This window comes from Hyperolius riggenbachi, chromosome 5, assembly GCF_040937935.1.
Source record: "Hyperolius riggenbachi isolate aHypRig1 chromosome 5, aHypRig1.pri, whole genome shotgun sequence".
Lineage (NCBI taxonomy): Eukaryota > Metazoa > Chordata > Amphibia > Anura > Hyperoliidae > Hyperolius > Hyperolius riggenbachi.
Genome location: NC_090650.1, coordinates 440,424,856 through 440,496,944, shown reverse-complemented (window position 1 = coordinate 440,496,944; position 72,089 = coordinate 440,424,856).

Here is a 72,089-nt window from a genome sequence, read left to right as displayed (position 1 = left end):
CAGCACTTTAAAGAGTACATAGTCATGTCACTGACTGTCCTTAGAGGAGATCACAGTCTAATCTCTAGCATAGTTATGGTGTAATGTCCTACCATATTATTATTATGTATTTATATAGCTCTGACATCTTCTGCAGCACATTACAGAGTACATAGTCATGTCACTGACTGTCCTCAGATGAGCTCACAATCTAATCCTGCCATAGTCAAAGGCTAATGTCCTACTATATTATTATTATGTATTTATATAGCACTGACATCTTCTGCAGCACTGTACAGAGTACATAGTGATGTCACTGACTGTCCTCAGAGGAGCTCACACTCTAATCCTACCACAGTCATCATAGTCTAATGTCCTACCATATTCTTATTATGTATTTATATAGCACTAGCATCCTCTGCAGCACTTTACAGAGTACATAGTCATGTACAAACCCTGGCTGCCCAGCATTAATGATTAATCATTCTGATTATCAGCATATATGTTGTCACTCACAGCATATGCTGATTATTCAGCAGAACAGACAATAGTCATACTGTCCAGGTTGAGATAATGATGGCAGCTGCAGTAACAGGAGCAGAGGTAGGGAAGCACTGTACAGCACTATTTACATGATAATCTGACTTGCCATGGAAAGTTCCTGTGTCTCTGGATGCCCTCCTGATTGCTCTGCTTCAGTTCCAGCTTCCCATGTGCTCCATACTCCTCCCCTCCCTCCTCTCTTCCTGCTTTTTCCTTTCCCAGTGTGCACCTGTCAAACAGGACCCCCATTGTGAAATATTTCTCCCATTAATTCTCCCTCCTGTGACTCCCACTTTCCAGAATCTCTATAATATGGTTATTTTCGTGTGGGGGGGGGGGGGGGGGGGGGGGCGCCACAGGTTTTCTTGCCTGGAGTGACAAATTGGCTAGAGGCGCCCCTGGCGCCGGTTAGTGAATCAAGCCCATAGTGTGAACAAGCCCTTAGTGTACCCATATTGTCTGCTGGAGCAATACTGACACCAAGTGGCTATTTTTCAGATTGAATCTTACAATAGTTTTTAACTGATGGTTTTTAAATACACATGAATAGATACATTTTAAAGGAAACAGTAGGTTAAATTTCAGTGATTTTGCTGGGGATATACATTTTCTGGACATACCAGCCCGCCTAGGTAATAAAGGCTTAAAGAGAAACCGTAACCAAGAATAGAACTTCAGCCCAATCAGTAGCTGATACTCCCTTTCCCATGAGACATCTTTTCCTTTTCTCAAACGGATCATCAGGGAGGTTAATATTGAGCTGAAACCCTTCCCACAGTGTAATATCAGGACCATGGTCCTGGCAGTTTCCTGTCTGTGAACCTCATTGCATAGTGGGAAATAACAATGGTTTACAGCTGTTTCCAACTGCCAAAAAAAGCAAGCAGCATCTCCTTCCAGTGACATCATCTGCCAGCAGTAAAAATGTCACCATGTGATAAATGTCAGAATGTAAATCAGGGAGAGGAAAGATTTTACAATGGGAAAACACTGACTAATCATTTCTACATACTTATTGTAAAAATTAAGCACTTTTTTTTTATTATACTAGCTGATGACCCGGCATTGCCCGGGTATGTATTTGGCTGCTGTTGGCTCTGCCCACTTTTTCTAACCCTAACACACAAACACTCAATGACCAAGTTTGTGAGCTTTGTGGTCTTTGGCATCAATAATTTGTATTTTCCCATAGAAATAAAACAAATCAAATTGGCTGTTTGTGGCTGTGCCCCTCTCCAGCATTTGAACCCCAGTCACCCAATGACCAACTGTAGCAGGTTTGAGGCATCTGCTACTACCAGTGTAAAAATGGCAGCAATTTAAATATTCCCCTTGAAATCAACAGGTGAATTTTGATTGTCTCTTATGGGCTCCACCCATTTCCCAGAATATTAATCTCAGTCACCCAGTGACCATCTGGGCAAAGTTTGAGAACCCTGCCATTAAGGCCCGGTTCACATTAGCGGCTGCTATCCGGAATCGCCGTGCCGGAGCCGTGCCGGAGCCGGACCGCATGCGGACCGGACGAAACGGACGCACGGCATAGCAATGAAAGTCTATGCGACCGTTCACATGCGTCCGTTTCGTCCGGACCGGAGCCGGACCGGATCCAGACTCCGGCGTCCGTTCCAACATGCGCTATTTTTTGGTCCGGCTGGTCCGGCTGACGTATCCGGACCGGAGCCGGAATGTTGCATCCGGCCAATGGAAACCAATGAGAACCGGAGAGCGCACAACACACTGGCTATAAAAACCGGATGTTGTACCACACTTCCTATGCTGACTCTATGGTATGGTGGCCATTTTGGATGGGGACCACATGGCACCAGCGTTCACAGAGTGGAGCAGCAGTGACTTCATGCTGGAGCTCTTTGGCAGCAATATGGAGCAGGATCTGTCTGATAGCGAGGGGGTGAGGCCCTACACATCAGAAGACCTCATCCTACAGGTGCAGCAGGTACCAGCCCTGTGGGACAAGGGGGATGCGGACCACAGCAACATCAAAAAATGCAGAGGCCTGTGGAAGAAAATTGCCAAGCTGTATGTGGAGGACTTTGAGCACTTGAGCAAGAGACAGCAAGGCACAGAGGGTATGTTGACTAGAAGTTTTTTGGGGGGGCTTGTGGTTTAAGCTTGTGATGTATTCCACTTTTGCTATGGATTTGTGTCACCCACGTGTTGCCCACCCACCCGTGGCCCACCCACCTGTTCCCCACCCACCTGTACCCCACCTGTGATGTATCCCACCTGTGATGTATCCCACCCACCTGTACCCCACCTGTGCTGTATCCCACCCACCTGTGATGTATCCCACCCACCTGTACCCCACCTGTGATGTATCCCACCCACCTGTACCCCACCTGTGATGTATCCCACCCACCTCTACCCCACCTGTGATGTATCCCACCCACCTCTACCCCACCTGTGATGTATCCCACCCACCTCTACCCCACCTGTGATGTATCCCACCCACCTCTACCCCACCTGTGATGTATCCCACCTGTGATGTATCCCACCCACCTGTACCCCACCTGTGATGTATCCCACCCACCTGTACCCCACCTGTGATGTATCCCACCCACCTCTACCCCACCTGTGATGTATCCCACCTGTGATGTATCCCACCCACCTGTACCCCACCTGTGATGTATCCCACCCACCTGTACCCCACCTGTGATGTATCCCACCCACCTCTACCCCACCTGTGATGTATCCCACCCACCTCTACCCCACCTGTGATGTATCCCACCCACCTCTACCCCACCTGTGATGTATCCCACCTGTGATGTATCCCACCCACCTGTACCCCACCTGTGATGTATCCCACCTGTGATGTATCCCACCTGTGGTGTATCCCACCTGTGATGTATCCCACCCACCTGTGATGTATCCCACCCACCTGTACCCCACCTGTGATGTATCCCACCTGTGATGTATCCCACCTGTGGTGTATCCCACCTGTGATGTATCCCACCCACCTGTGATGTATCCCACCCACCTGTACCCCACCTGTGATGTATCCCACCCACCTGTACCCCACCTGTGATGTATCCCACCCACCTCTACCCCACCTGTGATGTATCCCACCCACCTCTACCCCACCTGTGATGTATCCCACCCACCTCTACCCCACCTGTGATGTATCCCACCCACCTCTACCCCACCTGTGATGTATCCCACCCACCTCTACCCCACCTGTGATGTATCCCACCTGTGATGTATCCCACCCACCTGTACCCCACCTGTGCTGTATCCCACCCACCTGTGCTGTATCCCACCCACCTGTGATGTATCCCACCCACCTGCGATGTACCCCACCTGTGCACATAAAACATACACAATGACCAATTATTATACATCAATTTATTGTAAAAAATTAATACATTTAAAATCACTCAAACTTGGAACTCCAAAATAAACACATTTCAACAAAACATATTAAAAACCAAACATTCACCCTTGTCCAGGTGGTGTGGTAAAATAAAGTCTCAGTTGGTCCCTGTTCCGCAGTGACACTACCCTTGGCCTGGTTGCATACCTCCGCAGGGGCATTAGTGGAAGCACATTCGGGGGTTCCGGAGTCTCTCTTTCCTCCTGCCGCACAAAGTTGTGGAGGATGCATGCTGCCTTCACCACGACAACTGCGTTGCCCGGTTTCAGCAGCATGGGCGTGTGGAACACCCTCCACTTTGACACCAGGATCCCAAATGTGCACTCCACCATTCTCCTTGCACGGCTCAACCGAGCATTGAAGTGTAGCTGGCTGGCATCAAGTCCCCTGTCTGGGTACGGACGCATTACATGGTCGGACAGGGCGAAGGCCTCGTCCCCCACAAACACATAGGGGTAGGCCAGTGCCCTTGTCCCAGGCCAGGGTCTGTCACGGGGGAGACGCAGTCTGCCTTCCTCCATCAGCCGGCAAAGGGTCGTACGCTGGAAAATTCCAGAGTCATTGGAACTACCGTACGACCCCACGTCCACGTACACAAACTTGTAGTCCGCATCTGCCACTGCCATTAGAACAATGCTGAAGTATTTTTTATAGTTGAAATAATGGCTGCCACTCCCCACGGGTTTCTGAAGCCGGATGTGTTTCCCATCCAGTGCGCCAACACAATTAGGAAACTTGCACTCGGTCCAGAAGCCCTGGGCGATCTCCTCCCATTTCGTGGTGTCCGGCACAGGCATGTATCTGGCCCTCAGTCGCGTCCAAAGGATCCTCGAAGTCCTCACGACGATGCCTGCCACCGTGCTCTTCCCAATACGAAATGTGACATGTAGCGATGTATATGTTTGTCCAGTTGCGATGTACCTACAAGAGAAATAATCGAAATCAATTTTTCATGTCGTTACAGGAGAAAGGTACAAGACAAGGTGGCGCAATATACGGGATGCATATGTGAAATGGCTACGGAAGAAAAAACTTGCCGAACGAAGTGGCAGTGGCGGGGGAAGGCGACAAAAAGACTACCAATTTGCCAAGCAATTGTCTTTCATCAATGCAAGCCTGGAACCTAGACTGTAAGTACCACTACTGTGGGCAGGAACTGAGAGCTCATTTACCATGACTTCGGCCATGTATTGCTATGGCCTCAATTCCCATGGCTAGCGAACTTTTCTCACAAGCTTTATCAAATGTTGGGTAGAAACGGGTGATAAAGTGATTGCTAGTGTTTGCTAGCTCTGTGAATTGACGCCACATGCTGTTTGGCACACCAATAAATATTTTTTTTATCTACAGGACTGAAGACAATTTGGAGCAAGAGGAACCGACCCAGGAGGCACGGTTCAGCAGTGAGGAGAGCTTGGTGGATGATGACGTCGCCGATGTAACCTATTGCCCCGAGGCGAGGAGTAGGAGGAGGGAGTCCTTAATCACAACTCCGTCCTTTGATGATGACTTGGCAGAAGAGAGCTTGGATGTTGAGGTTGCAGGACCGAGTGTGGAAGAAGCTGAACCTCCACAATCGACCGCTATGGAAGCTCCAGGGGAACAAGAACAAAGTGAGGAGCACCGAGAGACTGCAGCACAACCAGCGCGCAGGGCAACCCCGACACAGGCCAGAGGACGGGAAGATGCTGCCACACCACCAGTGAGGACCACCACACCAGTGAGGCGTCGAGGTACCCTCCCCCCAACAAGGAGAGAGACAGAGTCCGAGATGTCCGGGGCTGTCTCCGGACTTCTCGGGATTCTTCAGAGCCACCAAACTCTCATAACCCGGCAGTTGCAAGATGAGGACAGGGGCCATATCATGGAGCAGTACAAGTCCCACATCACTACACTGCAATGTGAGCTCGACGCTGTACATGGGCACTACAGGGACGAGCTTAAAATGATGCATGAGATGCACAGAGGAGAAATCGACCAACTGCGTGCGCAGCATCATCAGTCGGTGGGCCAGCTGCAGAACATGATGCAGCAAATGCATCAACAAAGCAAGGAACTACTGCAATTGCAGGCACACCCGTGTTTTCACACTGTGATGTCTCTAATACCATATCTTGAAAAGGTGCCTTCACAAAACCTGATGGCGTGCCATTCCAATTTGCTGGAGGTGATTAAACAGCACATGGACACGCCATTATTGCAACCACCAATTTTTAGACCCCCACAACCAACAGCGGTGCCCACCTGGCAATCATCACAGATGTACACCGGCTACAGAGGCAGTCAATATGGGCCACCGCTGTCAGGGTCCAGCTCATCCACGACCAGCACCCAAGAGAGTCCAGATTTCCAGGCAGCAACTCCCACCTTTTCTAGTAGTGGTGCCGATACAATTTGAAAAAAAAAGTCAAATTGTTCCTGGACATGCTCCTCTGAATACCTCCGATCCTCGGAGGAAGGATACCATCACAGGGCTTTTTAACTTTTGGTTTTGCTGGACTTGAACTTTAGGGCCTGGTGTCCCCGAAAGACACTACCTGGGTCACAACCTTGTGCCTGTTGCACTGCACCTGTAGTCCTGCACCTGTGCCTTTGATTCCTCTTGTTCCTTACTTTGTTGATCCTAATCACTTGCACAAGACCCTTGGAGCCATGGGTGAAGGACACCTTCACTGGTCGGTGAGAGGCCTAGCCTTTTCACTGACCTGTGTCCTTCATCCATGGCTCAGAGGGTCCTGTGCCAGTCGTTAGGTTTTAGAAGCACTAATAATTTAGGGCCTGGTGTCCCCGAAAGACACTACCTGGGTCACAACCTTGTGCCTGTTGCACAGCACCTGTAGTCCTGCACCTGTGCCTTTGATTCCTCTTGTTCCTTACTTTGTTGATCCTAATCACTTGCACAAGACCCTTGGAGCCATGGATGAAGGACACCTTGACTGGTCGGTGAGAGGCCTAGCCTTTTCACTGACCTGTGTCCTTCATCCATGGCTCAGAGGGTCATGTGCCAGTGGTTAGGTTTTTGAAGCACTTCAATTTTAGGGCCTGGTGTCCCCGAAAGACACTACCTGGGTCACAACCTTGTGCCTGTTGCACTGCACCTGTAGTCATGCACCTCTGCCATCGGTTCCTCTTGCTCCTCACTTTGTTCTTGTTCCTAACCACTTGCACAAGACCCTTGGAGCCATGGATGAAGGACACCTTGACTGGTCGGTGAGAGGCCTAGCCTTTTCACTGACCTGTGTCCTTCATCCATGGCTCAGAGGGTTATGTGCCAGTGGTTAGGTTTTTGAAGCACTTCAATTTTAGGGCCTGGTGTCCCCGAAAGACACTACCTGGGTCACAACCTTGTGCCTGTTGCACTGCACCTGTAGTCATGCACCTCTGCCATCGGTTCCTCTTGCTCCTCACTTTGTTCTTGTTCCTAACCACTTGCACAAGACCCTTGGAGCCATGGATGAAGGACACCTTGACTGGTCGGTGAGAGGCCTAGCCTTTTCACTGACCTGTGTCCTTCATCCTTGGCTCAGAGGGTCATGTGCCAGTGGTTAGGTTTTTGAAGCACTTCAATTTTAGGGCCTGGTGTCCCCGAAAGACACTACCTGGGTCACAAACTTGTGCCTGTTGCACTGCACCTGTAGTCATGCACCTCTGCCATCGGTTCCTCTTGCTCCTCACTTTGTTCTTGTTCCTAACCACTTGCACAAGACCCTTGGAGCCATGGATGAAGGACACCTTGACTGGTCGGTGAGAGGCCTAGCCTTTTCACTGACCTGTGTCCTTCATCCATGGCTCAGAGGGTCATGTGCCAGTGGTTAGGTTTTTGAAGCACTTCAATTTTAGGGCCTGGTGTCCCCGAAAGACACTACCTGGGTCACAAACTTGTGCCTGTTGCACTGCACCTGTAGTCATGCACCTCTGCCATCGGTTCCTCTTGCTCCTCACTTTGTTCTTGTTCCTAACCACTTGCACAAGACCCTTGGAGCCATGGATGAAGGACACCTTGACTGGTCGGTGAGAGGCCTAGCCTTTTCACTGACCTGTGTCCTTCATCCATGGCTCAGAGGGTCATGTGCCAGTGGTTAGGTTTTTGAAGCACTTCAATTTTAGGGCCTGGTGTCCCCGAAAGACACTTGGGCAGCTATGCCCTACAACTCTTCCAGCACAAAGTTGGTGGTTGGTGTTCCTTAAAACTGACCGGGCTATACCATAGATATGTTATTTTTTTGTCTTCCATGATGGAAGAATGTTTCCATGTTGGAAAGTGGTTGTTTTTGCAATAAAAAAAATTGTTTTTACATACCTCAGTGTGATGAGTAGTTGTTCTTGTGGTGTGACTGCTCTCCTGAACGTGGTATCCTTCTTCCTAAGGTCATCCTTCACCATCTCCAAAAGGGTATCAAACCTGTCAGGAGATGTAAAGGAAGAAGCTGTAAAGTATGTTGTGGGACAAGGTGTTGGGTGGAGGATGGGGGAGGTGTGTTTACAGAGGTTTGGGAGTGTTGTGGAGGGTGGGGGTGTAGTGTATAGCTAGGTATACAGGGGTGTGGGGGTCAGGGTGGTGTGTTTAGCTAGGTATACAGGGATGAGGTGTTGTGGGGGTGAGGGTGGGGTGTTTAGGAATGGTGGGGGTTGGTGTATTTAGGCCTATATACTTACAGGGGAATAGACATCCGAGTGTAGCTGTAGAACTTCTGTGGGTGTCGTCTGAGGTCCCGGTAGAGGGCCTGGAACTCTCCCTTCCTCTGCCTCCTGGCTAGTAGAGGGTGCACCCACCATCTCCTGCGAGGAGCACGCCTTCTCCCCACATAGTAGTAGGTAAACAACAGGAAGGAGAGAATTCCCAGGTAATAAGCGTAAAAAATGACTGGATCCATGGTCCCAACTGCTGTCTCTGTATCCAAGGATGGTCTCCACACGTCCAGCTGTCTCCAACAATGACCCCAGAGCTTCTGCTGACCTCCCAGAACCCCAGGTATTTATACAGGTTGTTATCTCTTTAAGAATCCGGATCCGGACCGCAACCGTGTTCATACCGCACGGAAACCGTATGCAACCGGACCGGATCCGGACCGGATCCGGACAGGAACCGTACGGTTCAGGTCCGATCCGGCTCCGGTGCGGTCCGGACATCCGGTGCGGTTTTTGCAAAACCGCAAGTGTGAACGGGGCCTAACAGTGTAAGAATGGCTGCAGTTTATATTTCTCCAGTGAAATTTGTTTTTGGCTCCGCCCACTTTTTTGTAACCTGGACACACAGTCACTAAATGACCAAGTTTGTGAGCTTTGGGGTCCTTGGCATCAATAATTTGTATTTTCCCAATGAAAGTAAACAAATCTGATTGGCTCTGATTCAACCAATTGAATCATATTAATTGGTCTCCGATAACTCTCTTGTTGCTGAAGCTGTGAGTTGCAGCAGAGTTGCAGTAGTAGGAGCACACAGCAGAGTATGCCTGGGAGATAGTGTAGTGGTTATCGCTCTCTCTCGCCTTGCAGCGCTGGGTCTCCAGTTCGAATCCCAGCCACGGACTCTGTATGTTCTTCCTGTTACATAGTTACTTGGGTTGAAAAAAGACATACGTCCATCGAGTTCAACCAGAGAACAAAGTACAACATCAGCCTACTCCCTCACATATCTCTGTCGATCCAAAGGAAGGTGAAAAACCCTTACAAGGCATGGTCCAATTAGACCCAAAAGGACTCCAGATGGCAATCAGCTAAAACCCCTGGATCAACACCACTGGGCATTACCTAGTAATTATAGCCATGGATGTCTTTCAATGCAAGGAAAGCATCTAATCCCCCTTTAAATGCAGGTATATAATTTGCCACAACTACTTCCTGTGTCTGCATGGGTTTCCTTCAGGTGCTCCGGTTTCCTCCCACATCCTTAAAATATACAGATAAGTTAATTGACTTCCCTCTAAATTGGCCCTAGACTACGATACACGATACATACATAGACATATGACTATGGTAGGGACTAGATTGTGAGCTCCTCTGAGGGACAGTTAGTGACAAGACTATATACTCTGTACAGCACTGCGGAAGATGTTGGTGCTATATAAATAATAATAATCAAATAGAATGGAGACAGTAAATGAGCGCTCTTACAGCACAGTTCTGTCCTGGACAACCCTGCTTTACCCTCCAGGATTTCTCATTGGTAGTAAATGGGAATGGGAATTGTGTCATATCTCACACTATTGTCACATTTGATGCAGCTGTTACTTTGGAAAAGTCAGTCATGTGACCCAAGAAAACAGCTGCTTCCAGGAAGGTGGGCGTGTCTATCTGCACAATGAGTGGTGACCTGGCAAGCATGCTGTGAATGCCAGAGTTCTATGCAATCCGGTGGCATCACTATGGGGGTACAGGGGGTGCGGGGCACATCAGGTGTGACCATCAGTGGGATGACACCCAGTGGGTACTGGCTCCTGGCATGTTACATCAGCGTGTACAAACCTGCTAGGAAGGGAGAAGAGGCAGCAGCAGGGAGATACAGGAGGCGGGAGGTGGTGAGGGAGGAAGGAGGCGTGAGATATTACACTACACTGTGCAGTGTTGGGAAAGCAAAGGTCATCTAATACTTTGGGGGAATAAAGTCCACCCAGTGCCTCTATCTGGTGGCTGGGAGGGGACACAAAGGCAGCCAATTACGCCTATCTGAGGGACAAAGGCCACCTAATACTATTATATGGGGGACAAAGGCCATCTAATACTGCTGTCTGGCGGGTGGAGGGATAAGGGTCAGCTAATACCGCTACCTTGGGGCTGGGAGGGGGGCACAAAGGCTGCCTAGTACCACTATCTGAGAGACAAAGGCCACCTAATGTTGTTATCTGGGGGGCAAAAGCCATCTAATACTGCTGTGTCTGGTCGGTGGGGGAATAACGGCCACCTAATACTGCTATCTATGCTATCCGAGCCTAGAAATTCTCACATGCCCGGAGGAGCACAGCAGTGACAGTATTTCTAGTTGAAACATTGTCAGTTTGAGCTGGGGGCAGGAACAACCCATGGCACACCACCAACAAAATGAGCTTGGGGCCCCTACTTGGAAACAAACTTCCCAATTCACTCTTGGTATCTGGTAAAACACACACACCTCTCACCTCTCCCCACAGTACATAATAAAATGGAGAAGCAGTTCATTTTGGCCCAGTGCTGACCACCGAAGCTGGGAAGCCTCATATGCTCTGCTATGTGCCCCATGTAAGGTAATTTCAGGCTCTGGTGATCGTCAGACCCCAAATAACATCTCCTTGTGAGTTACAACAACTAGGAGGGAGAATAATATTTACCGCCGCCAGGGAGTTTATCTGCAGCAGGGAGAGCCGCCATTCGGATCGCCTTGCGCCAAACTGCCTGGTGCCGGGACAATATGTACCCATAAAAGGCTGCCTGGAATTCTGGGCACCTAGGAAAGCCGTTAGTAGAATATGAGTAAATTTACAGATATTCTACTATTAAAGTGTAATGAAGGATTGTTTATCCTTTTTGCTGTTAATTGTTTATTAACCTCCTTGCCGGTTATCCCGACCTGGTGTCGGGGTAACCCGCCGCAGAGGATTTCTCAGGCCCTGGTGGGCCGATTTATATAATTTTTTTTTTGTCGCTGCTCGCCGCCGATTCACCACTACCCGCCGTGTTAGAGCCCCCCCCCCCGAGACCCTGTGCGCAGCCTGGCCAATCAGTGCCAGCCAGCACTGAGGGGTGGATCGGGACTCCCTGTAACATCACGACGTCAATGACGTCATCGCAATCGTCACCGTGGCGATGGGGAAGCCCTAAAGGAATTCCCGTTCAGTACGGGATTTCCTTATGGGCAAGTGCGTCGGCGGGGATCGGAGGGGTGGGAGGGACGCCGCAGGGAGGGGGGCATCATGTAGCTAGCGCTAGGCTAGCTGCATGATAGAAAAAAATGATCAAAAAAAAATCTGCGGCCACGGGAATCAGAACGACAAGGAGGTTAAATGCCAATATTTTACTTTAGATAGACCCAAATCCAAAAAAAAGTGTTACTAGCAGGAGCAAATACATTCAGTGTTGCCAAAGCAAAACATTAGCTTTCATCAAAAGTCAGCACAGGTTTAAAAAGTCATTGTATGTAGGAAATGGTAAATTCTTCACCACAATACATCAAATGCTCAGAGGAAGGTATCCGCCAGAAATCAAAACAAGAAAAGGCTTACCAGCTCCCAACAACCCACATTATAAGGTTGTAAAATGGCTCAGGTCACAGATAACGTCCAGGGAACATCGGACATCATGAAGATCCAATGGACATCCGTATGGAGGTAAAGTTTCAGGAGTTAACATAAAAAACAAAAATGGCAATATCTAAGCGTAACCCGTTTATTTAGATAAAATGTATTTAAAAGGCAGTAGGTATAAAAACAATAACTCACATATGGGGCCCATAAACTGGGAACCCCGGAAGATTAGTGCGCATGTAATGGTCAATCGTAGATCAATAGACAATGGTGCCGCCTGTTACCTTCCCGACCGGTTTCGCAATCTTGCGTCATCAGGGGAGAAAAGGCAAACAGGCCGCATGCACCGAATGTATAACTTTTAGTCTGGAGAAAAAGGGTGGGGTGAAGGAAACTCCCTCAGAAGGACATCACTAATCAAAATAGGAAAGATTCACCCAAATTTGTAAAAAAAAAGCGATAAACAGAACAATATGCAAGTAGCATATTAATAGCAAAGAGTAATATAAATAAATATAATGATATCGGTAATAAAAACTAGATTACAGACAAAAAACACCTAAACTTTTGAAGATCAATAGGCAGCTCGATTGCTCTAGCCTGCACAGAGAGTAAAGCAAGGAATAAAAAAAAACAAAGGAAAAAAAGGGAAGGGAGTATTGGAACATACACTTCCTCTCTACACACAATAAGGAACTGTCTATTGGGACACACAGACACCCCTGCATGTAAGCAGGAGAGTCACATGGAGCACACAAGAAGAGAATCATTTCCACTCTGCAGTGGTTAGAAGATAGTACAATGGTCAAGGGCTCAGCCTATGACACAGGCGACCCGGGTTCAACTCCCGGCCACTCCAGCCCACCAAACTGCACCCAACCAGCAAGGAACTCTCGCAAACGAGAGCAGAGCCACATGGGGCACAAGGGAGCCCCCCATTAAAGAAAAATGACTAATATTAATTTACAAAAAATCAACATTCTAAACCTCACAAACATAGGTATATGTTGATATCTAAGTGTGACTGAAACTACGCACATCACAAAGTGTAGAAAGTGCAAATAATGTAAAAGTGTGACTTTAAGGGACTACGAGCTCAAATTAAAAATGAAATTAGTACTCACCCGGGGCTTTCTGCAGCCCAGTGTAGGTCGGGAGGTCCCACGATGGCGTCCTGGCTCTTCTCCTAGGCCCCGCTCCGAACTGGCTGCCTGGCGACACCGGGCCGAGTGTCGGGCTCCTTCTTCCGCATATGACACGGCTGATGTCACCACCCTTTGGCCTCATATCTAGAAATCAGCAAATCACTCTGAATAACATAATCAGATGGTGAAGAGCAGTTTCTATGTATTCTAGTAAACTGGCCTATAGGTACCCCCTTCAACCATGTAGCATAGTGACAGCTGGTGGTGGGAATAAAACTGTTCCTATCCATAGCTTTAAAAAAAGTTTTTGTAATAAACTTATTAAAATCAAATTAAATATTTAAGTCAAGAAAATGTATCTCTTGTGGGCTACAAACACAGTTAAAAACCAAGTGATCAGTATTATTATTGACTAGCTAATGACCTGGTGTTGCCCGGGTATGTAGTTGGCTAGTATCGGCTCCACCCACTTTTTCGAACCCTAACACACAAACACTCAATGACCAAGTTTGTGAGCTTTGGCATTAATAATTTGTATATTCCCATAGAAATTAAATAAATCAGATTGGCTGTTTGTGACTCCGCCCCTCTCCAGCATTTGGACCCCAGTCACCCAATGACCAACTGTAGCAGGTTTGAGGAATCTGCTATTAACAGTGTAAAAATGGCAGCAATTTAAATATTCCCCTTGAAAATCAACAGGTGAATTTTGATATTGTAGGCTCCACCCACTTCCCTGAATATTAATCTCAGTCACCCAGTGACCATTTGGGCAAAGTTTGAAAACCCTGCCATTAACAGTGTAAGAAGGCCTGCAGTTTATATTTTCCCAGTGAAATTTGTTTTTGGCTCCGCCCACTTTTTGTGACCTTCACACACAGTCACTCAATGACCAAGTTTGTGAGCTTTGGGGTCCTTGGCATCACTAAAAACAAATCTGATTGGCTGTGTGTGGCTCCGCCCCTTTTCTGAATTGAACCCCAGTGACCCAATGACCAACTGCACCAGGTTTGAGGCTTGTGTCATTAGCAGCGCAAGAATGGCAGCAATTTTAATATTCCTCTTAAAGAATCAACAGGTGTATATTGATTGGCTTTTTAGGCCCCACACACTTTTCTGAATATTAATCCCAGTCACTCAGTAACCAGCTGTGCAAAGTTTGAGAACCCTGCCATTAATAATGAAGAAGGGCTGTAGTTTACATTTTCCCATGGAAATCAGTTTTTGACTCCACCCAGTTTTTGTAACCTTGACACACAGTCACTCAATTACTGAGAATAGAAGCAGTTTATCCAGCAAAGAAATCTGATTAGTGTTATAATTTAAGTAGGCCTCAGTAATTTGGACTGAGTTAGTCAAAAAGGCTTGATGAGCAGACCTGCCCTTTAAGGGGATTTTCTCTTAGAGAGAAAATCTGCAGTTCTGTCAGCAGAACTAGAACATACAAAGAAGCTATTCTGTGGACAAGGCCATAGGTCTCCCTGATCTGGGCATGTACCGCCACTAGAACAATAAACATCAGCCATGTTTTGTAAATATCCACGTTCCTGCATGTAGGTCAGAAGCCTCCTTGAATATTAATCGAGTAGGTGTGTATGATGACACCACAAGTGGGTCCACCGATAGACTGATCTAGGGGATGGCGAAGATGATGTCATATTTAACTCTTTCCTAGTCGGTATTAAACCCTGAGTGAGCGATGGGGAGGGCACTCTGCTCCTTACTTTCACACTAGCTCGCAAGGCTGACTGGGACCTCTAAGTATGTTCATTCCTTTCTGTAATCTGATATAATGTATGCTGTACATAGGTAGTCTAGTGTAACGTAGAGTAGATACAAGAAGACCTGGGTACCTTCAGCAGGAAGGTACTCACACAGCTGTAACGCAACATGGTAATCTGCTTTGCCAGGATATGATGGACTATATCTGTATATATGTTTCCTGAATAAATAACGTGAATATTGAAGAAGCCTGAGAAATAGAGTTGGGCCGAACGGTTCGCCGGCGAACGTGGTTCGCGCGAACGTAGGTGGTTCGCGTGCGGGTACCGCACGCGAACCTTTTGCGGAAGAAGTTCGGTTCGCCCCATAATGCACTGAGGGTCAACTTTGACCCTCTACATCACAGTCAGCAGGCCCAGTGTAGCCAATTAGGCTACACTAGCCCCTGGAGCCCCACCCCCCCTTATATAAGGCAGGCAGCGGCGGCCATTACGGCCACTCGTGTGCCTGCATTAGTGAGAGTAGGGCGAGCTGCTGCAGTCTCTCATATAGGGAAAGATTAGTTAGGCTTAACTTCTTCCTGGCTGCATACCTGTTCTGTTCAGTGAGCCCTCAGCCCACTGCATACCTGTACTGTGATCCTGCCACTGCATACCTGTTCAGTGATCCTGCCACTGCATACCTGTTCAGTGATCCTGCCACTGCATACCTGTTCTGTTCAGTGAGCCCTCAGCCCACTGCATACCTGTACTGTGATCCTGCCACTCCATACCTGTTCAGTGATCCTGCCACTGCATACCTGTTCTGTTCAGTGAGCCCTCAGCCCACTGCATACCTGTACTGTGATCCTGCCACTCCATACCTGTTCAGTGATCCTGCCACTGCATACCTGTTCAGTGATCCTGCCACTGCATACCTGTTCTGTGAACCCGCCACTGTATACCTGTTCTGTTCAGTGGACCCGCCACTGTATACCTGTTCTGTGAACCCGCCACTGTATACCTGTTCTGTTCAGTGGACCCGCCACTGTATACCTGTTCTGTTCAGTGGACCCGCCACTGTATACCTGTTCTGTTCAGTGGACCCGCCACTGTATACCTGTTCAGTGAACCCGCCACTGCATACCTGTTGTGTTCAGTGAACCTGCCACTGCATACCTGTTCTGTGAACCCGCCACTGTATACCTGTTCTGTTCAGTGGACCCGCCACTGTATACCTGTTCAGTGAACCCGCCACTGTATACCTGTTCTGTTCAGTGGACCCGCCACTGTATACCTGTTTAGTGAACACGCCACTGCATACCTATTGTGTTCAGTGATCCTGCCACTGCATACCTGTTCTGTGAACCCGCCACTGTATACCTGTTCTGTTCAGTGGACCCGCCACTGTATACCTGTTCAGTGAACCCGCCACTGTATACCTGTTCTGTTCAGTGGACCCGCCACTGTATACCTGTTCTGTTCAGTGGACCCGCCACTGTATACCTGTTCTGTTCAGTGGACCCGCCACTGTATACCTGTTTAGTGAACACGCCACTGCATACCTATTGTGTTCAGTGATCCTGCCACTGCATACCTGTTCTGTGAACCCGCCACTGTATACCTGTTCTGTTCAGTGGACCCGCCACTGTATACCTGTTCTGTTCAGTGGACCCGCCACTGTATACCTGTTCTGTTCAGTGGACCCGCCACTGTATACCTGTTCTGTTCAGTGGACCCGCCACTGTATACCTGTTTAGTGAACACGCCACTGCATACCTATTGTGTTCAGTGATCCTGCCACTGCATACCTGTTCTGTGAACCCGCCACTGTATACCTGTTCTGTTCAGTGGACCCGCCACTGTATACCTGTTCTGTTCAGTGGACCCCCCACTGTATACCTGTTCAGTGGACCCGCCACTGTATACCTGTTCTGTTCAGTGGACCCGCCACTGTATACCTGTTTAGTGAACACGCCACTGCATACCTATTGTGTTCAGTGATCCTGCCACTGCATACCTGTTCTGTGAACCCGCCACTGTATACCTGTTCTGTTCAGTGGACCCGCCACTGTATACCTGTTCTGTTCAGTGGACCCGCCACTGTATACCTGTTCTGTTCAGTGGACCCGCCACTGTATACCTGTTCTGTTCAGTGGACCCGCCACTGTATACCTGTTTAGTGAACACGCCACTGCATACCTATTGTGTTCAGTGATCCTGCCACTGCATACCTGTTCTGTGAACCCGCCACTGTATACCTGTTCTGTTCAGTGGACCCGCCACTGTATACCTGTTCTGTTCAGTGGACCCCCCACTGTATACCTGTTCAGTGGACCCGCCACTGTATACCTGTTCTGTTCAGTGGACCCGCCACTGTATACCTGTTTAGTGAACACGCCACTGCATACCTATTGTGTTCAGTGATCCTGCCACTGCATACCTGTTCTGTGAACCCGCCACTGTATACCTGTTCTGTTCAGTGGACCCGCCACTGTATACCTGTTCTGTTCAGTGGACCCGCCACTGTATACCTGTTCTGTTCAGTGGACCCGCCACTGTATACCTGTTTAGTGAACACGCCACTGCATACCTATTGTGTTCAGTGATCCTGCCACTGCATACCTGTTCTGTGAACCCGCCACTGTATACCTGTTCTGTTCAGTGGACCCGCCACTGTATACCTGTTTAGTGAACACGCCACTGCATACCTATTGTGTTCAGTGATCCTGCCACTGCATACCTGTTCTGTGAACCCGCCACTGTATACCTGTTCTGTTCAGTGGACCCGCCACTGTATACCTGTTCTGTTCAGTGGACCCGCCACTGTATACTTGTTCAGTGGACCCGCCACTGTATACCTGTTCTGTTCAGTGGACCCGCCACTGTATACCTGTTTAGTGAACACGCCACTGCATACCTATTGTGTTCAGTGATCCTGCCACTGCATACCTGTTCTGTGAACCCGCCACTGTATACCTGTTCTGTTCAGTGGACCCGCCACTGTATACCTGTTCTGTTCAGTGGACCCGCCACTGTATACCTGTTCTGTTCAGTGGACCCGCCACTGTATACCTGTTCTGTGAACCCGCCACTGTATACCTGTTCTGTTCAGTGGACCCGCCACTGTATACCTGTTTAGTGAACACGCCACTGCATACCTATTGTGTTCAGTGATCCTGCCACTGCATACCTGTTCTGTGAACCCGCCACTGTATACCTGTTCTGTTCAGTGGACCCGCCACTGTATACCTGTTTAGTGAACACGCCACTGCATACCTATTGTGTTCAGTGATCCTGCCACTGCATACCTGTTCTGTGAACCCGCCACTGTATACCTGTTCTGTTCAGTGGACCCGCCACTGTATACCTGTTCTGTTCAGTGGACCCGCCACTGTATACTTGTTCAGTGGACCCGCCACTGTATACCTGTTCTGTTCAGTGGACCCGCCACTGTATACCTGTTTAGTGAACACGCCACTGCATACCTATTGTGTTCAGTGATCCTGCCACTGCATACCTGTTCTGTGAACCCGCCACTGTATACCTGTTCTGTTCAGTGGACCCGCCACTGTATACCTGTTCTGTTCAGTGGACCCGCCACTGTATACCTGTTCTGTTCAGTGGACCCGCCACTGTATACCTGTTCTGTGAACCCGCCACTGTATACCTGTTCTGTTCAGTGGACCCGCCACTGTATACCTGTTTAGTGAACACGCCACTGCATACCTATTGTGTTCAGTGATCCTGCCACTGCATACCTGTTCTGTGAACCCGCCACTGTATACCTGTTCTGTTCAGTGGACCCGCCACTGTATACCTGTTTAGTGAACACGCCACTGCATACCTATTGTGTTCAGTGATCCTGCCACTGCATACCTGTTCTGTGAACCCGCCACTGTATACCTGTTCTGTTCAGTGGACCCGCCACTGTATACCTGTTCTGTTCAGTGGACCCGCCACTGTATACCTGTTCAGTGGACCCGCCACTGTATACCTGTTCTGTTCAGTGGACCCGCCACTGTATACCTGTTTAGTGAACACGCCACTGCATACCTATTGTGTTCAGTGATCCTGCCACTGCATACCTGTTCTGTGAACCCGCCACTGTATACCTGTTCTGTTCAGTGGACCCGCCACTGTATACCTGTTTAGTGAACACGCCACTGCATACCTATTGTGTTCAGTGATCCTGCCACTGCATACTGCTGTTCTGTGAACACCGCCATCAGTGGATACCTGTGCAGTTCAGTGAACCCCCACTTATACCGTGCGTGGCAGTGGAACCCGGCCTACCAGGTAGACCGGGTCTGGGGTGTCTGTTCAGTGTGACCCTCGGCCACTGTATACCGTGTTTAGTGAACACGCCACTGCATACCTATTGTGTTCAGTGATCTGCCACTGCATACCTGTTCTGTGAACCCGCCACTGTATACCTGTTCTGTTCAGTGGACCCGCCACTGTATACCTGTTCAGTGAACCCGCCACTGCATACCTGTTGTGTTCAGTGAACCTGCCACTGTATACCTGTACTGTTCAGTGAACCCACCGCATCAGTGCGCATACCTGTGCAGTTAAGTGAACCCACCTACCTAACGTGAGTGCACGCAGTGTGATATACCACTCCGTGCATACCCAATATGGACAAAACAGGTAGAGGAAGAGGAAGAGGTAGTGGCAAGGGCAGAGGAAGGCCACCCGGCAGGTCTGCAGCGAGGTCGTGTAAATGTAATTTCGTGTGGACCCGGCCCACAGTACAGTGCTCGGAAGAAGGCACGTGGACGTGGTTGAGTATTTAGCGACACAGAACACCTCATCTTGCTCAGCCACCAGCGCTACTACTAGCACCACTTCCGCTGCATTTGACACTTCGCAAGAATTATTTAGTGTTGAAATCACTGATGCACAGCCATTGTTGTTACAGCCAGATGAATTTTCACCAGCTAATATGTCTGAGTTACGCGGCAACACTATGGATGTAACGTGTCAGGAGGATGAAGGACCTACTGATGGTGCAAGTTTGGATTTGTCTGAGGCAAGCGAAGCTGGGCAGGATGACTACGATGATGACGGTAATAGGGATCCTCTGTATGTTCCCAATAGAGGAGATGAAGAGGGGGACAGTTCAGAGGGGGAGTCAGAGAGTAGTAGGAGGAGAGAAGTTGCTGAAAGAAGCTGGGGCAGCTCTTCGTCAGAAACAGCTGGTGGCAGAGTCCGGCACCATGTATCGCCACCTATGTACAGCCAGCCAACTTGCCCTTCAGCATCAGCTGCTGAGGTCCCCATAGTGCCCACATCCCAGGGTGGCTCAGCGGTGTGGAAATTTTTTAATGTGTGTGCCTCAGATCGGACCAAAGCCATCTGTTCGCTCTGCCAACAAAAATTGAGCCGTGGAAAGGCCAACACTCATGTAGGGACAAGTGCCTTACGAAGGCACCTGGAGAAAAGGCACAAACAGCAATGGGATGGCCACCTGAGCAAAAGCAGCAGCAGCACACAAAAGAAAAGTCACCCTCCTTCTCCTCTTCCTCCTTCAGGTGCATCATCTGCTTCTGCCGCTTTCTCCCTTGCACCTTCACAGGCACCCTCCTCCACTCCGCCTCTGCCCTTGAGCGGTTCCTGCTCCTCTGCCCACAGCAGCAGTCAGGTGTCCGTGAAGGAAATGTTTGAGCGGAAGAAGCCACTTTTGGCCAGTCACCCCCTTGCCCGGCGTCTGACAGCTGGCGTGGCGGAACTGTTAGCTCGCCAGCTGTTACCATACCGGCTGGTGGACTCTGAGGCCTTCCGTAAATTTGTGGCCATCGGAACACCGCAGTGGAAGATGCCAGGCCGCACTTATTTTTCGAGAAAGGCCATACCCCAACTGCACCGTGAAGTTGAGAGGCAAGTGGTGTCATCTCTTGCGAAGAGCGTTGGGTCAAGGGTACACCTGACCACGGATGGCTGGTCTGCCAAGCACGGGCAGGGCCGCTACATTACCTACACAGCCCATTGGGTGAACCTGGTGGTGAACGATGGCAAGCAGAAAGCGGCGGCCCAAATTGTGACACCTCCACGGCTTGCAGGCAGGCCTCCTGCCACCTCCTCTCCTCCTGCTACATGCTCTTCGCTGTCCTCCTCCTCCTCCTTGGCTGAGTGGCAGTTCTCCTCTCCAGCTACACAGCCCCAGCTCCGCAGGGCCTATGCTGCATGCCAGGTACGACGGTGTCACGCCATCTTAGACATGGCTTGTCTCAAAGCGGAGAGTCACACTGGAGCAGCTCTCCTGGCTGCTCTTAAGAAACAGGTGGATGAGTGGCTGACCCCGCACCACCTGGAGATAGGCAACGTGGTGTGCGACAACGGCAGCAATCTGCTTGCCGCTTTGCATATGGGGAAGCTGACACACATACCCTGCATGGCACATGTCATGAATCTAGTGGTTCAAAGATTTGTGGCAAAGTACCCTGGCTTAGCGGATGTCCTGAAGCAGGCCAGGAAGTTCTGTGGGCATTTGAGGCACTCTTACACAGCCATGGCACGATTTGCAGAAATTCAGCGTAAAAACAACATGCCGGTGAGACGCCTCATTTGCGATAGCCCCACTCGCTGGAACTCGACCCTGCTCATGTTCTCCCGCCTGCTAGAACAGAAGAAAGCCGTCACCCAGTACCTCTACAACTGGAGTAGAACGAAACAGTCTGGGAAGATGGGGATGTTCTGGCCCGACAACTGGACACTGATGAAAAATGCATGCAGGCTCATGCGGCCGTTTGAGGAGGTGACCAACCTGGTGAGCCGCAGTGAGGGCACCATCAGCGACTTAATTCCCTACGCGTACTTCTTGGAGCGTGCTGTGCGTAGAGTGGCGGATGAAGCTGCGAATGAGCATGACCAGGAACCGTTACGGCAGGAACAGGCATGGGACCAATTTTCATCAGACCCAGCTGTTTCCTCAACACCTGCGGCAGCACAGAGGGGGGAGGAGGAGGAAGAAGAGAAGTCGTGTGCAGAAGACGAGTCAGACTCAGAGGATGATGAGCAAGGTGTTTCTTTGGGGGAGGAGGAGGAGGAGGAGGAGGGGACAGCGGCAGGAGAACAACCGCAGCAGGCGTCGCAGGGGGCTTGTGCTGCTCAACCTTCCCGTGGTATTGTTCGCGGCTGGGGGGAGGAGGTTGACTTACCTGACGTCACTGAGGAAGAGCAAGAGGAGATGGAGGGTACTGGATCCGACTTTGTGCAGATGTCGTCTTTTATGCTGTACTGCCTGTTGAGGGACCCCCGTATAAAAAACCTCAAGGGGAATGACCTGTACTGGGTGGCCACACTACTAGACCCTCGGTACAGGCACAAAGTGGCGGACCTGTTACCAACTCACCGGAAGGTGGAAAGGATGCAGCACATGCAGAACCAGCTGTCAACTATGCTTTACAATGCCTTTAAGGGTGATGTGACAGCACAACGCCAGCAAGGTACCACTGCCACTAATCCTCCTCCCGTGTCCACGCAGTCAAAGACAGGACGCTCCAGCGATCTCATGGTGATGTCGGACATGCGGACGTTCTTTAGTCCAACGCCTCGCCGTAGCCCTTCCGGATCCACCCTCCACCAACGCCTCGACCGGCAGGTAGCCGACTACCTGGCCTTAAGTGTGGATGTAGACACTGCTGTGAACAGCGATGAGGAACCCTTGAACTACTGGGTGCGCAGGCTTGACCTGTGGCCAGAGCTGTCCCAATTTGCCATCCAACTTCTCTCCTGCCCTGCCGCAAGCGTCCTCTCAGAAAGGACCTTCAGCGCAGCTGGAGGCATTGTCACAGAGAAGAGAAGTCGCCTAAGTCACAAAAGTGTTAAGTACCTCACCTTTATTAAAATGAATGAGGCATGGATCCCGGAGGGCTGCTACCCGCCCCAAGACTAAGTCAGTCCCCGCACACACAGCATCTCTGCCTGCACGCCGTGTGACTGGCTGCCTGGCCTGCCCCAAAAAGACTAAGTCGCTCCCAGTCCCTCCACACAGCATGTCTGCCTGCAGGCCGCTTCACTACCTTCTCCGCCACCACCAACAGGGTCCGGGACTCCAGGCAGATTGCTGAATTTTTTAGGCCGCTGCTAGCAGCGGCCGCTGTAATAATTTTTATGGTGCGTGTACATGACTGCCTAATTTTTCTGGCTGCACTGAGGGCAGCTGCAACAACAAAAGAAAAGGCATGTACATGCGCCCATTCCCCTTCGTGATCATTACCTTGCCGTGGTGAAGGGGCTTGCGTATCACAATGAAGCAATGACCGGCGCCTAGACGAGTGTCTCGGGGGGCACACAAAAGATAATAAGGTCGTTGCTTCATTGTGGTCAGACCAAATTTGATCAGCTGGACAGTCACTGTTCTGTCATTCAGCTACATCAGCCAGGCCGACCATATGGGCTGTAAAGCCACCAAAACCTGCACTCTCGCCATGGTGCGCACCAGTCCAGCACGGCCGTCACTAGTACAAACAGCTGTTTGCGGTGCGTTACACGGTGAGTTTGGTGTGTCAGTGTGAAGCAGTACCTTAATTACACTACCTGATTGATGTATACACATGCAAGATGTTTTAAAGCACTTTAGGCCTGTCATTTAGCATTCAATGTGATTTCTGCCCTTAAAACGCTGCTTTGCGTCAAATCCAGATTTTTCCCGGGGACTTTTGGCGTGTATCCCACTCCGCCATGCCCCCCTCCAGGTGTTAGACCCCTTGAAACATCTTTTCCATCACTTTTTTGGCCAGCATAATTATTTTTTTTTTTCAAAGTTCGCATCCCCATTGAAGTCTATTGCGGTTCGCGAACTTTAAAGCGAACCGAACGTTCCGCGAAAGTTCGCAAACCCGGTTCGCGAACCTAAAATCGGAGGTTCGGCCCAACTCTACTGAGAAAGTCTATCTCCTGCTTGCTGTGTTGAGAGTCAAGTTATCTCACAGTCCGTGGGACGCAACTATAAGAAGTTGCTGGTGCCGGAAAAAAGGTGATTAGAACAGTTTATATCAATTAGCTGTTTGTAGCTCCGTCCCTTTAGTTAATTTGAACCCCAGTCACTTAATGACCGACTGCAGCAGGTTTGAGGCCTCTGCCATTAACAGTGTAAGAATGGCAGAAGTTTCAATATTCCCCTTGAAAATCAATAGGTGACTTTTGATTGGCTGTTGTAGGCTCCACCCACTTTCCTGAATATTAATCCCGGTCATCTAGTGACCAACTGTGTGACGTTTGAGAACCCTGCCAATAACAGAATGGCTGAAATCCATCTAACAAATCTGATCGGCTGTTTGTGGCTCCACCTCTTTAGTGAATTTGGATACCCAGTCACCCAATGACTGACTGTACCAGGTTTGAGGCCTCTGCCATTAACAGTGTAATAATGGTAGCAATGTAAATATTCCCCTTTAAAATCAATAGGTGAATTTTGATTTGCTGTTGTAGCCTCCACCCACCTTTCTGAATATTAATCACAGTCACCCAGTGGCCAACTTTATCAAGTTTGGGAACCCTGCTATTAACAGTGTAAGAATAGTTGCACTTTATATTTTCCCATGTTAAAAATGAAGTTGTTGGCACCACCCACTTTTTCTAACCTTGACATACAGTCACTCAATTACCAAGTTTATGAGCTTTGGTGTCCTTGGTATCAATAATTTGTATATTCCCATTGAAATAATCAAATCTGATTGGTTGTTTGTGGCTCCGCCCCCTTTCTGAATTTGAACCCCAGTCAAACTCCAAAACCAACTGTACCAGGTTTGAGGCATCTCCTATTAACAGTTTAAGAATGGCAGCAATTTAAATAATCAACAGGTGAATTTTGATGGCTGTTGTAGGCTCCACCCATTTTCCTGAATATTAATCCCAGTCACCCAGTGACCAACTGTGCAAAGTTTGAGAACCCTACCATTAACAGTGTAATAATGGCTGCAGTTTATTTTTGACCAGTGAATTTTGGTTTTGGCTCCGCCCACTTTTTTTTAACCTTGACACACAGTCACTCAATGACCAAGTTTGGGAGCTTTCAGGTTCCTGGCATCAAAAATGTATTTATCGAGAAAAGAAATCTGATTGGCTGTTTGTAGCCCCCCCCCCCCCTTTAGTGAATTTGGACCCCAGTAACCCAATGACCGACTGTAGCAAGTTTGTAGCCTCTGCCATAAACAGTGTAAAAATGGCAGCAGTTTACATATTCTCCTTGAAAATCAATAGGTGAATTTTGATTGGCTGTTGTATGCTCCACCCACTTTCCTGAATCTTAATCTACTTCACCCAGTGACCAAGTGTGCCAAGTTTGAGGACCCTGCGATTAACAGTCTACAAATGGCTGCAGTTTACATTTTCCCATTAAAAACGAATGGCTGAAATTTGATTGGCTGTTTTATGTTCCGCCCCCTTTTCCTGGATTTGTAACCTTGGTCACCAAGTGACCAACTGTGCCAAGTGTGGGGACTCTGGCTTGATTACTGTGAGAATGACAGCCTTTTACATTTTTTCCATTGACTTGAATGGGTGAAATCTGATTTGCTGTTTGTAGCTCCGCCCAGGTGTGCAGGGGGGACGAGAGACCCCCAGAACCTATCATCCCAGGTAGTAAGGGATCTGTATTACAAGTTTCGTTCAAATCGGTCAAGCCATTTTCGAGTGATCACGGCACATACACACACACATACATACATACAGTACATACATACACACACACACATACATCCGATTTTATATATATAGATATGATTGAGAAACAGCTGTAGTGAGTCTTGATCTCCGTTCCAGATGACCACCACATCATCAATATATCTCTTATATAATAAAAGTTGTGGAAATAGTGTTTTATCCATAAAAGTCTCCTCCCCATAACCAAAAAGTGGGTGGAGACAAATACAAATTTCACTGGGGAAATATAAACTGCAGCCATTCTTACAATGTTAATGGCAGGGTTCACAAACTTTGCATAGTTGGTCACTTCACTGGGTGACTGGGATTAATATTCAGATAAGTGGGTGGAGCCTACAGCAGCCAATCAAAATTCACCTATTGATTTTCAAGGGGAATACTTAAAGGGAACCAGAGACGAAGCACCCTTGTGTATTTTACCATGTATATCAGTAAGAACATTAGAGAAAACACTTACCATGCTCTCTGTTTCCTCCTCACTGCTAAAAGTGTCTGTTAACAGCAGTCACAAGAATCCCAGACTGAGCAATTAAATCTGGCTTTGCTGGGAATGATTATAGCTGAGTCATTATAGCAAAGCCACAAGGGGGCAGGCTTGGGCTTGAAATAACACCACAGAATACAGATTTAGCTATAATCTTTCTGTAGCAAAGCTAGACGGAGCAGCCTGACTTCTCAGTCGGGGATTCTTATCAGACGTGATAACAGTCAGATTACACAGAGAACAATGAAACAAAGGGCAGATTAGGTGTTTACTGTCATGTTCCCACTGATTTATAAGGTAAAATACAAGAGGGTGCTTCATCTCTGGTTCTCTTTAATTGCTGCCATTCTTGCACTGTTAAAGAGAATCCGTATTGTTAAAATCGCACAAAAGTACACATACCAGTGCGTTAGGGGACATCTCCTATTCCCCTCTGTCACAATTTCGCCGCTCCCCGCCGCATTAAAAGTGTCAAAAACAGTTTAAAAAGTTTGTTTATAAACTGTTATTTTGTACTGACATGTTGCCCATTGTGTTTATTTTGTGGTGTCCGGAGTAACTGTTGCTGCATTTATTATTTAATGGTCATAGTTGGCTATGTTTGCTGCTTTGGGGTTACGGTATACTATTAAATAGCATCACACAGTTTCTGCACACCCATGATGCGAATCCTCGTTTGACCACATCATGGCGTAAACACTGCTTTCTTATGCCTCGCTGTTACATCATGATGTTAGCTCCGACAATAAAATGTAATGGCCACGCCCATTTTTCGGCACGGCGCAGCCCCGCATTTTCCTTCGCGCGCCGCCCACGCCCCCACCCCCCGCCCTGTCCCAGGTTGAGCCTACAAAAATCTGTTCACTGTAGATCAACACTGAAGAACTTGGCAGCCTTCCAGACACAGGGCGACAAGTCCGACAGGGGAAAGATACATTGATTTATTACAGAGATGGTGATAGTAGAAAGTGCTGCAGTAAGCCAGAGCACATTAGAATAGGTTTAGGAACTTGTAGGATGGTAGAAAACAGGATGAAATTTTTGTTACAGAGTCTCTTTAATGGCACAAGCATCAAACCTGGTACAGTGGGTCATTGGGTGACTGGGGTTCGAATTCAGAAAAGGGGGTAGAGCCACAGCCAATCAGATTTGTTTCATTTCACTGCAAATTATTGATGCCAAAGACTGCAAAGCTCACAAACTTAGTCATTGAGTAATTGTGTGTTAGGGTTAGAAAAAGTGGACGGAGCCAACACCAGCCAAATACACCGGCAGCACCGAGCCATCAGCTGGTCATTAATAAACTGTTCCCCATCCCTTGCTTATTACTGTAATACTGTGGCTGTCCTTGGCGGGTTTTGGTACTCCATATCAATTGTTATGTACCGAGTGCTTGGGGGGCTCCATGTAAAACTTGCACTGGGGCCCAAAGCTCCTAAGCTAAGCCCATACCTCCCAACTTTTTGATGTAGGTATGGGCATAGCCACGCCCTTGCCACATGCCTAATTACACCCCTGAAACAACCCTAGTCATGCATACCATAAAGTTTTCATAAGAAAAATGTGTTGTTTTATACATTCAAACCACACTGGTCCTCTCTATCCAGGTTCTTTTTGATTCATATTTACAATTGAAAATAATAATAAAATAATAATAAAATAAGAAATATACCAATTTAAAGGATGGGAATAAAGTTTAAAATCATTCAAACACATTTTTCAGTAGATAAATACATATATTTACATAGATCTGTGCTTGAGTACTCAAAGAGGGACAAATGAGGAGGAAAGAGGGACTGAGGGACAGGGCTCCCAAAGAGGGACTGTCCCTACAAAAGAGGGACAGCTGAGAGCTATGTATGCCACTGCTAGACGTAATACAGAGTATATAGATAATTATCAGTGAGAGATAAGCAAAGACAAGTATAATAATATCACAATAAATGAGAATTTCAGGATATAATTATTCAGGACAGAAACCAGGAATTGTCCCTGGAAATCAGACATCTAGTAAGGATTGCCTGTCATGTTCTTACAAACCTGAGCGGAGGGAAGGGTGATGACCACAGTGTGCAGCGATACAGATGCTGAAATGAGGAATAATGTGCAAATTTGCAAAAATAGTTTATTGTGACCAAATCGTGCAAGCATAGAAATAAATGCAAATTAAATGCAATGAGTTTCCCACAAACCAGAACAAACAGTGTGCACACATACATCCAACACCCTGACTATCTTTCTATTTACAAGCAATGTGCACGAGATATAAGCATATACAACAAGCGGATATATACAGTCAAGCACAGGACACAAATCAGCAGGCAAGGGGTAGTCATACAAGGCAGAGGTCAATACCAGAAAGACAAACAATCAGGATTCAAGGTAACATTTAACAGGTACAGGTGACAGGTAAAGGTATGTGCAGAAACTCAAATCTGCAAAAGACTGCAAAGTTCTGGTAATAACCAGGAGGAAGAGGCAGTTCTTAAATAGGCCATGTGATTAATACACACTGGATGCAGCTGGTCATGAGCAGTCTCAATGAGCATTCCCATGAAGCCATCCAGAGGCCAAACAGGGAACTGCAAGTCTTTGCAATGGAAGTAACAGGCCACCTGCTGGTGGATAGTAGAAATGCATAGCCTCTCAAAAATCCATCGAGCCCTCTGCTGGTGGCACAATGAAAGTTCCGGGCAGTTCATGCCAACACTGCCACCAGCAGGCAGGAGCAAGCAGTACACAGTCACTGGTGGGTGGGCCTCTCACACTCCATGACTCCCCCCCAATATCTCTACACAACCTCCACCTACCCATAACCCAGCATGGAGGGGCTCAGTGAAGGTGGCAGTGAAGGTGTGGAGGTGTCTGATGGGGTCACACAGGGCATAAAAGGAGATCTGCCCGGCCTCATAATCCAGATCTATCCTGACTCTATCACTGGGGATCCCATCAGGTAACTGGATCTCTTCACTGTTATGTATCACTGAGCACTGATTACCCCCGCCGTACAAACACCAGGACTTGTTGTTCTCTCCAATCCATAACTGCAATCCCCTCCTGTCTATACTGGGGTAACACATCCCGACTCTCCAGCTGTCTGATCCCCCAACATCCACTTCCCAGTAATGTCGCCCTGAGGAGAAACTCTGGTCGCTCAACACCTGAGCATACTGAAACCTCTCTGGTGTTTTGGGGCGTTTCTGCCATGGTGATAAGAGTGCAGTTTTCCTGTCATGTGATATATATAGCTCATTACAAGCTGTGTTTACATCCAGTAATATGTCTGCAGGCTGTGCAGAGATCCCTCCAGTTACCCCAGACATGATATCAGCCAGTCCTGTGTGTAATGTGTGTGAGATGCCGGCCACATCCAGATCCCCTCCATCATGGAGCTGCTTATCATGTCTTTCCTCCGTGTCACACAAGTCACCTGTGTCTGATTCCTGTAAGACAGTCAGTGGATCAGTCATGTTACACAGCTCCTCAATGTGACGCATCTCTAGCTGTCTGATGACATCATCATAGCATTGTACCTGCCCTGTGATGTCACTCAGGACTACCTTCTCCAGCTGTCCACTGAGGTCTCTAAACTGGGCAGTGTCTCTCTCTGCTTCACCATCTGCTTGTGCTTTTCTCCTGCGTTCCTCCAGACTCTGGACTCTTTTCTCAGCCTCCTCTGTCTCTGTCATCAGTTTCAGCAAATTCATTCTCAGCTTCTTCTTCTGTAGTGTCTCCACCTGGTGTCCACAATGTTCTCCATCCAGTCTACAGGACACACAGACACATGAAGCATCCTCAGTGCAGTAATACTTCAGTATTTTCTTATGGACAGAGCATTTCCTCTTGCCCAGGTTAGTGTTGTAGGGCAGTAAAGTGTGTTCCCCTGACCTGTCATGTTTCCTCAGGTGATGAACACACAAGGAGGTCTCACACTGCAGACAGAGTTTAGTAGCAGAAACAGGAAAGTCACAGTAATTACAGAAGACCCCGGTCTGCTCCTGATCTGTCTCTGTAGCATGAAAAGCCTCACAGATATTATGTAGCCTTGTGTTCCTCACCAGCTCAGGTCTCTTCCTGTATATCCGCTGACATTCAGGACATTTATATTCCTGTAGATCCTCCTGATGGTTCCAGGCTTGTGTGATGCAGCCCCGGCAGAAGTTGTGGCCACACGGCAAGGTCACAGGATCTCTATAGATCTCCATACAGATGGAGCAGTGGAGCTCAGATGTCACATCAGCAGACGCCATTGTCATACCTAGAACCAGACAAGCAGGTTAGTTATTTCTCCGTAACATAACAAGTAAGGTGCAGCCGGTTACACAACTTTCAATGGTTACCTTTGACAGTGAATGTGAAGCACCTAGAGATGTAGAGAATATATAGCAGTGAATATACAGTGGTGTGAAAAACTATTTGCCCCCTTCCTGATTTCTTATTCTTTTGCAGGTTTGTCACACTTAAATGTTTCTGCTCATCAAAAACCGTTAACTATTAGTCAAAGATAACATAATTGAACACAAAATGTAGTTTTTAATGATGGTTTTTATTATTTAGTGAGAAAAAAAACCTCCAAATCTACATGGTCCTGTGTGAAAAAGTGATTGCCCCCCTTGTTAAAAAAATAACTTAACTGTGGTTTATCACACCTGAGTTCAGTTTCTGTAGTCACCCCCAGGCCTGATTACTGCCACACCTGTTTAAATCAAGAAATCACTTAAATAGGAGCTGACACACAGAGAAGTAGACCAAAAGCACCTCAAAAGCTAGACATAATGCCAAGATCCAAAGAAATTCAGGAACAAATGAGAACAAAGTACTGTAATTGAGATCTATCAGTCTGGCAAAGGTTATAAAGCCATTTCTAAAGCTTTGGGACTCCAGCGATTCACAGTGAGAGACATTATCCACAAATGGCAAAAACATGGAACAGTGATGAACCTTCCCAGGAGTGGCTGGCCGACCAAAATTACCCGAAGAGCGCAGAGAAAACTCATCCGAGAGGCCACAAAAGACCCCAGGACAACATCTAAAGAACTGCAGGCCTCACTTGCCTCAATTAAGGTCATTGTTCATGACTCCACCATAAGAAAGAGACTGGGCAAAAACGGTCTGCATGGCAGATATCCAAGGCGCAAACCACTTTTAAGCAAAAAAAGCATTAAGGCTCGTCTCAATTTTGCTAAAAAAAAATCTCAATGATTGGCAAGACTTTTGGGAAAATACCTTGTGGACCGACGAGACAAAAGTTGAACTTTTTGGAAGGTGCGTGTCCCGTTACATCTGGCGTAGAAGTAACACAGCATTTCAGCAAAAGAACATCATACCAACAGTAAAATATGGTGGTGGTAGTGTGATGGTCTGGGGTTGTTTTGCTGCTTCAGGACCTGGAAGGCTTGCTGTGACTGATGGAACTATGAATTCTACTGTCAACCAAAAAATCCTGAAGGGGAATGTCCGGCCATCTGTTTGTCAACTCAAGCTGAAGCGATCTTGGGTGCTGCAGCAGGACAATGACCCAAAACTTACCAGCAAATCCACCTCTGAATGGCTGAAGAAAAACAAAATGAAGACTTTGGAGTGGCCTAGTCTAAGTCCTGACCTGAATCCTATTGAGATGTTGTGGCATGACCTTAAAAAGGCGGTTCATGCTAGAAAACCCTCAAATAAAGCTGAATTACAACAATTCTGCAAAGATGAGTGGGCCAAAATTCCTCCAGAGCGCTGTAAAAGACTCGTTGCAAGTTATCGCAAACGCTTGATTGCAGTTATTGCTGCTAAGGGAGGCCCAGCCAGTTATTAGGTTCAGGGGGCAATTTCTTTTTCACACAGGGCCTTGTAGGTTTTGAACTATTTTTCTCACTAAATAATAAAAACCATCATTTAAAACTGCATTTTGTGTTCAATTATGTTATCTTTGACTAATAGTTAACAGTTTTTGATGAGCAGAAACATTTAAGTGTGACAAACATGCAAAAGAATAGGAAATCAGGAAGGGGGCAAATAGTTTTTCACACCACTGTATAGCATTGAAGCCATAGCTCCCAACTGTCCCTCCAGGTCAGGGACGGATTTCTACTTTTCAACACCCTAGGCCAGCTATCTCCAGCCCCTCCCCGCCCCAACAGACATCTAAATGAAGCCTGTGCAAAACTGACCTAACTTTGACTGTGGTAGAGATAAGATTTTGAGCTTCTCTGAGGACAGGAAGGTGGGGGACATGACTACATAGTCTGTAAATTGCTGCAGAAGACGCAAGTACTATTCAAATACAAAATAAAAATATGGTAGGACATTAGACCGTGACTATGGCTAAAATTAGATTGCGATCTCCTCTGAGGACAGTCAGTGACATGACTATGTACGCTGTAAAGTGCTGCAGAAGATGTCAGTGCTATATAAATACATAATAATAATAATAATAATAATAATATGGCAGGACATTAGACTATGACTATGGTAGGATTAGATTGTGAGCTCCTCTGAGGACAGTCAGTGACATGACTATGTACTCTGTAATGTGCTGCAGGAGATGTCAGTGCTATATAAATATATAATAATCATATGGTAGGACATTTATTATTTAGTATTTATATAGACTGTGACTATGGTAGGATTAGATTGTGAGCTCCTCTGAGGACAGTCAGTGACATGACTATGTACTCTGTAAAGTGCTGCAGAAGATGTCAGTGCTGTATAAATACATAATAATATGGCAGGACATTAGACTAGGACTATGGTAGGATTAGATTGTGAGCTCCTCTGAGGACAGTCAGTGACATGACTATGTACTCTGTAAAGTGCTGCAGAAGATGTCAGTGCTGTATAAATACATAATAATATGGCAGGACATTAGACTAGGACTATGGTAGGATTAGATTGTGAGCTCCTCTGAGGACAGTCAGTGACATGACTATGTACTCTGTAAAGTGATGCAAAAGATGTCAGTGCTATATAAATACATAATAATAATATGGTAGGACATTAGACTATGACTATGGTAGGATTAGATTGTGAGCTCCTCTGAGGACAGTCAGTGACATGACTATGTATTCTGTAATGTGCTGCAGAAGATGTCAGTGCTATATAAATACATAATAATAATAATAATAAGGTAGGACATTAGACTATGACTATGGTAGGATTAGAGTGTGAGCTCCTCTGAGGACAATCTGAGTGACATGACTATGTACTCTGTAATGTGCTGCAGAAGATGTCAGTGCTATATAAATACATAATAATAATATGGAAGGACATTAGACTATGACTATGGTAGGATTAGAGTGTGAGCTCCTCTGAGGACAGTCAGTGACATGACTATGTACTCTGTAATGTGCTGCAGAAGATGTCAGTGCTATATAAATACATAATAATAATAATAATAATAAGGTAGGACATTAGACTATGACTATGGTAGGATTAGATTGTGAGCTCCTCTGAGGACAGTCAGTGACATGACTATGTATTCTGTAATGTGCTGCAGAAGATGTCAGTGCTATATAAATACATAATAATAATAATAATAAGGTAGGACATTAGACTATGACTATGGTAGGATTAGAGTGTGAGCTCCTCTGAGGACAATCTGAGTGACATGACTATGTACTCTGTAATGTGCTGCAGAAGATGTCAGTGCTATATAAATACATAATAATAATATGGAAGGACATTAGACTATGACTATGGTAGGATTAGAGTGTGAGCTCCTCTGAGGACAGTCAGTGACATGACTATGTACTCTGTAAGTGCTGCAGAAGATGTCAGTGCTATATAAATGTATAATACTACTACTAATAATAATAATATGAAAGGCCATTAGACTATGGTAGGATTAGAATGTGAGCTTCTCTGAGGCCAGTCAGTGACATGACTATGTACCCTGTAATGTGCTGCAGAAGATGTCAGTGCTATATAAATACATAATAATAATGCATCCATCTGAAAATGGCGCCTGCGAATAATGGCGCACGGTGTTGCCGCTAATCCGTTTGACGCTTATCGCTATTTAACGTTAAAGCCTTATTGTTATTTAGCGTTAAAGCCTTATTGTTATTTACCATTAACACACAGAACCCTCTCTGTACCTATCCCTAACCCCTAAACTCCCCTGGTGGTGCCTAACCCTAAGACCCCCCTGGTGGTGCCTAACCCTAAGACCCCCCCTGGTGGTGCCTAACCCTAAGACCCCCCTAGTGGTGCCTAACCCTAAGACCCCCCTGGTGGTGCCTAACCCTAAGACCCCCTGGTGGTGCCTAACCCTAAGACCTCCCTAGTGGTGCCTAACCCTAAGACCCCCCTGATGGTGCCTAATCCTAACCACCCCCCTGGTGGTGCCTAACCCTAAGACCCCCCCAGTGGTGCCTAACCCTAACCTTGATAGTGTTACATTAAATCCATTCCCCGTTTTGCAGTTAAATAACGTCTGCAGTTTGGCTTATGTAGGGCGCTATTGGTAAATAACGTTAGTGTGTGCCACTATTGATAAATAACGTTACTGTGTGCCACTATTGATAAATAACGTTAGTGTGTGCCGTTTTTCTTCTTTTTTCCCTGTGCGCCATTATTATGCAGTACTAACGATAAATAGCGATAAGCGTATCTTTTTAATGCGGCGCCATTTTTATGCATAGGCGCTGTGCGCCATTATTCACTGATCCCAATAATAATATGGTAGGACATTAGACTATCACTATGGTAGGATTAGATTGTGAGCTCCTCTGAGGACAGTCAGTGACATGACTATGTACTCTGTAATGTGCTGCAGAAGATGTCAGTGCTATATCCTACTAATATTATAAATGGGAACATTTGTATGTTTGTATGTTTGTTACTCGGTCACGGTAAAAAAAAAAATGGTTGAAGGGATTTTAATGAAATTTGGCACACACATAGTACATAACCTGGAATAACATACAGGATACGTTTTATCCCCATAACCAAAAAGTGGGCGGAGAAAAATACAAATGTCACTGGAAAATGTAAACTGCAGCAATTCTTACACTGTTATTGGCAGGGTTCTCAAACTTTGCACAGTTGGTCGCTGGGTGACTGGGATTAATATTCAGAAAAGTGGGTGGAGCCTACAAAAGCTAATCAAAATTCACCTATTGATTTTCAAGGGGAAAATGTAATTGCTGCCATTTTTGCTCTGTTAATGGCACAAGCCCCAAACCGGGCACAGTTAGTCATTGGGTGAGTGGAGTTCAAATTCAGAAAAGGAGGTGGAGCCAGAAACAGCCAATCAGATTTGTTTCATTTCAATGCAAATTATTAGGGCCTGTTTCCACGACACGCAGATTGAATGCAGAAAAACTGACCCCCAATAAAAGCCTATGGGCCTGTTTCCACTAAGCGCGATTTTTCTGATGCAGATTTTCCCATAGGCATTCATTGGAGTCAGTTTCTCTGCATCCATTCTGCATCCAATCTGCATCCAATCTGCATCCATTCTGCATCCAATCTGCGTGTAGTGGAAACAGGCCCTAAATGCCAAAGACCGCAAAGCTCACAAACTTGGTCATTGAGTTATTGCTTAATTGTGTGTTAGGGTTCGAAAAAGTGGGCTCAGCCAACACCAGCCAGATACATAAGCGGGCAACACCGGGTCATCAGTGGGTGGAGACAAAATACAAATTTCACTGGGAAAATGTAAACTGCAGCCATTCTTACACTGTTTATGTTAAGGTTCTCAAACTTTGCATAGTTGGTTACTGGGAGACTAGGATTAATATTCAGACAACAGGGTGGAGCCTATAAAAGCCAATCAGTTTTCACGTATTGATTTTCAAGGGGGATATGTAATTGCTGCCATTCTTGCACTGTTAATGGCACAAGCCTCAAACTTGGTACAGTTGGTTATTGGGTGACTGGGGTTCAAATTCAGAAAAGGGGGTGGAGCCACAAACAGCCAATCAGATTTATTTCATTTTAATGCAAATTATTGATGCCAAAGACCGCAAAGCTGACAAACTTGCTCATTGAGTAATTGTGTGTTAGAGTTAGGAAAAGTGGTTGGAGCCAACACCAGCCAAATACATACCTGGGCAACGCCGGGTCATCAGTGGGCGGAGACAAATACAAATTTCACTGAAAAAATGTAAAGTGCAGCCATTCGTACACTATTAATGGTAATGTTCTCAAACTTTGCACAATTGGTCACTGGGTGACTGGCATTATTAATCAGAAAAAGTGGGTGGAGCCTACAAAAGCCAATCAAAATTCACCTAGCCAAAATTCACCTTAAATAAGACTGCCGTCTCAATGCACATACAAAATCACTTTAATGATAGCCTTGGCTGCATGTTTATCGCATAACAAAATTAAAACAGACACATGAATAAAAACATCATCAGTACCTGGCCAAGATATGTGCGCTTTATCTATAAAGGGACCTGATCCAGTTAACCGCAAGGTGTAATCGCCCAGCCTCGGCCTACTGCTAAAAACACCCAGCAAAACTAGGATCAATATGGCGGATCAGAGAATAATGGCGCACAGCGCCTATGCATAAAAATGGCGCCGCATTAAAAAGATACGCTTATCGCTATTTATCGTTAGTACTGCATAATAATGTCGCACAGGGAAAAAAAGAAAAACAGCACACAGTAACGTTATTTATCAATAGTGGCACACACTAACGTTATTTATCAATAGTGGCACACACTAACGTTATTTATCAATAGTGGCACACACTAACGTTATTTATCAATAGTGCCGTTCATTTGCCAAACAGCAGACGTTATTGCCCACAGTAACGTTATTTATCAATAGCGCCCTACACAAACTGCAGACATTATTTAACTGCAAGACGGTGAATGGATTTAATGTAACACTGTCAAGGTTAGGGTTAGGCACCACTGGGGGGGTGGTTAGGGTTAGGCACCACTGGGGGGGTGGTTAGGGTTAGGCACCACCAGGGGAGTGGTTAGGGTTAGGCACCACCAGGGGGGTGGTTAGGATTAGGCACCATCAGGGGGGTGGTTAGGATTAGGCACCATCAGGGGGGTCTTAGGGTTAGGCACCACCAGGGGGGTGGTTAGGGTTAGGCACCACCAGGGGGGTGCTTAGGGTTAGGCACCACCAGGGGGTGCTTAGGGTTAGGCACCACCAGGGGCTGGTTAGGGTTAGGCACCACCAGGGGGGTCTTAGGGTTAGGCACCAACCGGGGGGGTCTTAGGGTTAGGCACCACCAGGGGGGTCTTAGGGTTAGGCACCACCAGGGGGGGTTTAGGGGTTAGGGATAGGTACAGAGAGGGTTCTGTGTGTTAACGCTAAATAACAATAAGGCTTTAACGTTAAATAACAATAAGGCTTTAACGTTAAATAACAATAAGGCTTTAACGTTAAATAGCGATAAGCGGCAAACGGATTAGCGGCAACACTGTGCGCCATTATTCGCAGGCGCCATTTTCAGATGGATCCCAATATGGACCTCAACCACCACCTGAACACCGCACACACTGTGATGTATTGGCAAATTGTCTCCTTATAGATCATATAACTTGTTGCTGCAGCAAGTGTTAGCCATTAACTTTCTTGTGGGTGATGAAAGATCTACTGCAGGCATATGATAGCACAGACTGACTATTGTGGACCGAGGGTCACTGGATTGCACGATCAAGCTTCACATACTTGTTAAATCTTGCGATTGAAGAACCAATTATACTTGTGTACTTCAGTTGGTGAGCTCCGGCTCACAGGGCCCTCCGTTTACCGCAGTGCACTGGGTGTTGACGTCGTCCTATGCCGCTGTGCTGATCATTACTGGAGCCGGCTCGGTGTGCTCGGCGTTACACGTGGGGATCCAGCGTGAGCACTCCAGCGGTAGCCACGCCTACCGACGCGTTTCGCCCCACCATCGGGGCTTTCTCAAGGTATTGAGTGACGGCTGCTTCTACTCATCCTCCTTTTGTATCATAGCATCACAGCTCCACGCCCACACTGCTTCCAGCTGCAGTTGCTGGTTATATTCTCCATACGTTTGCAAGTGGGGGGCCGGATTGACACTGAGAGCATATCACAGCCTTAGTTTCCTTGGAACTAAGCTCGTCAGCACCTTCTGTACAGACTTTTGTCAGAGTTCACACGTGCAAATAAACATGTTCACATGTTTATTTGCACATGTGAACTCTGACAAAAGTCCTGAGAGGTTCAGAGGTCGTAGCTCCGGGAAAGTTTACTAGGAGGGTCACCCTGAGCTGCTTGGTTAGTCTCTGTTCTAGGACAAAGAGAACCTGTCTTTTTCTACTTCAAAAGCTTTTGGCTGTGGAGTGAGTATTTCACTGCTTTATGATGTTCCCTGACAGTCTGTGGCTGAAAAATAAAGTCTGACTGTGTGCTTCTCTCTCTCTCTTTTTAACACTCCCTCTCTTCTTGTCTCTTATCACTCTTTTCCTCCCCTCTCTCTCACTACCCCCACTGTCTCTCACTAAACTCCCTCTCTCAAAACCCTGCTCTCTCTCTCTCTCACCCCCCCCCCTCCTGCACAGCAGTACTACCTTCCTGCCCATCCTATTCTCCCGCCCAACAGCAGCTACGTTACCTTCCTACCTTTACGCCAACCTTTTCTAGAGCAGCAACCTAATCTCTTTACCTACCCTCCTCCCAGTGGCAGCTACCTAACCTCCCTAACTACCTACCCACACTAGTTGCAGGGCAACACAGTATTCTGGGTGAGGGACAATAAATATGGTCTGAACATTGCCATTTATTCCATTTACCCCCCCCTTCCCCTTTACGGTGAGCAGGTCAAGAGGGAGGCATTTGCAAACACACTACGGCCAGTAGCAGGGCGAGTACTTATCATTCCTGCATAATGGAAGGACTGCGGCGTTTGCTGTGCAGCCTCTCCAAGTGAGGAGGAAAGTCATTCTTGCGTTAATAACACCCGGGAGCTCTGGAAAGAACACTGAAGGGGTGGGGGGAAATTGTGGTGGTTTTTATTTGAGGGTAATTTCTGCTTTTCATATGTGGGGGTGATTGCTGAATTTTAAATGTAATGTGGCCGTTAAAGTATGAGCTGTATTAATTAACTAAAATAACAGGATTCAGTATAAATAGCCATGTTGGCCCTCTGTGATAAATAAGTGGATTTTGAGTCGCAGTTTGGGCACCCCGCCTCAAAAAGGTCCGCCACCACTGCCCTATAGTATACTTTATGTGCTTGACTATGTTCATTTCTGATGTAGTAAAGTTCTGATTGAGTAAACTGGCATTTACAGTAAAGGGAATTTACAGTATAAACATCACACTTGTCTGATTTTGTAGCAGAATTTTACGGCAAAATTCCATTCTGTTGTCGAGAGTGCAGTTCGGTATAGCCGCCTGTAAGTGGCGCTGTTGCACTGCGGAACGCCTCATTATTGGGGTCTGGGCTCACAGCCTCACCATGAAGCTGTTTATCTAAAATTCACACACCTCCAGTGCCTCTCAGATGTATCTGGCAGCCTTTTTTTTTTTCATTTTGCTAATTGCAGCACATTCTCCCCGTATTACATTGTGTGTGTGTGGGCTCTGCTACTGCAGAGGTGTGCTGCTGTATATACACTCCCTGCTCTCTTTGTGACTTTATATAGGAAACTCCTGGAGATGCAGGGACATGGGTGTCACCACTCCAGTCCCCTCTGAGGACACCCTTCTCTGCAATATGTTATTAGATGGTCAGCCCCTCTACAGATCAGTGACAAGAGATGTTCAATGTACTCTGTAAAGTGCTGGGGAAAATAGTGTCATATAAAGGCATACTCAGGGCTGTCTATGGCCTATTGTGTCTCTTAAGCAGCCCCATTTCTATGGGCGTGCGACACAAGGCAACGCCCAGGGCGCTATATTTTGCGGCAGGAGGGGGGCGCCGGGGCCGGGGGAACGGACATAATAGTTACAACTCACCTTCTCCAGCCGTTCCCCCGCAGCTTCAATGTCTTTCCTCTCCCGGCGTCCGTCGCCTGGTAACAGCGCCCCCTGTGATGACGTATCGCGTGTCATCACAGGGAGCGCTGTTACTGAGACATATGCCGGGAAAGGAAAGACATTGAAGCAGCGCGGGTTCGGCGGAAGCAGGTTAGTTGTAACTATTATGTCCGCTCCCCCAGCCTGCCACACAACTGCGGGCACCTACCTAACTGACCTAAACTGCGGGCACCTACCTAACTGACCTAAACTGCGGGCACCTACCTAACTGACCTAAACTGCGGGCACCTACCTAACTGACCTAAACTGCTGGAACCTACCTAACTGACCTAAACTGCAGGAAACCTACCTAACTGACCTAACTGCGGGGAACCTACCTAACTGACCTAAACTGCGGGAACCTACCTAACTAACCTATACTGCGGACACCTACCTAACTAACCTATACTGCAGGAACCTACCTAACTAACCTATACTGCAGGAACCTACCTAACTAACCTATACTGCGGGAACCTACCTATCTAACCTATACTGCAGGAAACCTACCTAACTAACCTATACTGCGGGAACCTACCTATCTAACCTAAACTTCAGGAACCTACCTATCTAACCCATACTGGGGGAACCTACCTATCTAACCCATACTGGGGGAACCTACCTATCTAACCCATACTGGGGGAACCTACCTATCTAACCCATACTGGGGGAACCTACCTATCTAACCTATACTGCGGGAACCTACCTATCTAACCCATACTGGGGGCAACTATATGGGCTACCCTATGCTGGAGGCACCTACGTAGCTAACCTATACTGCAGGCACCTATGCTTGGCTCCATGGGGGGGGGGGGGGCGATTTTTACACCCTCGCCCTGGGTGAAATTTAGCCTAGAAACTGCCCTGCTCTTAAGCTACATGTAACATCTGCGGCTGCAGGCACGCAGGGTGTCTCCACAGCCACCTCAGTTCCCTGCTCGGAGGGTTTTTCGGTTCCGCCAGCGTCTAGCACGCCGAGGACGGAATTGTCATTAGCACATAGGGTTGCTGTATCGCGCAGGCGCGCGCGGAGACAGGACCTTTATGCTGGGAGGAGGCGCGTCAGCTGACCCGCTGGCCGGCTGACGTCAGAGGGGACTCACGCCGCTCAGGATTGGCTGATTGGTAGTGAGCGCGGCCGTGGGGTCTCCTCTGCTTCAAAAGCCTTCAGTCTTCACTCGCAACCTGTCTGCTGTTGCGAATACATACGTGTTAGCGCTCAGACCTTAGACTAGTATCCGGTGTGCTTTGATCTGGGAGGAAACCAGGGATTTCACATAAGACTAGGACTATTACTTTATTGTATATTATTGATATTCTGTGTATGACTCTGGCTTATCTCTGACTCTGCTATTGCTTATCGTTCCTGTACTTCTGCCCATCTGATCTAGTTGCTGGACCTCTGCCTGAATACCTACTACTCTTTTGCTTACTGATTCTGTACTGTATCTGCCTCTCAGTTGCCGAACCTAGCCTGTCTGACCTCTCTACTCACCAGTGGGCCCTTGCCACTGGTGAGGTGCTCTTCTGATAGTACCCACCAGCTCCTCTGGTGAGGTTTAGTTAAAGCTACTCAGATACTGTTTCTGATAGTACCCACCAGTTCCTCTGGTGAGGTCTCATTAAACTAATCCGTTACTGTTGCACCAAGCACTATACACCTTGCTTTCCTGGCAGCTATAGTTGCATTATTGGTGATACTGCAGATCGCCACATAATCAGGTATAGCGTCTGTATTATTGGTGATTCTGCAGATCACCACATAATCAGACGTCTGTGTTGCTACACCAATCGTTACACTACACAAAGTAGATAAAAGCACAGAGGCGCTTTCTGCATCACTGACAAGTTACTGTTTATATCCTTGTCTATTGCCTGATGAAACGGCTTATACCTGCGAAACGCATTGCAGCATTTTTTGGGAGTATACAATAAATCTATGTCTTTTCGAAATTGACAGTTATTGTGTCTGCATCTTAGAGGTAAGTCCACCACTTCCTCCCAAGCATTTTTAAAAATTTTAGTTTATTTTATCCTGTTGGCACCTCTGTCCTCTATCTACAAAAAAAGGTCATTAGATGGTCAGCCCCTCTAAAGATGAGTGACAAGAGATGTTCAATGTGCTCTGTAAAGTGCTGGGGAAAATAGTGTCATATATAAGCATTCTCAGGGCTGTCTATGACCTTTTTTGTCTCTTAAAGGACAACTGTAGGGAGGCTGCCATGTTTTTTTCTCCTTTTGTACAATACCAGTTGCTTGGCTGTCCTGCTGATCCTCTGCCTCTAATACATTTAGCCATAGCCCCTGAACAAGCATGCAGAAGATCAGGCATTTCCGACATTAATGTCGGAACTGACAAGATTAGCTGCATGCTTGTTTCTGGTGTTATTCAGATACTACTGCATCCAAATAGATCAGCAGGGCTGCCAGGCAACTGGTATTGCTTAAGGGTGAATAAATATGGCAGCCTCCATATACCTCTCCCTACAGTTGTCCTTTAAGGTACACAGTAGATAAAAGCAAAATTCAACATAGTATAGCATATGAACTATTGACTAAAAGTCAATATAGTATTCTATGAACATGTCATACTTATTGTCAGGCCCGGATTTACCTCACAGGAGCCTATAGGCACAGATGTTGTGCCACCTTAGACTTCTCCCTCCATGAGCCTACAAACCCCCCTAAACCGCACCACAAGTGTGCTGGCTGTCACTTCTCCCTTGCCTGTCATAGGTAGCTACAGGTGCCCCTGAGGGCCCATTTCCACTATCGCGAATTCACATGCGTTTTTCGCATGCAAATTCGCATAGCAGTACAAGTGAATGGAACTGTTTCCACTTGTCAGGATTCCTTTGCGTTTTTCTGTGCAGAAAAAATTCGCATGGCAGAGCCATCAGAATTCGCATACCGCATACCGCTATGCGAATCGCATACAATGTATTTAATAGGAAATTCGCATGAGGTTTGAGTATGCGAATTTTCATGCGAATTTTCATGCGAATTCGCATAGAAACAATGGAAAAGTACACCAGCACTGCCATGGTTAAATTCGCATGCATCGTCATCCATGCGAATTCGCATTAAGATTCGCATGAAAATTCGCATGGAACCGCATGCGAAATTCGCATCCGCATGCTAATTTTTACCGCGGCGATTCGCACTGCACAAGTGGAAATGCAGCCTTAGTATTAGGTATCCAGAAGTACCCTCAGTATTAAAGTGGACCCAAATTAAAAATACAAGATTTCAGCAATAAAATCTTTTTTCTAAATTATAATAATAAATAGCAGCCTTTTTTTCAGCTGCATGATGACAAATATAAAATATTTTACATTTATTGGAGGAACCCCTCCCTTCCTTTCAAATTGCCGGGATTTTTCCGGCAAACTGGTGGAGTAGATGGTGTCCGGCAATGGAGGAATTGCTAATGGCTGCCCCCAGTATAACCCTAGCTATGAAAAGAGAAGGGTGAAAAGCATGCACTGAAATTATCATAGGTTTGAAGGAGTGTTTATTTATCTTTGTATGTGTCAGAGTGGTGCAACTAAATATTTTTAATTAAATAAATGTTTGGTTTGGGTCCGCTTTAAGTAGCTAGAGGTGCCCCTGACTGAAGGGAGATTTTGTCAGTGAAATGTAGAGAGCAGGGTGAGTGACCTCTCATTTACACTCTGCTCAGCACTCTGCATAGGGAAGGAGGGAAGGAGGCACTAGGGAGAGGGGAGTGAGCCGCCTTTCCTACATCAGGCGCCTGTAGACATGTGCCTACACTGTCTAATGGTAAATCTGACCCTGCTTATTGTATTTTTATTTTTTCATTATTTTTTCATTATTTTTTATCAATTGTTTTTTTTATCTCTATCACATTCCCATTCTAAAGTATGTATAGGAAGCAGTTCATATATTATGGGCAAGGTCGCCTATACTACATTCTATACAGTTAATTGAATGGGAAATAGTATTTATGTTTATATTACCTTTTAAGAGAATGGTCAGAGGTTTTTAACTTGATTTGGTATGTATGTATTTTATATCAAGCTTCCAGTTTTTTTATGTGTAATAAAGCGGAATCTCCCCGATCGGACACCCGTAAAGTTTACATTAGAAATCATTAGCCATTTATCCATAGAGGGAATTACATGTAGTTGCTTTCTGGAAAATCCCCACTAGGGGGAGTGTGAGGGCTTCTAGCCGATGATCGGCATTAAATCACTTAGGAAGTCTTGTTTAGGTTATTAAAGAGACTCTGTAACAAAATGTTCAGCCTTATTTCTTCTATCCTATAAGTTCCTATACCTGTTCTAATGTGGTGTGTCTTACTGCAGCCTTTCCTAGTTGCACTGTGGTTGTATTATCTCTGTTATATAATCTAATCTTCTTTCCTCTGACAGCTTTGTCTGGCTCAGGCACTCAGGCTGGAATGTGCTGCTCTGTTTGTGATAGGATAGAAGCTATACACACCCTCTCTACGCCCCCTGCAGATTTGTGTGAGTCACAGAGTGAGCTCCTCTGAGCCTATCACAAGCTGGTTAGCAGCCATGTTTTTTGTTTGTAAACACTTCCTAAAACTGGCAATTACAAGCCAGGATTGCAGCAGGGAGTGGCAGAAACAGCACAGAGGGGCCAATGAGAACATCATGAATAGAATGGTATGCTTTTTAATGTAAGAATTTTAGAGTACAGATTCTCTTTAAGCTGTAGGGGGAACCATATGATGCATACACAGGGGGAGGGGACCCTCCATTGGGATGAGCAGCTCATTATACCAATCAGCTGTTAGAGTACAAGATAATAGCAAGCCGCCTGCCGCAGACACTCCAACCCCTGATGAGTCATGTGTCTATGACGAAACTAGTTTGGGGAAGTCTCTGGCAGCGATCGACACATCCAGGAACCTGAAGGGAGAGAGGCGGGATAGCATTCTTTGGACATCAGACCGAGAGACCGTGTGGGAGAAAGCCCACCATAATACTCTATACCTGTTAACCCTAAAGGAGCATATGAGTGCAATTTTTTAATAAAGCCAAGATTTTATCTTACAATGTTGCATGATGATATGTATTATTGTTCCAAGGTATAAAGTTACCAACTATGACTTTGATGAACAGAGGCGCCAGCAGAATAAAAACAACAATTAAAAGTTTTGAAATATGCTTGGGAGGCAGTGGTGGACTTACCTCCGAAAGCAGACTAGACTACTTGTCTGACATAAATAAACACTTTATTAGTACCCCAATAGATGCAACGCGTTTCGCAGGACCAAGCCCGCTTCATCAGGCAATAAAACAGGGGACAAAACAGTAGCTCTCAGGTAGCACATATAGCGCCTCTCTTCCCAGACAGCTGTACATTATACCAAAATGTAGTGTCTCTCATAGGAATGAAACTGCAGTCATCAGTATCTAGTGCACAAAGAGCACACAGAGCACACAGGGATCATATTGCAGCCACAGAGTTTCTCTCTCAGCAGCAGCAGCCCCTCCCATGTCATCACAGCTCTCAGTATGCAAAGCAGGAAATCTGAGCCAGGAGGTAGCAGGCTTGGGCTTGAAAAGACTCCACAGAAGAGTGACTCAGCTATAATGATTCCAGGTCAAACCTCGACTGAACAGTCAGTGGATTCTTATCACAGCTGCTAATAGACTAATTAAGCAGATAACATTGAAACTAAAAGCAGGGTAGGTGTTTACTGTCATGTTCCCACTGATAAATGTAATAAAATACATGAGGGTGCTTCGTCTCTGGTTCTCTTTAATATACCAGAGAACTGCATGAGAGAGTGTTGTGTGTGGTGGTGGGTAGTGGTGCTCATCCGATATTCGGGTACAGGGCAGTTTCTAGGCTAAATTTCACCCAGGGCGAGGGTGTAAAAATTGCCCCCCCCCCTTCCCCGCCATGGAGCCAGGTATAGGTGCCCACAGTTTAGGTTAGCTATGTAGGTGCCTGCAGTATAGGTTAGATAGGTAGGTGCCTGCAGTATAGGTTTGGGAAGTAGGTGCCTGCAGTATAGGTTAGATAGGTAGGTGCCTGCAGTATAGATAGGTAGCTTAGATAGGTAGGTGACTGCAGTATAGCTTAGATAGGTAGGTGACAGTATAGGTTAGATAGGTAGGTAGGTGACTGCAGTATAGGTTAGATAGGTAGGTGCCTGCTGTGTAGGTTAGATAGGTAAGTGCTTTCAGTATAGGTTTGGTAGGTAGGTGCCTGCAGTATGGGTTTGGTAGGTAGGTGCCTGCAGCATAGGTTAGATAGGTAGGTGACTGCAGTAAAGCTTAGATAAGTAGGTGCCAGTATAGGATAGATAGGTAGGTGACTGCAGTATAGGTTAGATAGGTAAGTGCTTGCAGTATAGGTTAGGTAGGTAGGTACCTGCAGTATAGCTTAGGTAGGTGACTGCAGTATAGCTTAGATAAGTAGGTGCCAGTATAGGATAGATAGGTAGGTGACTACAGTATAGCTTAGGTAGGTGGCTGCAGTATAGCTTCAATAAGTAGGTGCCAGTATAGGTTAGATAGGTAGGTGACTGCAGTATAGGATAGATAGGTAGGTGACTGCAGTATAGGTTAGGTAGGTGCTGCAGTATAGATTAGGTAGGTAGGTGCTGCAGTATAGATTAGGTAGGTAGGTGCTGCAGTATAGATTAGGTAGTTAGGTGCTGCAGACTGCAGTATAGGTTAGGTAGGTGCTGCAGTATAGATTAGGTAGGTGCTGCAGTATAGATTAGGTAGGTAGGTGCTGCAGTATAGATTAGGTAGGTGCTGCAGTATAGAGTAGGTAGGTAGGTGCTGCAGTATACAGTAGGTAGGTAGGTAAGGTGCTGCAGTATAGATTAGGTAGGTAGGTGCTGCAGTATAGATTAGGTAGGTAGGTAGGTAGGTGCTGCAGTATAGGTTAGGTAGGTGCTGCAGTATAGATTAGGTAGGTGCTGCAGTATAGATTAGGTAGGTAGGTAGGTAGGTGCTGCAGTATAGATTAGGTAGGTGCTGCAGTATAGATTAGGTAGGTAGGTAGGTGCTGCAGTATAGGTTAGGTAGGTGCTGCAGTATAGATTAGGTAGGTAGGTAGGTGCTGCAGTATAGATTAGGTAGGTAGGTGCTGCAGTATAGATTAGGTAGGTAGGTGCTGCAGTATAGATTAGGTAGTTAGGTGCTGCAGACTGCAGTATAGGTTAGGTAGGTGCTGCAGTATAGATTAGGTAGGTGCTGCAGTATAGATTAGGTAGGTAGGTGCTGCAGTATAGATTAGGTAGGTGCTGCAGTATAGAGTAGGTAGGTAGGTAGGTAGGTGCTGCAGTATAGAGTAGGTAGGTAGGTAAGGTTCTGCAGTATAGATTAGGTAGGTAGGTGCTGCAGTATAGATTAGGTAGGTAGGTGCTGCAGTATAGATTAGTTAGGTAGGTAGGTAGGTGCTGCAGTATAGATTAGGTAGGTAGGTAGGTGCTGCAGTATAGATTAGGTAGGTAGGTAGGTAGGTGCTGCAGTATAGATTAGGTAGGTGCTGCAGTATAGATTAGGTAGGTAGGTAGGTGCTGCAGTATAGATTAGGTAGGTGCTGCAGTATACAGTAGGTAGGTAGGTAAGGTGCTGCAGTATAGATTAGGTAGGTAGGTAGGTAGGTGATGCAGTATAGGTTAGGTAGGTGCTGCAGTATAGATTAGGTAGGTGCTGCAGTATAGATTAGGTAGGTAGGTAGGTGCTGCAGTATAGATTAGGTAGGTGCTGCAGTATAGATTAGGTAGGTAGGTAGGTGCTGCAGTATAGATTAGGTAGGTGCTGCAGTATACAGTAGGTAGGTAGGTAGGTGCTGCAGTATAGAGTAGGTAGGTAGGTAAGGTGCTGCAGTATAGAGTAGGTAGGTAGGTAAGGTGCTGCAGTATAGATTAGGTAGGTAGGTGCTGCAGTATAGATTAGGTAGGTAGGTAGGTAGGTGCTGCAGTATAGGTTAGGTAGGTGCTGCAGTATAGATTAGGTAGGTGCTGCAGTATAGATTAGGTAGGTAGGTAGGTAGGTAGGTGCTGCAGTATAGATTAGGTAGGTGCTGCAGTATAGAGTAAGTAGGTAGGTAGGTGCTGCAGTATAGATTAGTTAGGTAGGTAGGTGCTGCAGTATAGATTAGGTAGGTAGGTAGGTGCTGCAGTATAGATTAGGTAGGTAGGTAGGTGCTGCAGTATAGGTTAGGTAGGTGCTGCAGTATAGAATAGGTAGGTGCTGCAGTATAGATTAGGTAGGTAGGTAGGTGCTGCAGTATAGATTAGGTAGGTAGGTAGGTGCTGCAGTATAGATTAGTTAGGTAGGTAGGTGCTGCAGTATAGATTAGGTAGGTAGGTAGGTGCTGCAGTATAGATTAGGTAGGTAGGTAGGTGCTGCAGTATAGGTTAGGTAGGTGCTGCAGTATAGAATAGGTAGGTGCTGCAGTATAGATTAGGTAGGTAGGTAGGTGCTGCAGTATAGATTAGGTAGGTAGGTACTGCAGTATAGAGTAGGTAGGTAGGTAGGTGCTGCAGTATACATTAGGTAGGTAGGTAAGTGCTGCAGTATAGATTAGGTAGGTAGGTAGGTACTGCAGTATAGATTAGGTAGGTAGGTAGGTGCTGCAGTATAGATTAGGTAGGTAGGTAGGTAGGTGCTGCAGTGGTGGTGGGAGCGGGCATAAAAGTAATAACTCACCTTTCTTCATCTTCAGCCGAATAGCCGATCTCACTGCTTCAATGTACTTCCTGTCTCGGCATCTGTCTCAGTAACAGCGCCCCCAGTGTTGACATGCGGAACATCATCACAGGGGGCGCTGTTACTGAGACAGATGCCGAGACAGGAAGTACATTGAAGCAGCGTGAGATCGGCTATTCGGATGAAGAAAGGTGAGTTATTACTATTATGCCCGCTCCCACCACCACAGCGCCCCCCTCCGGCCACAACAATCCAGCGCCCCGGGCGATTGCACGCATCGCACGCCCACAGAAACGGGGCTGTTCGGGTATCCGAACTACCTAGATAATCCAAACTTTTTCCACTATCCGAACTTTGGATCTGATTACGGATATCTGTGTAAATCCGAATAGCACTATTCGAGCAAACTCGGATTTCTCTAAGAAATCTGGAATCCAGGCGGATAGTTAATTTGGATACCCGAATAGAGGCCTTCGATGGCAAAATTCAGTTGGGAGAGAGAGAGGGAGAGAGAGAGAGAGAGAGAGAGAGAGAGAGAGAGAGAGAGGGAGATAGAGAGAGAGGGGGGGGGGAGGGGAGAGAGAGAGAGGTTTCAGAAGCAATTTAAAGAGACACTGAAGCGAAAAAAAAATTATGATATTATGATTTGTATGTGTAGTACAGCTAAGAAATAAAACATTAAGATCAGATACATCAGTCTAATTGTTTCCAGTACAGGAAGAGTTGAGAAACTCCAGTTGTTATCTATATGCAAACAAGCTATTAAGCTCTCCGACCAAGTTAGTGGTGGAGAGGGCTGTTATCTGACTTTTATTATCTCAAGTGTTATTGTACTGTTTACTTTTCCTCTGCTAGAGGAGAGGTCATTAGTTCACAGACTGCTCTGAAAGACTCATTTTGAATGCAGAATGTTGTGTAATCTGCCATATTATAGAATGATGCAATGTTAGAAAAAACACTATATACCTGAAAATAAAAGTATGAGAATATTTTCTTTGCTGCTAATCTTTTAGTAATTATTCATAGTACACAACCAATTCATTATATCATATATTTTTTTTCGCTTCAGTGTCTCTTTAAAGGCTACTTCCGGTTTTCTATCTGGATATCTGAATCCGACTGGATATCCCGGATATTGGGTTCGGATATCCGATTCTACTCAGATACCAGGGGCATAGCAATAGGGGTTGCAGAGGTAGCGACCGCATCAAAAGTTTGGATTCGGATATCCGATTCTGGGTTTGTTTACTGTAGAAAATTTGCATGCTCTCCCAGAATGGGGGAGTTTCTAGGGGAATTCTGCATAGCTAAACAGCCTAGGCTGTGACATCAGTGGGAGGGTGGGACTACATTAAATATACAGCAATATACAGCTATAGGATGTGTTTATGATAATTGAAAGACAATTGCCTTAAAAGTGGGTATACTGAATAATTTACTGCTTTCTACTATATGTCATTACAGGGCAAGGGGCTTATCGACACTCTCAGTGCCTCAGTGCCCTGGAGTTGGGGTAATACTGGGAAGGGGGGGGAGGGGACAGGGAGAACTAATGGTGGAGGCTGAAGCCCCCTTTAATAATGAAGGGGCTCTCAGATGTCTGATCCCACTCATATGGGTTTAAAAGTGACAATTAACACACAAACACCATGAAAAAAAGATTCATAAAAACAAGAGCTGCAACACAACATCAGCTGAGATGCGTCTGAACGGACCAGGAGGTACAACAATCCCTTAATGGCTTTCCAGGCTGCTCCTGTAATGTATGCAGGAGTCCAGCAGTAGTAACACGATTCATCTAACTTCTTCCATTAGCGTTGCATTTGGGAGCTGCGAGCTATTTGTCTTGTAGATAGCGCTCGATGACTCACCCTCAGTGATTAGTTTCATTTAACCTGCAGCACTGCTGGCATTTGTATGTTTTATTCCATATGTTACAGATGTACTCCACACTCTGAATAGTTCTATTAGGAGTTTGCAGAGCTCATTATGGTTTTTGTCACTTTGACTTGTAAAGTGTTTGTCATGTGAGTTGGCGGTCAGTTCAGATTAGGGCACAGCTATTAGCGCAGCGGTGAGTCACTTGTTCTCGCTGTTCCACATGCACAGCCAGGGCCAGATTTACCATAAGGCAGTGTAGGCACGTGTCTACAGGCGCCTGATAATGGAAAGGCGGCTCACTCCCCTTTCCAGGTGTCTCCCTCCCATCTTCCCTATACAGAGTCCTGACAAGAGTGTAAGAGAGGTCACTCACCCTGTTCTCTGCATTCCACTGATGAGATCTCCCCTCAGTGAGGGGCAACTTAATACTGAGGGTATCTCTGCCTGCCTAATACTAAGGGGCACCTGTAGCTACCTATGATGGGCAAGGGAAGTAAGGGAGAAGTGACAGCTGGGTCAGCCAGCACACTTGCGGTGCAGTTTTGCGGGTGTTTGTAGGTTCATGTAGGGCGGAGTCTAAGATGTCAGGACATCTGTGCCTATAGGCTCCTGTGAGGTAAATCCGGCCTGCGTATGGTGCAGAGAGATGGAGACCTGCCTATAACGGTTCCAGAACGCCTGTAAGTCCTGTGTACATATACAACACACAGACCCCACGTGCTGTTATCTGCTAAAGGAGAATGTAAAGAGGCCCTGTAGTGACATAAGGTAGAATGCAGTAAATTATTCAGGATACCCATTTTTATGGTAATTATCCTTGTTTCAGCACCAGGAACACTTCCTATATCTATACATTGCTGTATGTAGCTCCGCCCTCGTAGGCTCGGTTCAAACGGGTGTGTGAGCAAGCTGCCTGACATGTTCCCCAAATGCTTTTCTGCAAGCGTGCAGAAAAGCATCCGTCGTGAACATAGAATTTTTCCGAACTTCCAAAATGTTTGCGAACAGGTGAATCTGGCGAAGCGCCATAGACTTCAATTGGCAGCTCACCCAAGATGGCGCCGGAGGCCGCAGATGCTCCGCGCTCTCCAACTAGCCAGCAGCAGAAATCTCCCACATCGGAGCAAAGACCTCCTGCTTTGAACCAAGCCTCACCCTCTAATGCGGATCATCGTGCATCCGAGTCACCTCAATCTACATCCAGTGAGCACGAGAAGCGGATGGCGGAGGCTCGTCCATACAAGATGGCGCCAGAGACTGCGATCTCCCCATGCTCTCCATCAACTCAACAAAAATCTCCTGCTTTAACCCGAGGCTCACCGTCTAACATGGACCCTCGTCCACCCGGGTCACCTCGATCTACAACCAGTGAGTATGTGGAGGTTGACCTCCATGACTACATTCGCTCGTTACCCACCAAAGAGGACTTTGAAAAGTGCGTCATACGCATTGAAGCAACTTACCGTAGAGAGATGGTAGATCTCAAACAAGACATCAATGCCTTTGGTTGCCGAATTGATGATATTGAGACAGCGCAAGATGAACTTTACGCCAAAATTGAGGATCAACAATTTCAAATAGACTCCCAGGGTCAGCAGCTACAGGCCTTCTTCCTCCAGATGGATGATTATGAAAAACGTAATCGAAGAAATAACTTGAGAATTCGGGGCCTCCCGGAATCAGTGGACACAGCGGAATTGCGAACCTCCTTAACTTCACTGTTTAATTCTCTATTAGGCCACGGTCGCCCGTTGGACACCCAAATAGAGCTTGATCGAGCACACCGAGCAATGGCTGCCAGACGCCCGGACCCCTCTCTCCCAAGAGACATGCTTTGCCGCATCCATTTTTTTACCCTGAAGGAAGACATCTTGCGGGCGGCTCGGGCAAAAAAGGATCTAGAATGGGAAGGTGCCAAAATTATCATCCTACCTGATCTCTCCCGCCCTACCCTGCAGATGCGGAAAGCCCTGGGCCCTCTCCTGGACATGCTCCGTGACCGTGACATCCAATTCCGCTGGGGGTACCCGTTTCGTCTGATCGTACAACACGAAGGGAAGACTGTGTTCCTGACCTCCCCATCTGACCTACCAAAGTTTCTTTGTTCTCTCGACCTCCCGTTGGTGGCTCTGGGTGAGTGGCCTTTTCCCACATATACACCTAACACAGGCCTTCCACAGCGAGAAAAATGGCACCTCCAAAGGTCCCGTAAAAGGCGCAAAGATACTTGAACATATTCCCTATCCCTGGGCTCATACTCTCTGTATCTGCCAACCAGCTGAACCTTGTCCTGCTATGTTGCCTACAAGATGCCTGTGATCCAACCTACATTATTCACTAGTACAGTCACTTACCTGTTGTCCCCTTCCTGGCCCTCACCAAGGGACATTTTGAAACTGTTTTTTCCCTATTAGTGTGATATCTTTTTCCCACTTCAAGTTTTTTCATGGGAACTTTATCTTTTGTTCTCAGGTGTACTCCTGGGTTACCACTTGAACGTAAGGGACATCATTTTACAGACCTCTTACATTTTTGTTTTCGCATTGTTTTATTTTTGGTTTTCACCTGTTCATCTCCTCAGGTTTATTATTGCACCATGTTTATGCTTTTTATTAAAATTAACAGGTCTGGCAGGACCCCCAGGTGATATTGGAACAAGAAATGTTAAACCTTAGTCCAGCTTAAAGTTGTTTGGAGCGGTTTCTAATATTCCTAAATATATACTACGCACGCAGCAGTCTGAGGTGGACGTGGCTGTCTCCCCGTCTGTCATGGGCCTCCACGTTCTCCTGCACATTGCCTGCCTGAGTGTTTTACTTTGGTTAGGCTGTTTCTTATGTGCCTTTCGAGGTATGTCTGGGCTTCCTTGCTCAGTACTCTGCCTCTTTCAGACAGGTTCCTGTTTCTCTCCCTCTCCTTGTTTTCTACCTTCTTCCTCCTCTATACTCTTTTTCTCTCCTTCCCTCCTTCCCCTCTCCCTCCTCCAACTAGAGGTCCTACAGTCTTCTGAAATGTTATATTTGATGTGGTATCATGGCTGACTTAAATGTAATGACTTATAATGTGAAAGGGTTTAATACTCCGAACAAAAGGTCTCAAGTCCTTTATCATGCTCACAAACAAAGGATTTCAGTCCTTATGTTACAGGAAACCCATTTTAAAGTGGGGCACATACCTTCTATCCATTCTAAATATTATCCTGCATGGTATCACTGCCCTAACCCGGACAGTCGTACTAAATGAGTGTCTGTTGGATTGCATAAATCCCTACAAGCTGAATTTATAGACCAACTATTAGACCCTATGGGTAGATATATTTTCCTTAAATTAAGAATCCTCTCTAAAACATTCACGCTTGTTTCTATTTACGCCCCCAACAGACATCAGGGCAAAGCTCTTTTGTCCTATCTTTCTAACTTGCAAAGGTTTGCAGAGGGACAAATTATTATTGGGGCTGACCTCAATATGACTCTAGATCCTGTTCTGGATTCATCTTCAGGCCATTCATCCATCCCTAAATCCACGCTCCGTAAACTTGAAGTTGAAACTGTTTGAACTTCATTTAGTTGACAGCTGGAGAGTGATGAATCCCGGGGAAAGAGACTATACCTTTTTTTCTAATCTACACCGATCTTATAGTAGGATCGATTACATACTTACCTCCCACACCAGCCTTGATTTTTGTTCTCGATGCAAGATAGGCTCCTTCTTTTGGTCGGACCACTCACCTGTGGCTTGTTCCCTGCTGCTTGGGGAGCGTCAGAGACCAGACTTCACTTGGAGACTTAACTCATCTCTGCTGGATGACCCTACATGCTTAACTGCACTTAAACAGGCTATCACAGACTTCAGAGATGATCATGCCTCTGATGAGTCTGCCCCCACGGTGAAATGGGAAGCGCTGAAATGTGTCCTTAGAGGTCATCTTATCTCACACGGGGCACATATAAAAAGGGAGAGGTCGGCTCAGATCTCTGAAGTCCTTCAGGAAATACATAAACTGGAAACGCTTCATAAAACCTCACGGTCCCCTGAGTTAGAGTCCCGTCTCTCCACCCTTAGACATAACTTACTTAGGATATTAGACACTGAAACGTTAATTCAAAGAGAAAAGCTCAAAGCTCATTTGTATGAATCAGGCAATAAATGTGGCAGAGCCCTTGCACGTTTTATCCACCCTAGATCCACTACCTCCTTCATTCCTTCCATCAACTCCCCACATGGCGGCTTGGTTTCAAAGCCCAGAGACATAGCCAGCACTTTTCGTTCCTATTATCACGCTCTCTACAACATTGCTAGCAAGTTTCATCACTTGCCTAAGTCAGCCTTATGCACTAAAATAACAGAATACCTCAAGTCCAATAAAGTATTAAAACTTTCTTCAGACACCATCAAAGAGCTGGAGGAGGATTTCACGGAAGTTGAAATAATCTCAGCCATTAGAGCTTCTAAAAATGGTAAATGCCCGGGGCCGGACGGCTATACTGCCCCTTTCTACAAAAAACTTCAAAACCTCCTTGCGCCCTTCTTGTGCCAATCATTTAATGCAGTATCCCTTCTCATACCTTTCCCTCCCCAGTCCCTCCAAACACATATTTCAGTAATCCCTAAAGAGGGTAAAGACCTCAAGGAATGCAGTAATTACCGACCCATATCCCTAATCAATCTAGACATGAAACTTTATGCCAAGATCATAGCTGACCGCCTCAAGCCCCATATCCCTTTCTTCATTCATACTGATCAATGTGGCTTTGTCCCTTACAGAGAAGCCCGTGATAATGTCCTCAAGACAGTCACATTAATAGAACATGCTCAGAGACACGGAACAAAATGTTGCCTTATGTCCATTGATGCTGAGAAGGCGTTCGACAGGGTCCATTGGCAGTTCTTAGAACTCACCCTTCAAAATATAGGCCTTGGCCCTTTACTACTACAAAGAATCATGGCTCTTTACAATGGTCCATCAGCCAGGGTGAGGGTCAATGGGATCCTGTCGGACGCCTTCCCCATCAATAATGGAACCAGACAAGGCTGCCCCTTATCCCCTTTATTATATATCCTTACTATGGAACATTTTGCTGAATCTATTAGGTCTAACCTCTCCATACAAGGTATTTCCCACAACTCATCCCAATATAAGACTGCGTTATACGCGGATGACTTACTACTATTCATCACCTCCCCCCACATCTCCATTCCTAACATTCTTGCAGAAGCTGAACGGTTTGGAGCCTTAAGCAATTTTAAAATTAATTTATCCAAAACTGAAATGCTTAATATCTCATTAGCCCCATCTACTGTTGAACGTCTTCAACAGACTTTTTCCTTTAAATGGAACACTCAACATATACGTTACCTGGGTATTAACATACCTTCTAATTTACAAGACCTGTACCAACTCAACTATCTCCCTCTTTTCCAATTGGTCTCTAAACAACTCCAGAAACCATCTTACACCAGACCATCTTGGTTGGGCAGAATTAATACCCTTAAAATGGACATACTCCCCAAATTCCTCTATATTATTCAAGCAATACCCCTTAACATTCCCAAACCCTTTTTCAGATCTATCAGAAGTTTATTCACCAGATACATTTGGGGTGCAAACAAACCCCCACGCCTCCAATATTCCTTATTGTGTAAAGCCAAATCTGATGGGAGTCTTGGCCTCCCTGACATTGAACTATATCATAAAGCAGCGTCTCTTACGCATATAATTGATTGGTTTCATAACAGAGAATCCAAACAGTGGGTATCTCTGGAGTCTGATCTCCTAGGTTTGGATACTAGATCCTTGCCTTGGACAGATCCCTCATTCCGCAAATCCATCCCCTATGTACCAATTTGGGTGAGGTCCACTCTGTTCACCTGGGATTCATCGCTCTCCAGCCTGTTTATTTCCTCCATCCCCAGCCCTTTGTCACCACTCTTTGACAACCTGGAGTTTCTACCGGCTCTGCGCGTGAACTTCTTTTTGGGCTTCTCGCGTGGAGACTGGCCCCAATTCAGGCATATCCTTCACAATGGTCAACTACTTGATATGCAACACCTGTCAGCCCCCACTGACCCTCCCAGGCCTCGGTTATCGTGGCTTAATTACCTGCAATTGAGAACTTACATTCAGAAATTTCCGGTATCAACTCAATTTACAAGGAAACTTACATATCTAGAAGAACTTTGTTCTAGCTCTCAGAGACCTGAGCATGCTCTTTCCCTTTTGTACCAGATGCTACTAGATTTTCTACCATCCTCCTTCGAACACATCTGTTCCAAATGGGAAAATGACTTGAATCGATCTTTTACTTCACAGGATTGGGACAAAATCTTGACTCTTACACATAAATCTTCGGTTTCTAATAGTGCCCAAGAAAGAAACTACAAATTACTTACGCGTTGGTTCCGTACACCTACTCAGTCCTGCTCATGGTCTTCTGACTCATCTAACATGTGTTGGCGTTGTGGTCTAGAAGTAGGGTCCTATATCCACATGTGGTGGGACTGCCCAATTGTAAGGGGTCTTTGGGATGATGTCTTCCTTTGGTATGGGGATATGTACTGCTGTGAGGTTGCTGCCTCTCCAGAAATGGCTTTATTGTTTCTATTACCTGGTTCCATTAAATCAGCCAAAAAAAGACCTTCTTCGTCACCTACTCACAGCGGTGCGCTATCTCATTGCCAAACATTGGAAGGCCACTACCTCCCCTAGCCAGGGTGAACTAATAGAGGCAATTAATGATATTATGAGAACAAGTTCATAAACGCTCTACCCCCATGATAACACATACCAGTCGGTGCAGGATCTAGGGAGCCAGTCCTTAAGCAAATACCATGAAGAAAGGATCCGCAAACCAGAATTGGCTTAGTGAAAAATGTCCATTCTTTATTAGAAAAATCCACATGACAGGAAATGTGCAATAAAATCACAGAATCGACTGACGCGTGTCGGGCTTACAATCTGCCCTTAGTCATAGTCAAAGTGAACCTGTCAAGGAAGCAGCTTATAAATGGCTGAGAGGGATGACTCCACCCCTCACAAGCCAACAGCCAGGTCCTTGAAGGGAAACATTACAAACAAGTAATAAAAGCAAACTTACAATGTATAAAATATTACAAAAAAGTATTACAAAAAAGTATAAAAAGGTAAGAGTAATGTAAAAAAGAGAAAGATAACCACTGGAACTACAATATTGCTACAGTACAAGGACAGACAATATTAAGGCTACAATATTGCTACAGTACAAGTATAGGGACAGAGGGATGCCGTACCCGTCAATAATCATATACTAGATTCAGATCCCAACGTTTATTTAAACCAGAAGGTGTGCGGGTGCCTAACCTATGAATCCAATATGCCTCTCGTTTTAGCAGCAGTCTTGATAAATCACCACCTCTAGTGGGACAGGTGACTCGTTCAACTCCCTGGAAACTAAATGATCTTAGATTACCTTTGTGCACAATTTCAAAATGTTTGGAGACTGCTGACTTCTGGAACGTATTCCAATGTGTACCGCAATAGTGCTCGGCTATTCGTGCTCTTAAATTGCGAGTAGTGCAGCCCACATATTGGATCCTGCACTCTAAACAAGATATAACATAGATGGTGTATTTCGTATCACAGTTAACATATTGTTTAATGGGAAAGCTAGTATTAAAAGAAAAGGAGGGCACTGTGGTTCCCCGCTTGTGACAATGACAGTATTTACAGGTTCGATAGCCACAAGGGTATGAGCCTACCGTAGTCAACCATGTAGGGGTGTGTAGTGAAGAAGGGGACCTGAAAAGGCTGGGAGAAAGGATAGAACCCAAGGTTCTGGCTTTTTTGGCGGAGAAACGACATCCACCATCGAGAACTTTTTTAAGTTTGGGATCTGAATGTAGAACTGGAAGGTATTTTCTCACAATGTTAGTGATTTTTGTGAATTCCAAACTATATTCTGTGACAAAGGTGACCTTGTTAATATTGCCTTGCTCCCGTCTCACAGTCCCTAGTAGATCTGATCGTGCTCTCCTAGTCCCTTTAAACCGTCCTAGCTCAAGTTGTCTATTTGTGTACCCCCTCCGTCTAAGCCTATCTTCCACCTGATTAAATTCAGACTGTAAATCACATGGATTAGAGCAGTTGCGGGCTGCTCTAATAAACTCTCCCGTAGGGATGGCATTAATTGTGTGTTTAGGATGACATGAATTGGCAAGCAGAATCGAATTGCCTGCTGTGGCCTTACGAAATGTACGTGTAGAAACCGAGCAAGATGTAGAATCGCCTGTCAGAGTTAAATCGAGGTAATCAATTTTAATTTTGTCTGAATTCATTGTAAATACAAGATTCAAATCATTTTGGTTGACATAAGCCAGGAATTCCCCGAGGAGGCCAGGAGGACCCCCCCACACCAACAACAAATCATCAATAAATCTCCCATACCATATGATATGGGAGGCATAAGGGTTAGAGTCCCCAAAGATGCGGAGCTCCTCCCACCACCCCATATAGAGGTTGGCGAGGGAGGGGGAAAATTTTGCCCCCATAGAAGCTCCGCATCTCTGGAGAAAAAACCTAGAATCGAACATAAAATAGTTGTGTGTGAGGAGGTACTCCACGGCCTCCAGGAGAAAGACCCGCAAAGACACATCAAACGTAGAATATTTAACAAAATGGAATTCTAAAGCTTGAAGGGCACGATCGTGTGGAATCGATGAGTATAGAGAAGCGACATCCATGGTTACCCATGTGTGTCCATCGTTCCACGCGAAATCCCTAAAACTAGAGAGAACATGGCGAGTGTCCTGCAGGTACCCAGGTAACCTGAGGACAAGGGGCTGCAGATGCGCATCAACCCACTCACCCAGGCGCTCGCCCACGGAGCCGATGCCCGCAACAATGGGACGGCCCCGGGGGGGAGCGCCCGGTTTGTGGATCTTCACAATTGTGCACAAAGGTAATCTAAGATCATTTAGTTTCCAGGGAGTTGAACGAGTCACCTGTCCCACTAGAGGTGGTGATTTATCAAGACTCCTGCTAAAACGAGAGGAATATTGGATTCATAGGTTAGGCACCCGCACACCTTCTGGTTTAAATAAACGTTGGGATCTGAATCTAGTATATGATTATTGACGGGTACGGCATCCCTCTGTCCCTATACTTGTACTGTAGCAATATTGTAGCCTTAATATTGTCTGTCCTTGTACTGTAGCAATATTGTAGTTCCAGTGGTTATCTTTCTCTTTTTTACATTACTCTTACCTTTTTATACTTTTTTGTAATACTTTTTTGTAATATTTCATACATTGTAAGTTTGCTTTTATTACTTGTTTGTAATGTTTCCCTTCAAGGACCTGGCTGTTGGCTTGTGAGGGGTGGAGTCATCCCTCTCAGCCATTTATAAGCTGCTTCCTTGACAGGTTCACTTTGACTATGACTAAGGGCAGATTGTAAGCCCGACACGCGTCAGTCGATTCTGTGATTTTATTGCACATTTCCTGTCATGTGGATTTTTCTAATAAAGAATGGACATTTTTCACTAAGCCAATTCTGGTTTGCGGATCCTTTCTTCATGGTAATGATATTATGAGAATGGAGGAACTTGTACTCTCTGCTCAGAACAAAAGGGAACTTTTTACCATTCAATGGTCTGTGTGGTTGGATTACAGAGAAGACAAACTTACTCCTTCCCTTACTCTTGTATGAAATTTTCTTACGCTAATCTCTGTATACGTGAATCTCTGGATCTAATATCCCTCAGTGTCTTCCTAACCAAATGTTTTAACTGCCTCCAGGCCTCTTAGTTGGTAGCTTTTCACCCTCCTCCCCCCCCAACCCCACCCCCACCCCCCTACCTTAACCCTTTCTCCTTCTTCACTTCTTTCTCTTCTTTTCTTTTCTCTATCCTATCTTGAAATCTGAAAACAGGTTCTAAAGCCCTATATGATGTTTCCATCGCCTACCTCTCTTCTGTATTGCTAGGGACCACCATTTTCTTGATTGTTATAAAACTTGTTCTCTTGTTCCAGTACTCCATTGCAATGTCGTAATACTACTTGGTTTTGCACTAAGCTGTTTTGTCTTATATGAGTGGTCTGCGCACCTTCAGTCTTTGGATTAAACGAAATATTTTGATGCTTTGAACCAATAAAATTTGATTTACAAAAAAAAAAAGAATACAGTGACATAATAATGCACTGGAGTGGTTCTGTGCCTGTAACTTAATGAGACAACAGCAGTAGTGTGCACACAGCTCTGGGTGTCAGTGGGCTGTGGAGTGTCACACACACAAAAAAACACAGAAGACCGATGTGCTAGCCCTCAAAAGGGCTGTTTGCTTTCACAGCAAGTGAGGAACAAGAACACAGGCCTAGCTAATGACTTCCCTTCCTATCTGCAGCAAGTCTGACCCTGCTCTCACTAACAGTCAGCAGCCAGGAGAGAATGAATCCAATATGGCCACTGCAACTGCTTTTTGATAGAGGTGGGGGGACCAGGAAGTGGTGCTAGCTGATTGGCAGCCATGTATTTGCTGACTGTGAGGTAAGGGGTCAAAGTTTAGCTCAATGATGATGTATAGGGGGCGAATCAAACACGCCAAATGTTCGCTGTTTGCTGCGAATGCGAACAGCTGATGTTTGCAGAATACTGCTTGCCGGTGAACAGTTCGGGCCATCTCTAGTATTTGGCTCCACCCACATCATGTCTTGGCCACACCCACTTTTTTCATCACGCTGCTTTCTTCGGTGGTGGGGGGCACACCAATTTTTTTTTACTTTGCACACCGCTCCATTCATGGAAAGGGTCCGGGGGAGGGGGCCTGAAGTTATAGGCTGCTCGGGGCCACCAAAACCCTAGCTACACCCCTGGCAGCAACTCACCCATCCATTGATCTGTGACTCCAGACACTCTCTGTCTACTTGAGGCCTCTCCTCCGTGACCCGGTGCACATTACTATGATATAAATGTTGTCTGAAAGTGGTAGTCAAGCAGTGGAACATACATGTCCAGCTTCAATCCTACAAGATCATTCCATATAAAGAATATATAAATACAATACACATTTAAAAACAAACAAACAAACAAACAAAAAAAAAACAAATATCAAATTTTATTGATCAAAATAACAAAATAGTGAAAGTGCATAAAAACATCATGGGGTGGCCACCATGTCAACAACCACCTGATACCACTCCATACACGCCACAGCACACACACAATGGCCGTATACTAGAGCACATTTTGCGGCAGGGAATTGCACGAAACATCATTAATAACTGAAAAATTGGATATGCAAAGTTCAAGTTCCAAACAGGCTCCAAATATAAAGATATCCTTAAGGGAACCAGAGACGAAGCACCCTCATGTATTTTACCATATATATCAGTGGGGACATTAGAGAAAACACCTACCCTGCTCTCTGTGTCATTCTTCTCTGCTCAGTCTGCCTGTTATCAGCTGTGATAAAATCTGACACTGAGCATTTAGTCTGGCTTTGCCTGGAATGATTATAACTGAGTCATTATAGCAGAGCCACAAGGGGGCAGGCTTGGGCTTGAAAAGACATTACAGAAGACAGACTCAGCTATAATCATTCCGTGACAAAGCGAGACTGAATGCTCAGTCGGGGATTCTTATCAGGGCTGATAACAGGCAGATTTAGCAGAGAAGAATGAAACAAAGAGCAGAGTAGATGTTTACGGTCATGTTCCCATTGATATATATGGTAAAATACATGAGGGTGCTTCGTCTCTGGTTCTCTTTAATATTTCAATTCAGATGTACCTCAACAGCAAAGCATATTCCATTGATGGAAAAAAGAGAGGGTGTAAAGTCAATCAATAGATCAGGTTAGTGGTCTTCATGCAGGTTCAGATATAGGCGGTATTAGTAGTATCAGAACTCACATGTAGGCAGGGCAAGCGGCCATCGCCACAGCAAGAATAGCATACAGAATCAAGCTCAATATAAGGTCTGCATAGTCTCACCAACTCCAGGAAAAGGGCAAATACTTCACACACACTGGAACTGTGATGCTGAGGAGCCCTGGTATGCTGTCACCATATACAGTATCTATTGAGCTATCTATCTGCTAAAAAACTCATTGTGTAAGAGAAAAAACATGAGAACAAACAGATGATGTAACAATGGCTGGACGCTTTCCTGTATTGCAGCAGCATGCTCTGATCAGCTGGTGCGGATCGGTCCATCTGGATTATCCGCGGGGTTCCCAGAAATTCTCACACCCCATCTCCTGCACACATTATTAGGCAGGCTTGATAAACGATCACAGAGTATGAGCCGTGTACAGAGCAGCGGTGATGCCGGTAAAACGCACGGCGCCTGCCAATGGAGCATTCACCGGGGAGTAAACAAGAAGGCTTCTGCGTCTTACTCCTTTCAGAACTAATCAAATCACTCCATCCGTAATAGTCTAATCACGTTAGCGGGGATGACAAGAAAGGCAGCGCGGCGGGCGTATCGCCACTGTGCCATTAATGAGACGGCAGCGGGAACTGATATATGCCTTCAACCTTGCCGGATAAACATTCCTGGGTTGATCGCCTGTTTATAAAGACTTTTTTGGGCTGTTTACAAAGACTTTCTCGCTGTTGGCGTCTTTACGCTGCATTTCCTATCCTGTCACATGAGGTTTTTCAGCGAGCAGCAGATTCTGTGGTCCTCGTTGTTGGATGAGATAAACCTGAAACATCAAGATGAAGAAGGACGATAACTGTGCCGTAGTCTATAGCTAAAAGATTAAATAATAGGACAACACTTATTCCACCAGGATTAGAATGCACATGAGCAGAACTGGAGCTTTTACTCAGATGGTCAGTTAAAGGAACCCTGAGTGGTAAATAAAAATGAAATTTGGACTTATCTGGTGCTCCCCCCAGCTGACAACCCCCCCCCCCCCCCGTAGCCCACGAGGTCCTTCGGCATCTTCTATCTTCTCCTAGTCCCACTTGTGCCTTCCCACTGCGTGCCTGTTGCATCATCACGCCTGTAGCCATAAGCCTCCTGCGCATGCGCGGTTCTCTAAAGACTAAACCACGCATGCGCAGGAGGCTTATGGCAACCAGCATGATGACATGACAGGTCCACATGTGGGACTTCACCCAAAGTTGCAGATTACCGAAGCCGCCAGCAGGAACAGGAGATGGAAGAAGAGGATGCCGGAGGATCTCGCAGGTTACGGGGGGCTGGAGGAAGCCCCAGGTCAGTCCAAATTCCATTTATAATTACCGCTCAGGTTCCCTTTAATTGTAAACTGAATCTACTGCTGGTTAATTGACCAGCTGTTCCTGAATCTGGTGGTTACCTCCAAGGGAAATTCTGGTAACGATTAAATTTCTGTGCGCTTCCTGTGCAGGGCAATTTTACCAGAGTTTAGTGCATCAGGCCCCAGGTATTATGCACACTGATACTAATGTATTTGACTGTTAAACTGTTTGTTAGTGAAGTCTGCGGTCAGCTCAGCTGATGCTGCGTCCGTGACTCACTTGTTGTTCTCATTGTTCTACGAATAGAGCGGAGAAAGTGTTGGAAACTTCTTATGGTGGTCCACGTGCTTTCCTGAAAGACAAGGGGTCTGATTTAAAGTGAGACTAAAGGGAAAAAAACTTTATATAATGAATTTTATGTGCAGTACGGATAATTAATTGGACATTGGTAGCAATTTCCTTGCACGGTTTAGCTGCGGTGCTGTAAAAAAAAACAAACCTCCTCAGTATAGGTAGGTAGGTGGCTAGGTATAGGTGTCCCCGGTAGGTAGCCAACAGTATAGGTTGCCAGGTATAGTTTCCCACTGTATAAGTCACCATCAGTGTAGGTAGCCAGTATAGGTAGCTGGTATAGGTTAGCCAGGTAGGTGCCCCCAGTATAGGTAGCCAGTATAGTTGTCCCCAGTATGGGTTAGCCAGGTAGGTGCCCCTGCCCCCCTCCCTCCCAGGCTGCCACCTCACATACCTCAGATCAGTACTTACTTCCTGTATATGCACCGTTACCAGGGGAACCGCTTACCACCCTTCACTGTGAATTATTGTGATTATTTACACACCATTTGAAGGTATAATTCTGCTTTCTATCATTCTGAACACATTTTACCCACAGGATTACAGCCAGTGAGGACTGTCTCTGTATGCCGGATGTGCTGGGCACAGTCCTCCATAGCAATGCCCACAGTGAGAACTCTTTTCTGTCATTTTTTCTTCACACAAATGAAAAGATTGAAAAAAAAACAACAAAAAAAATGTATTGCTATTTGCTAGTAATTACTTGAAATATGTGTGGCATTTATAATTGTAGCTAACTTTGATAGTTGTCCTTTGAGTTTAGGGGCTAGAGAGTAAAATTAGGCTCATCAGTTGAGGTTAGGCATGAACAAGGAGTTACATTGGGAAGTCATTTATATTAGGGGGGAGAATTAAGCATCAGGAAAGGGTTTACATTGGGGGAGTTTAGGAATGGGCCCAGGAAGTAGCTAACATGAGGATGGGGGGTAGAATTAAAGAGAACCAGAGATGAAGCACCCTCATGTATTTTATCGTATACTACCCCTCCTCTTGTTTCCCCCCATTCCCTTTAGATTGTAAGCTCGCAAGGGCAGGGCTCTCTCCCCCTTTTGTGTCTTGCAAATCATTATACATTTTATTCATCATGTTACTTTTATCACTGTTATTACCACTTCTGTATTTTGTATTCTGTATGCTGTATCATTTTTTGTATTTAGTCACTACTTATGTATCTTGTATATTAGTGTACACCATTGTCTGTATTATGTACCCCATGTTTGTTTCTTACTTTGTACAGCACCATGGAATATGTTGGCACTTTATAAATCAATAATAATAATAATGTATTTTACCATAAATATCAATGGGAACATGAAAGTAAACATCTACTCTGCTCTCTGTTTCATTCTTCTCTGCTAAATCTGCCTGTTATCAGCTGTGATAAGAATCCCTAACTGAGCATTCAGTCTAGCTTTGCCCTGGAATGATTATAGTTGAGTCAGTCTTCTGTGATGTCTTTTCAAGCCCAAGCCTGCCCCCTTGTGGCTCTGGTTTCCTGTTACAAGGATACATAGCAGGAAATCAGAGCCACAAGTTGGCAGACTTGGGCTTGAAAAGACATCACAGAAGATTGAATCAGCTATAATCATTCTGGTGAAAGCTAGACTGAATGCTCAGTCAGGGATTCTTATCAAAGCTGATAACAGGCAGATTTAGCAGAGAAGAATGAAACCAAGAGCAGAGTAGGTATTTATTGTCATGTTCCCACTGATATATATGGTAAAATACATGAGTGTGCTTCGTCTCTGGTTCACTTTAAGCATTAGGAAGGGGTTTATATCAGGGATGTCAGGTATGGACTCAGGAAGACACAGACAAGACACATAACATTTATATCACACTTTTCTCCTGGCGGCAGTGCCAGCGCTACCGTAGAAGCAAAGGGGGCAGTTATCCCAGGGCCCAGGAGCCTGAAGGGGCCCACAATGTGTTTTTCCCATCTTAACTGTTGCTCCCTGTGTTCCAGGGAGCACAGGGAGCAACTGCTTGTTGCTGCCTGGTAACTGCTCGCTGCTGCCTGGTAACTGCTCACTGCTGCCTGGCAACTGCTTGCTGAGCACACAGCTCAACAGTCTGTGGAAGAGAGGCCTAACACTATCCAGGAAGAACACACAGATTAAAAAAATCACTGCAAAGCAGCACAGTAATCCCATATTGTGGGATGTCCCATATTATGTGCTGCTGGGCTCAAACATACAGATTATTTGGCATATCCGGCTTGGTTGTGCGGTGATTCTGGCTGTAATGAGAGCGGGTTATTGTAAGAATAGGAACATGAAGGTCGCACTACAGGAAGTAGAGATCCCTCCATACACTGCACAGAAACATCGCAGCAATCATCAGCTGCTCCCAGACCCACAGACTATGGCCTCAATTCACTAAGCTTTATCAAACACTTTATCAAACGTTTGATAATTTACCTCATGGGTAAAAACGAATTTTGAATTCACTAAGGTGTTATATTATGTTATATATTTATTGAACGTTTTATCAATAAAACATTTGATAAATATTTAACACTTTAGTGAATTCAAAATTAGATTTTACGCATGAGGTAAATTATCAAACGTTTGATAAAGTGTTTGATAAATCTTAGTGAATTGAGGCCTATGTGTAAAAATACCAGAGAGGGCTGTCCACAGACTGCACGGTACAAAACTACCTTTCATTTTTAACCTCCAATTTAATTCGAAGCTACTTGACGATTTATTTTAGAAAATGTTATTTTATTCCTTATTTGTGATATCCGGCATGAGAGTCAAAGATTTTGACTCAAAATCATTCGGAATCCAAACATTAATTATTGCACGTGAGCGGGCGGGAGAGGGAGGGTTTATTTACCCAGCCGTCCGTCTTCTTTAATCCGCGTCTAATTGCGTCCCACATCACATTCCAAGCTGCGTCATGTGACTACCACACTTCCTCCTTCCAGGTTAAAGCAGGAAGTGTGGTAGTCACGTGATACGACTTGGAAGGCAACGTGGAAAGCAGTTAGAAGCGGATTAAAAAAGACGGACGCCTGGGTAAGTTAACGCTCCCCCAACCGCCCGCTCAGGTGCAATAATTAACGTTTGGTTACCAAATGATTTCGACTCAAAATCAACTCGGAATCCCTTCGAAGCCCATCACTGTTCCCTTGCTAATAAGTAGCACACTGAGGCAGGGGACACACGTTTTGCCGCATAGCGTGAAACGCGCACTGCCGCGCATATGATGAAAGGCAGTGGGCTACTTGCGACTTTTTTCCGTTCCCTCCCTGGTAACCCATAAATATATACTTTATGGGCCTGTAGTGACTTATAGTAGAATGCAGTAAATTATTCAGGATACTCCCGTTAATTATCCTAATTTCAGCATCAAAAACACTTCCTTTATCAGTGTATATTGATGTGTAGCCCTGCCCTTCCAGTGATGATTAGCCTAGGCTGATAACATAGGCAGAATTCTCTCCCCCAGAACATTATGGGAAACCAGGTATATTTTGTACTGGCTTCAGAACTTTCAGAAACAAACATTCCTCAGAGATCACCTGCCAGCAGTAAAGATGTCACCACCAGTGATACATTTCAGAATGTAAATCAGGGCAAGGAATGATTTTACAATGGGCAAACACTGACTAAATAATTGATAAAGTATTATTGTAAAAAAAAAAAAAAAAAAAAAAAAATGTATTGTTATTTTCACTACAGGTCCTCTTTAAGCTGCCACATTACATATCCTGCAATTGAGGAACGTATCACGATTGTGAAGAGATAACGGTAGTATTGGAGGAACAGACTGTTTACTCTCTCCATCGATAAGCCCCCAGGTCTTAAAAATAAAGTTAGCAGGAGCAGCCCCCATGTGACAGGTTGGATTCTAATGATATCTCTGATATAATTTATTCAGAAAGGGGGAAAGAAGCGTGAGCTGCAGGCCTCATTCATCTTGTGTGTTTGCATGTGTCTGGAGCCAAGCGAAGCCTGCAACATGATATTATATGATGCTCAGCGCCGCCAGGACTGAGTCATTTAACATTTCACGCTCGGTGGAATCTGGCGCTATCGCCAAGCTCTGGATGGCTCAGCGCTGAACGGCTCTGACATCTGCTTTCTGCTCTGCCAGACGGTTTAGGATGGAGCGTTGAGTCGATCTCCACCACTGAAATGCCTCCATTTTATCCGGCACATTAATTATGAGCGTTGGGACTTTATTGTCAACGGGAGTCAATGAGGTGTATCCATCATCATGCGACTGTTAATTGAAAGAGCTGAGAGTGACGTGATGAAGTGTCTATGGAGGGAAATAGGTCCTCTTTATCACGAGTCCTCAACACGCGGTACCCGCCCTACCGAGGGGGCCTCACTTGGGTTTAGGGGTACTGATACTTGTCACAGCTAAACCATTATAGTGAGTTTTGAGAGTAAAAATGTATAAATCATACTCAAAAGACCCTGAATAAGTATTGTAAGTTAACCACTTGAGGACCAGAGGTTTATACCCCCCTAGTAACCAGGCCACTTTTCAGGGCCTGGGCCCACTAACGCAGTTGTGTCCGCTTTTCAGTTACACCTCAATGTTACAGATGCTGAAAAGCGGACAGAAGCGGATACAACTGCATTAGTGGGCTCAGGCCCTTACAATTCAGCACTTCACCGGCTTATTGCTCGATCATACAACTTAGCTACCAAATTAATTTTACCTCCTTTTCTTCTCACAAATAGAGCTTTCTCTTGGTGGTATTTGATTGCTGCTGCAATTATTAGTTTTTGTATTTTTTTTATTTAAAGGACTTCCGAGGTCAAAAATAAAAAAAAAAGTTACCTGACCATACTTGACCACTTTTATTAACCATGGAGGACGCCATCCGCACCCTCCGTTTCATTACGCCTGGTCTCCCGCTCTGTTACCGGCCCCCGGTCAGGTGCCAACCCTACCCCATGGGTAATCTTTCTCCGCACAATATGGCCGCCAAAGCTTGCCGCGGCTGCACAGTCCGCATGGACGCGAGTGCGGCTGCACAGCTCTAGGGCCTAGACCCGTGGGGTAGCATCGGTAACAGAGCGGTGCACTGGGCGGAATGAAACGGAAGGGCGCAGAAGGCGTCCTCTGGATAATAAAAGTGGTCAGGTATTTACATTTTTTTTATTTTTGAGCTCGGAACTTCTTTAAAAAAAAAAGGCAACATTATGGCATTTTTTAGCCACTTCACAACTGAGGGGTTTTACCCCCTGACCACCAGAGCAATTTTCACCTTTCAGCGCTCCTTACATTCATTCGCCTATAACTTTATCATTACTTATCACAATGAAATGAACTACTGTATATCTTGTTTTTTTCGCCACCAATTAGGCTTTCTTTAGGTGGGACATTATGCCAAGAATTATTTTATTCTAAATGTGTTTTAATGGGAAAATAGGAAAACATTTGGAAAAAAAATCATTATTTTTCAGTTTTCGTCCATTATAGTTTTTAAATAATGCATGCTACTGTAATTAAAATCCATGTAACTTATTTGCCCATTTGTCCCGGTTATTACACCATTTAAATTATGTCCCTATCACAATGTTTTGCACCAATATTTTATTTGCAAATAAAGGTGCATTTTTTCAGTTTTGCGTCCATCCCTAATTACAAGCCCATAGTTTATAAAGTAACAGTGTTATACCCTTCTTGATATAAATATTTAAAGAGTTCAGTCCCTGAGGTAACTATTTATGTTTTTTTTTATTGTAATTTTTTTTTTTTATTACAAAAAAAAAAAATTGGTAACAATTGAGGAGTGTGGGAGTTAATGAGTTAATTTATAATGTAAAATAATGTATTTGTATGTGAAAAATGCTTTCTCATAGAAGCAGCCGATCATTGCTGGGGGGCTGAGATCAACGAACAGGAACATTTTTTCCCGTTCATTGATCTCCGGGCGAGAGGGCGGCGGCGTGCATGAGCGTGGGAGCGCGCGCACGTGCGAGCGGGAGCACGGAAAGCGGCAGCAGCGGCGGGGAGTGCGTATATCTACGCTCTGGGTGGCAAAGTGGTTAAATCCCCCCCTTCCTCCCTCCCCCACCCTCCCCATAAATTGGCCCTACACTACGTTACATACACTACACTACACATACATAAGGCTATGGCAAGGATTAGATTGTGAGCCCCTCCGAGGGACAGATATGTGACAAGGCACTACTCTGTGCAGTGCTGTGTTAGATGTCATAAATAAACAACACAGCCTGCCAGCACTGATCAGCTGCTGGCAGGCTGATCACTGGTGCCCGCTGTTTACAGTGGCGTAAGCTTGCGCTCGTGCAAGCGTGAGCTCTCGTCTAATCTCACTCCTTGCGAGATGCGTCCATCAGTTCTTGCTTTTGGGAATTGGATGTGTGCTGCGTGAATCTGCAGCTTGCATCCAATTCTTTTCCCGGGTTGCGTTGCGTTGCATTGCAAAATTTACAACCAACGGAAACTGTTCTATTGAGTTGTATTAGTTACATTTGGGTGCATTGCGATGATTGTAATCATCGCACCGAAGCTAGTGGAAACGGGCCCTAAATCTTGAAAGAAAATTTGATTTGATTCCTAAATGGGGAAGTGATACTCTTAAAGAGAAACTCCGACCAAGAATTGAACTTTATCCCAATCAGTAGCTGATACCCCCTTTTACATGAGAAATCTTTTCCTTTTCACAAACAGACCATCAGGGGGCTCTGTATGACTGATATTGTCGTGAAACCCCTCCCACAAGAAACTCTGAGGACCGTGGTACTCCTGGAAGTTTCCTGTCTGTGTACCTTGTTGCATTGTGGGAAATAGCTGTTTACAGCTGTTTCCAACTGCCAAAAAAGCATGCAGCAGCTACATCACCTGCCAGCAGTAAAAATGTCACCATGTAATAAATGTCAGAATGTAAATCAGGGTTTTAAAAGCTTTTACAATGGGCAAACACTGACTAAATCATTTATACATAATTATTGTTAAAATGAAGCACTTTTTTTTATTACATTATTTTCACTGGCCTCTTTAACCTCCCTAGCAGTAAGCCTGAGCTACGCTCGGGCTAGCCGCTCGGAGCTAAATGCAGAGTATAGCACGCAGCAGGCGTTTTTACTCACCTCCCAAGGGATCCAGCCGTTCTACTTCCTGTACTCTGAGACTCTGAATCACTCTGGTGAGATCGCCATCAGTGATCTCACTACAGAGTTACAGCGCCACCCAGAGGACAGAGGGAAAACTGCGGCGCTGGATCCCAGGGAGGTGAGTGAGAGCATGGGCTGCTGCAGGCATTCTGGTGGCATGATTTTTTTCTGATTTTAGGGTTTCAAACGTGCTGAAAAGACCCTTAAATCTGGAAATAATCATACAGCCAGGGAGGATAATGTGCAGAAATTTTTGAAATCACATTCGCAGGGGAGCTATTTCACCTGCCAAATAGTTACCATTATATTAACGGCATCACCAAGCACAAGTCTAGCACTCGTATGAATTTTGTAATTTAAAAAAATTGATTTGACACTTCAAAAAAAAAAAAAAATCGCTGTGAGATTTGAATCTTGTGTTCTACTTTGGGCTGTCGGTTTCTATTCAGTTCGGAGTTTACTTACAAATTAATCCCACTGAAACGGGGAAGGGGAAGTTCACATAAAATATCTTAACAGCTACTCTGACCAAAGTAGTCTGAAAGAGCTGAATTGGAGAAAACGGAGTATGTGCGCCCAACTGGGGATAATACAGCAAAACAAACCTCACCCAAACATCTGCTAAGCAGCCAGCAATAAACATTCACAGAGTACAATTTATGCCACAATAAAACATTATTTATTAAATAACCTCACAGGGGACTGCATATAAATGCCCAAAGTATAATCCTAATCCTTCCTATCCTCTCTTGATCTGCATCAGCCACTTCCTGGTCACTGAGCGCTAGGAGATGATGTCAGAG